General features: G+C 40.9%; 3 protein-coding genes across 3 annotated transcripts; 2 read left to right on the top strand and 1 right to left on the bottom strand.

Annotated features, from left to right (window-relative positions):
* The first annotated feature begins 8,804 nt into the window (after positions 1-8,804).
* LOC113005957 lies at positions 8,805-17,462 on the top strand. Its single transcript, XM_039453977.1, has 5 exons — positions 8,805-11,699; positions 11,808-13,931; positions 15,339-15,467; positions 15,659-15,782; positions 17,392-17,462. Exons 1-5 carry the CDS (start codon positions 8,805-8,807, stop codon positions 17,460-17,462), a joined length of 5,343 nt encoding a protein of 1,780 aa, XP_039309911.1.
* A 24,331-nt stretch (positions 17,463-41,793) lies between these two features.
* On the bottom strand, positions 41,794-44,475 carry LOC105207875. Its single transcript, XM_039453976.1, has 4 exons — positions 44,218-44,475; positions 43,402-43,829; positions 42,830-43,344; positions 41,794-42,746 (listed from the first exon to the last, which is right to left on the bottom strand). The coding sequence occupies exons 1-4, from the start codon at positions 44,473-44,475 to the stop codon at positions 41,794-41,796; spliced, it is 2,154 nt and encodes a 717-aa protein (XP_039309910.1).
* A 1,820-nt stretch (positions 44,476-46,295) lies between these two features.
* Positions 46,296-46,815, top strand: LOC113004993 (the record flags this gene model as incomplete). Its single annotated transcript, XM_026139774.2, has 2 exons — positions 46,296-46,560; positions 46,625-46,815. Coding segments are annotated over 2 exons (456 nt in total), but the record flags the coding sequence as incomplete, so codon positions are not given.
* Between the last annotated feature and the right edge of the window lie 25,274 nt (positions 46,816-72,089).

Here is a 72,089-nt window from a genome sequence, read left to right as displayed (position 1 = left end):
TACGAGCTCACCGAACGGAGAGAGTCACAATTCCATTCTGAGCAGCGGCAGACAAACACCGCGCACTCTCGCCACGCTACACACGCACTCTCAGCTCACGCAAAATTATGACGATTCGGCACGAAGCAAGCATTCGGAAATACGCGGAACAAAACGGACATCGCCAACAGAAACGCATACATACGCTATTACAGACGACACACAAGAATATGACACAATTAACGCGACTTGGCTGTGGCGTCGGCGACGCTCTCAATAAACGGAACCGAAAGAATCAAGACGCGACTTGGTCGGATGAGGCGTACGGCGGTTGAGCACGCGGACAGCACGCAAGCACTAGCGTGTTCCCATCCCGGCGGAGGATCGTACGGCGAACGTTAACTCTAAAGACGACTTTCGCACGCGCGACTCATCCGGCCGGCGAAATCGGTGGCTTTACACTAGTTCGTTCGTCTCACCACGACGCTGGCTGGGCCCGAACTCGTCCTCGTGCGGGGATGTAACTCGGCCTCGAAAGCGGCTCCCGTCGTCTCGGCTCGTGGCAGCGCACTCGTGACGATCCACAGCGAAGTGATCGATAGCGCGAGGAAATTCGGTAGGCGGCACGCAGGATCTCTCGCCCCCACGCACGGGGGTTCGTCGCGCCGCGCTATTGGTTCCGCCTGATAACGCGGTCCTCGCGACCCTCTAATCAGGCTGTCGCGCCGCGGCGCGCAATTCGAGGTAGGTCGGTGTCTTCGGGCAGCTTGCGACTCTTCCCGTGGTTTTCCCGAAGCCGGATGGCTATCCCTACGGACTCTCCGACGTCCGGTGCCCCCGCGCTCGGAACCACGTCCGGAACTTTCCCTCGCAGCTCCTTGTTCGGAGTCTCCTACGCGATGATCTGCGTGGAGTGTCGACATCTCCTACGCCGGACCTTCCCTCTTTGCGTCCTGCAATTTCAGCGGCTTTACTGTTGCGTACAGGCGCGACGGTAAGAGACAACGTAATTAAATCAAGAGAGATCACCTGTCGTGCGCGCTACTGCGATCCTGCGCACGGTCCGGAAGGTCTCCAGTGGCGGCAGCCTCCTCCTTCTTCCAGTCTGCTCGCCGGGTGAGATTTTGTCGATACAAAAAAAGGAATATTCGCTAGCCGCCGATCCGCAAAACGTCGCTAAAATCAACGGACGGACACACGCACGCAAAACAAAGACGCGGAATTATAAGTGCACTCGCCGACACGTCCGTCTCCGAGCCGAGAGGACGTAAAGCCGCAGCGTGCGCTCCTCGTTCGGATCTTACGATCCTTGTGACCGACAGCCAAACGGGATGTCACGTCACAGTATATACAACAAAGTCAAATTAGATATCATTGATACTTCGTCAATTATAAGAAGGACGACATCTTTAAGATCTGCTCCTAAAACTTTCAATACATGATCTGCTAATTGTTTATACTTGGGAGTATGACCATGTTCAACAGGTAATTGAAGCAATCTATGTACTGTCAAACCATCTACATTAAGCGCTGCTATACCGGTAGGTGCCGCTATAGCAGTATCCTTGTTGAGATTTTGTTTTATCCAACATTTAATAGTTTTAATTAAGAAACTTTTACCACTACCTCCTTCTCCACTAACGTATAATCGTAGTAACGATTTTTCATTTGACATTACAGTACTAGTGACTCTATCAAATACTCTTTTTTGGTCTACATTCAGTTTTGAAATCATTTGAGACATATCGACCTCTTCGTTACATTTATTACCAAGATCTTTAAAATCTTGCATTGCCTCACCAGCTTGAACATTTTGAACACCTATCGGGTTATCAGGATCATCCTGAGTCACATGCTGTTGCTTTTCGTCTAATTGTTGTTGAACTAATTCCTTCGCAGTTTCGAATGCTTTTTTCAATTCCTCCATTCTTTCGTGATACTGCAATGCCTCGACGAGATGTAATTTTACAGTGTGAAATGATTCCGCATAAGTATTACAACCATTTTTAAGCTCTTCTATTTTCCGCCATGGTTGAAACATAAGAAGTAATGCAAGGAAATAATCTTCCGGCCTAGTATTGACATCATATCTATAATGATTAATAAGATATGCACGCTGTCGTCGTTTAAGATAATAAACATTATCTATCTTGTAAAATGTAATATTTTTACTTTTTGGTTTGATTTTTGTAATATCATGCCATTGTGCAAATTCATATAAAGACATAGATTCAAATTCCTTCGGTCTATTCGGATAATGATTGTCTATCATAGATGGACAAAATATGTCTTTCGATTCTCCATCAAGAGCTTGAACTTCCTTACAACTTTTGACTCTTCTGTATCGTATTTTATTAACATCTAGCCATTTAATAGTCGTTGCTGGATCAGTTCCGTATAAAGAAATGCCTAGCAATGTATCGGCAGCTTCAAGAGCTCCACATTCTCTATGATTTAAGAATCGTAAACCAACGTTCCAGAGACAACTCGCCACTGATTTATTTTTCTGATCTTTACTCTCAAGGATATTTTCAGATAATTCACACTTGCTTGCTTTACTTACATACTTAGTAACGTACCAAGTAAGCAACGTTGAGTTTGCACCAACAAATTGTATATCCATATTTCCTTCCCACGCAGTAAGAACAACAGGATTATAATCATTTACATTAACTTCATTGTCTGTTCGAGGAAGATCATAAAGCCTACTTCTATGCTTTAATTTTTTTCTACCTGCTATCGAACTTACAACGTCTTTCATGATTAACGTTTCCGTAATAACACGAGGAAAACCAAAACGACATACACGAATAACTTTACGCCCCATTTTCTTAGAACGAAGACAATAATTGTTATGTTTGTGTAATTGATACGTATTGACTCGTTTATACAATGTTGGAGAAATATTTTTATCCGGCATTTTACAACTTACATGTTCAATAATATTTCTTTCAGCAGGTGCCAAAGTAATACAATCTTTTGTCTTTACCGACATATTATTAAAAATAACATTATTTTCTACATCCGGTGCGTATTGAAGTCGCTTTTCAACGCAATAATTATCTACAGCCTCTATATGACGTTTACTTCCGCAATTATTTACAACTTTATTTAATTGGTTCTTAAAAGAATTCTTCTCAGACAAATAAATTGTGCGTTCAACAAGAGCATCTGTTGCTCTTATTGCTGCTAAGGGAAGTATTTCTTGAGGAACGCCATATTGTGAATCTTGAGGGAAATGCTCAATTACATTTTTTTCGAGAATTTTTAACAAATGTAGACGCATTAACATATGCTCATAACGTACTTTTTCTGGTTTAATGTTAAGTAATAATGAAATTGCAAAAGCTATGGCATATACACCACAATCATTGCAGTTCGGCTGTTGTTGCACATTAGGAAATTTTACAGAATTGTTTTCAAAGTCATACGTTGGAAACAACCTTTCCAAAAATTGTTTATGTTGTTTGTGCAATGTTTTATTATTTAAAGAATCATATATAAATATATTCTTTCTATCATAAAAACTACATACCCAATGTCCATCTAATAAACTTGACGAACTATGTAATATTTGTATATGTTTTGTATCTTTTGACACAGGTTGTATTGTATCTAATAATTGTATTCGGAATGTTTCAACAGGTCTATAATCCGAATAACTTGCTAAAAGTCGATGAAAATGATCTTTATGACTGTCCGTAAGCCATTCACCTCGGATAATTATATCTTTATCGGCAGGCATTAAAGTAATATCTCTTGTTTTCATAGACATTTTTATTAAAAACAATAGTCTTGTATCAGCACACAGCAGCCAATTTCCAAAAGCACACTATAGTCTTGTATCAGCGCACAGCAGCCGATTTTTAGAGGCGCACAGCAGCCGATTTTTGAGTAGAGACGCACAGCAGCCGAATTTTGAGTAGAGGCGCACAGCAGCCGATTTTTGAGTAGAGGCGCACAACAGCCGATTTTTTAGTAGAGGCGCACAGCAGCCGATTTTTAGAGGCGTACAGCAGCCGATTTTTGAGTAGAGGCGCACAGCAGCCGATTTTTAGAGGCGCACAGCAGCCGATTTTTGAGTAGAGGCGCACAGCAGCCGATTTTTGAGTAGAGGCGCACAGCAGCCGATTTTTTAGTAGAGGCGCACAGCAGCCGATTTTCAGAGGCGCACAGCAGCCGATTTTTGAGTAGAGGCGCACAGCAGCCGATTTTTTAGTAGAGGCGCACAGCAGCCGATTTTTAGAGGCGCACAGCAGCCGATTTTTGAGTAGAGGCGCACAGCAGCCGATTTTTTAGTAGAGGCGCACAGCAGCCGATTTTTAGAGCTGCACAGCAGCCGATTTTTGAGTAGAGGCGCACAGCAGCCGATTTTTTAGTAGAGGCGCACAGCAGCCGATTTTTAGAGGCGCACAGCAGCCGATTTTTAGAGGCGCACAGCAGCCGATTTTTGAGTAGAGGCGCACAGCAGCCGATTTTTAGAGGCGCACAGCAGCCGATTTTTGAGTAGAGGCGCACAGCAGCCGATTTTTTAGTAGAGGCGCACAGCAGCCGATTTTTTAATAGAGGCGCACAGCAGCCGATTTTTAGAGGCGCACAGCAGCCAATTTTTAGAAGCACAATAATATCAAGATCTTTTAATAGCACACAGCCGCCGATTTTTAGAGATACAATGCAGTCGTATATCGGGATACAGTCGCAAATTTTTAAGAACGCACAATAAGTATATCCTTGACACCTTTCAAAAAAAAAAAATAAAGAGAAAAAAGAAAGAAAGAAAGAAAAAGAAAGAATAGAGAGAAAAAGAAAAAGAGAAAGAAAAAAAGAAAAACAGAAATATAAATACTTACCTATCAATCAATGAAAATCAGAAATCAATGAAAACCAGAAAATCAAAATCTAAAACTATTTTAATTACATTATTAATAATGTACAGGTTTATTATTATTATTTAACGTTTACATATATAATATAAAATTATAAAATATTATTTAACATTTACATATATAATATAAAATATATAAAATAAAGCAATAACTATTACAGTAAGATTGCTATTTTCTAGTAAATATAAAAAATTTTAACATCAGATTCGTAATCAGCGACATCAAAAACCCCTAAACATTGATTTTAAAATCTAAATTAGACAAAATTTTATGCAACAAATTTATAAATAAATATTATCTAATTTTTTTAATATTCTTGACTTCTTAATTATATTCTTGATTCAATCAAAACAACAGTGCAATTCAATCAAGATACCATTCAATCAGAGACAAATCATTTCATATTTTCATAGAACATTTGCTTATTGTTCATTTTTATTTTTATCACATCAACTTTCCATAGAAGTGAGACTTATATAACCGAAAATCTATTTGGCGCGCAGTTTAGTGAATTTACCTCCCTTTCTTACATCTGTATTGCTTTATCTCTTTCCTGTATTCTTTCTTTATATCACTATCCCTCTTTTTCTTTTCTAAATTTTCTCTCCTACTGCAAATCCTCTTTCTTCAAAAAATGTTTCTTCTTTCTTCCTTGATTTTTCACCCAACTTTCCTTTTCTTATCTCCATTAGACAACTCACTAACTCACTTCCGCTTCCTTGTATGTACCAATTTTTCTTCATCCCATTTAACTTTATCTCTTAGCCTGTACCCTGATGTCCTCCAATCAAGTCCTAGTGTCCATTTTATGTATTTTTCTTGTATCTTTTCCACCACCTTTTCCCTCTCTTCCCAACCCATATCTCCGCCCCATATAGCATTATATTACTTTCCTTACTTCTTCCTCCTTCTCTTCTGAATCTCATTATTTTACTTTCGTTCACATTGACTGTCAGCTTATTCCTTTCCATACATTTTTTCATTCTTCTTATCATCTTTCTCATCTTCCCTTCTTTTGCCAACAGTATTACATCATCCTTTTCTGTATTATAATTACATTATGGATGGATGAACAACTATTTCGTAAACCATAAACACCCAGTTATGTAATTTAATAAAATATATTACGATTTCTACTTATTCACACTGCAATGTAGAGATTATTTCACTTGTTCCACCAGAATAAAAAATTTTTTATATTAAAAAATATAAAGTCGACAATATAAAGATCATCCGTAATATTCTCATTTTCAATCCTACAGATTTTTGTCATAAGAATTTTTGATAGAACTCATCGGAGGCTATCCGAACAAACCCAACAAAACTCCCAGAACCCTTAAAGAATTTTTCACACATCAAACCTACAAAGTTGTTGACATTTGCGATCGTCCGTTTTCGTTTTTAATTCTACAGTTTTTTGTCAAAGATTTTTGATAGAACTCATCGGAGGCTATCCCAAAATCTCAATAGAACTACCAGTGCTCTCAAAATTTTTTTGTACAAAGATACTATCGCTTGGATTTTAGTTATAATCTAGATCTAGATGTAGATTTATTGTCAAATATATTTGAATTCCTCATTCAGTTTCTTATTATGCAATCCTTTAAAACTGTATAAACCTTTAAAACTGTATAAATTACATTATTTTAAATTGAAAATATTAATACTAATTAGATATTTTAAAATATAACGAGATTTCTTGCATTGCATTTTAGTGAAAAATTTTAGATGTTTTATTTCTTATTTTACTATGTAGAATTCTTGTATGATAACATAATTAATCAGAAACTTGTTCTATAAAACTTTATACTTTTTATTATGTATTTCTCACCTATAATGGCAATTATACATAATTGATAAGTGTTAGAATGGAAAAATACATGACTAGTATGCTGGAGGTTTCAGGTTCAATCCCTCAGGACAAAATATTGATTTTTCGTTAAATATTTTGTTAAATATATATAATAGAAGAATATTTTTGAATTTGTTAAATTAATTTATAAAAACAGCAATTTTTCGCTTTAATATTTCATTTATTAACAAATTATTTATTCAAAATTATTCTAAAACTTATTTTATTAGTTAAAGAAAACTTTAGCAATCCAGCAATATCAAATATGCTAAAGGAATACATGAAATAATTGATTTTTGATCTAATAACCTTAGATGGTACATGTAGCTCCCAGGGCTACACTGTGACGCAAAGGATCAAAGTTAAACATAATACGGCATAGGTTGACAGGAAAATTTTTTTATTGAAACAAAGATAGTACCATTTGAGTTATGCAGAAACCATAAAAATTTGAAGCGCGCGCACACACACAAATAGCGCTTTTCCTTTTTTTAACAAAGATAATTTTGCAATTAATATACTCAGGGTTGGGTAAGATAATACATTTTTTTAACTAAGTTAAGTTAGAGTTAATGGTTTATAAAATAAATTTAGTTACATTAAAAGTTACATGAACAAAAAACTAACTAGTTAAAAGTTACGTTAAAGGTAAATTAACTTCAGTTAAATTAGAAATTAATTTTGAAAAACATTATTTATATTAAATTACAAAATTGTAATTTTTTAAAGTTAAATTACTCAAAACAATAATAATATGGATCAACAAACAAACTTAATATTTTATTTGCAAATTAAGTTTATATAATCTAATAAAGAAATCTTATTTTTCATATGGAAATGTATTTTTCTCTTACAATTTTTTCTTATACATAGATAAATTTTTAACTTGGGAAAAAAGTTAATGAATTCAAGTTAATGTGTTTCAAAAATAACTAGTTAAAGTTAAAAATTAAATCATTAAAAATGAACTAAGTTAAATTAGAAGTTATTAACTTTTAACTTTATTAATTGTTTGGGAACAGCGTAATACGCGAACGCGAGTCACCCGCTACATGCAAACGATCGATATCGATCCTTTATCACGCGAGGGCACCACCTTACGACGGTGTCCTGCGCAAGCCCCCTCTGGGCGTCCGGGAGCGCTCGAGCGGAAGCAGGCGTTTTTGCCTCTCAGATAGAGATTCGCAAGACTCCTAATCGTACGGCCATGACTGCCGGTTAATTAAATCTCTAATCTCATTTTTAAACTCACACGACCGTGTCTGTCGGTGTACCAAGTATCTCAGAGTACTTCCTTTAAAACTGTGCCTGTAGTGTCTAAGTGGCATTAAAGCAATTTGTGAACTTTAACGGTTTGTGTATTTCATTGCTCCGATTCTCACAGTCCAAAATCCTTCAATTACGCAACGATTAAGTGCGCACTCCTAACAAAAGAATTTGGTCCTTCGAGCCGGATTTGTTGAGAATCGGATAGACTGTGGACCGCAATCCGATCACACTTGTGAATTATCGGCCCGTTTCACTGCGGCATAGAAAAGTTGGTGATCACGTGATCGCCGAGATTCGGCAACGTGATTGGCAGCCGTTCCGCTCACGCGTGCTCTGTGCATATGACTCTTGTGCATTGACCTTTGATAATTTACGCGTGCTAGAGGTGCAGTGTATCATATCCAGTGCGTACAAGCGACAAAGCAGTACACAGGCGTGATCTAATGCTCTGTGAATCACGTGACTCCCTAGAACGGCGCGTGAACCGCGCTACGTGCTACACACGTGATTAACGATTTCTATCGTCTACGCGTGTAGACAGTGCACCGCACGCAGACTTTGGGTCGGTGCGTTGCACCTGACTTTGTGCATATTGGCAATCAACAATGCAAGCTCGATCAAGCGCTCTGCTTATCACGTGACTTTCAAATTTCGGAGCGTGAGCAGTGCCGCGCGTCGGAAAACGCCGCATGGCGCGCACGTGATCAGCGAGTTCGGCAGGCGTGCTACAGCGTTTACTCCAGGAGTACCAGGGCCGAGTGGATCGACACGGGTCCCCGTGTCAGACATATTGTCTTGCTCGTATTTGCGCAAGCATTATGGAGCGGCTATTAGCAGAACAAGAAGACGTTCTCTATCAGATTGCGAGGACGGTCGACAACTTCAAGAAGTTGGGGCAAGACAATTTTACTACATCCGTCACGCGGAACCGGATGTCCATTTTGGAGAAGCAGTGGACTCGGTGCCAAAAGCTACATGCGGACCTCAAGGCGGCAGTCAAGCCAGCGGAGCGAGATGAATGGCCGTATTTCAGTGAGGAGCAATTTCGGAAGGCGACAGAGGACTACTACGAAGCGTCTGACTATCTGAGCGAAGTATTAGAGAGGTTGACGAGACCTACCGCTCATGTAACCGCAAGTAGTACTTTAGATTTAAGCTCGGGTCCGCCAAGCTCAATCCCGTTGCCGCGAATAGAGCTTCCTAAGTTTTCCGGTCAGTATACGGAGTGGGTCAATTTTCGGGATATTTTTGAGTCGATTGTGATAAAAAATGAAGGCCTCACAAACGTGCAGCGTCTGCATTATTTAAAGTCGAGTCTGACTGGCGAGGCTCGCATTGTTATTAAAAATATTTCCGTTACCGACGCGAATTATGAGCTAGCATGGGGAGCCGTGAAAGAACGGTACGAAAATACCCGCGTGATTGTTTCTTCTTATCTGAATACTATCCTAGAAGCTACTCCGATGAAGGCTGATTCCGTCTCCGAATTGAAACGCGTGCATGATAGTATTAATGATGCGGTCCTTGCATTACGTAGTCTCGAGAGAAATTGCGTCGATGATTTCGTGGTTGCCATCTTGTCCAGGAAACTTGATGTGAATACCCGCACTGAGTGGGAAATCAGCTTGGGCAATAAACGAGAGCCAGCTTCCTTTAACGAACTGAGCACATTTCTTGTTGGCAGAATGCTGGCTCTGAATGCAGCGGGAGATACTCGCAGTTCAAATAATAGTAAAACAAATCGCTCAGCAGCCACCAAGTCGTTGACGGCTGCCATCTCTAATGTTAAATGTTTATACTGTGCGGACTCGCACCTTTTGTTTCAATGCGCTCAGTTTAAATCCTTATCCACGGAGCAGAGAAAGAATGTTGCGCGGCAGCACCGTTGCTGCTATAATTGTTTGACCAAAGGCCATTATCCGCGCGACTGTAAATCGCGGGGCCGCTGTGCACGTTGCCAACGCAAACATCATACGCTTCTGCATGACGACGATATCAGCGGGGGACAAACGACAATTGGTGCTCCTGCAATAGCGAGCACATCCAGTGTAAACACAGTAAATGACGCCCCCTCTAAATCAAGTCTTTCAGCAAGGGTAACAACTCCTTCACGTTCCCTCCTGGTCAAGGGTACTGTACTACTCGCAACTGCACGAATCTTTGTACGTACTGATGGAGCTCGTTGTATAAACCTTCGAGGCATGATTAATACGGGCGCTGAGGCTACATTTATCACTGAAAGGGCTGTTCAAGCCTTAAAAGCAAAGCGTATTAAAGTATATTACACTGTCACTGGCATGGGTGATCTACAGGCTGGGGTCGTTACTCATGCAGTTAAGCTCCATTTAAGTGCGGGTATACAGTCGAGTACTACAGTTACAGTGATCGCGTTTATCCTCCCTGTACTTACTTCTTATGCTCCAAGAAGTCCTGTTGATTTACTTGCGCATCGTCATTTGCAGAATTTAAAATTTGCGGATTCTGATCCATTCAGTGATGACCCTATCGATTTACTGATAGGACTTGACTATTATAAGGCCGTAACAATGGATGGATCCCGCCGAGGACCGAGCTCTGATCTCATGGCGAAACCTACTATCTTTGGCTGGGTTGTGTTCGGCCCGTGCAACGACACTTCTGAAGGAAACCCTCAGTCGGTGTCCTCGTTACGCTGCTCTATTTCTCCTGGAACGGATGCGCTGATGAGGCAGTTTTGGGAGATAGAGGAAGTCTCGGTTTCTAATCCCCTCACTGAAGAGGAAGTCGAGTGCGAAAGGCACTTCGCATCTACACATTCTCGTTTGCCAAGCGGACGCTATCAGGTTCGCTTACCTTTTCGGACCGATTACTTGAATAAGGTCGGTCACTCCTTTCACGTCGCTTCTGGTGCCTTTGATAGGTTAGAGCGACGTCCAGCTCGCGATAGTGCATTGTCTGCCAGCTATCGTGGCTTTCTTTCTGAGTATGAGCAAATGGGTCACATGACCCGTGTAAACCCGAACGAGGTCATTAATAATAATTCGTTATATCTGCCTCACCATCCAGTGGTGAAGGCGAGTAGCAGTACTTCCCCTGTACGGGTTGTATTCAACGCCTCGAGTCCCATGGACAACGGGCATTCATTAAATGATCTGTTGCTTACTGGACCTAAGCTGCAGTCAGATCTTTGCTCTATCATTATGCGCTGGCGAACTCATCGCTTCGCTTTCGTCGCTGACGTCGCAAAGATGTTTAGACAAATTATGATTCATCCGTTAGATACTGACTTTCAGAGGATATTGTTGCGTCCTAGTTCAGGCCAGCCGATCCATCATTACCGTTTAATCACCGTCACGTACGGTACCGCCTCGGCGCCTTATTTATCCATGCGCGTCCTGCGACAATTATGCGAGGACGAGGGATCTGCATTCCCGCTGGCTGTGTCTATACTCAATAATTCCATCTATGTAGATGACGTGTTGTTTGGGGCAGACAGTGTGTCCGCCATACAATCCACACGTCAGCAGTTGAATGCCTTGTTATTGAAAGGAGGTTTTCACCTTCGTAAATGGACGTCAAACTATGACGAATTGTTGTCGGAGATACCAGTGTCGGATCGACTGGAGGACAATAGTGTCGAATTTGACGAGGACTCCTCCTTCAAGGTTTTAGGAATTTCGTGGAGTCCTATACTTGATCGATTCCATTTCAGGATACAAATTCCGGAGTTTTCGGTGATCTCGAAACGTAGCGTGCTATCCGCCATTTCGCGATTCTTTGATCCACTGGGTTGGATTACCCCTGTGGTAATCACCGCTAAAATTTTCATGCAGGAACTATAGCTGCGTAAGGTTGATTGGGATAGCCCGCTCTCGAGTGATCTAGAGGAACGATGGACTGAGTATTCTCACAGTCTGACAGATCTCAAAGAGATTTCAATCTCAAGGTGGACGAATCAAAGCAACTCCGATCTGGGTATCGAGTTGCATGGATTTGCGGATGCTTCAACACGGGCCTATGCGGCCGTTGTATACATTCGCATTATTCACACTCGAAGCAGCTTTGGAGTAACACTCTTAGCCTGTAAATCTAAGGTCGCTCCTATTAAAACAATTAGCGTTCCCAGGTTAGAGCTGTGTGCAGCTACCTTACTAGCTCGTTTTCTTAAAAATATTGTTAGTACTTTAAGGTTAAGTTCAGTACCAGTATACTGCTGGTCAGATTCCATGATCACACTTGCTTGGATTAAGCAGCACCCCAATACCTGGAAGACTTTCATATCCAATAGGGTATCAGAAATCCAGACAAGCTTACCGCAAGCTCAGTGGCTATTTGTCGGGTCTAAAGAAAATCCCGCAGACTGTGCGTCGCGCGGCATCAGCGTTCAGGAGTTGAAGTCGCACTCGTTGTGGTGGAGTGGGCCTCAATGGCTGCAGTCACCCTCGACTGTGTGGTCGGAACAGCCCTCCTCCCTTCGATCGGACGGAAACATGGAACGACGTAGCGTTCCAGTTTATTTAGCTCAGCGGGGCGCGGCAGGGTGGGATCTTTCCGAGCAAGTTTCCAGTTGGCCTAAGTTGTTGCGGATCACGGCCTATTGCCTATTGTTCGTTCATAAGGTTCGACAGCGCCTTAGAAGGGCGGATAGTGATCAATTAGGTACGTTATATGTGTTGAGTGACGCTATCAGACAGGCTCGTAGTTTTTGGATTGCGTACGTACAAAAGATTAACTTTTCGAATGAGATCCAGGCAATAAAACGTGGTGAGGGCCCGTCTAAATCTAGTCCCTTGAAAAATCTAAACCCGTTTTTGGACACGAAGGATAACCTTCGTGTCGGGGGACGTCTCTGCCGGGCGTCCCTCTCTTACGATGAGAGACATCCCATCATACTACCGAGGCATCGCATATCGGAGCTGATTGTTGCGCAGGCACACGATCGAACGCTTCACGGTGGGACACAGTTGACGTTAGGAGTTTTACGCCAACAGTACTGGATTCTAAATGCTAGAAACCTTGTAAAACATCACATTCACAGGTGTGTTGTTTGTGTCCGCCACAGAGCTATTCCGATATTGCAGCAAATGGGTGATCTGCCGGACGTTCGAATAAACCTTTCTCGTCCGTTTCAACATACCGGCGTAGACTATGCCGGTCCTTTTCATGTCCTTCCGATAGTAGGACGTGGCCAGCGGACGACCAAGGCTTATGTGGTTGTGTTCGTTTGTTTGGCCACTAGGGCCATACACTTGGAACTGGCCAATGATTATACCAGCGATGGGTTTTTGGCCGCATTTAGAAGATTCACCTCTCGTAGGGGTCTTCCGGTCTCATTATTCAGTGATAATGGAACCAATTTTCAGGGTGCCGAAAAGGAATTGCGCAATGCGTTCAGAGCTCTGTCGCGTGATCCTGATCTCGTCGCGTATTTAGCCTCCGACGGCATCACTTGGAGATTTATACCGCCCTCCGCCCCACATTTTGGAGGAATGTGGGAAGCGGGCGTAAAGTCCGTTAAGCACCATTTACGGCGTGTAATTGGTGCTCACACGCTTTCAAATGAGGAGTTCACTACATTACTAACACAAGTGGAGTCATGTCTAAATTCTAGACCTATAGCTCCCTTGTCCGATGATCCCTCCGATCTCTCACCTTTGACTCCTGCCCATTTCTTAATAGGTACCTCGCTGATTGCGACGCCTGAGGAGTCCGTATTGGATTTGAAGGAAACGCGACTCAATCGTTGGCAGCGTGTACAGCGGATGCACGAGCAGTTTTGGCGGATATGGTCGCGAGATTATCTCCACACGTTACAGCAGCTCTATAAGTGGCGTCAGAAATCGACTAGTTTGAAAGTCGATGATCTAGTATTAGTTCAAAATCCGTTGCTACCGCCGACGAAATGGGAGCTTGGGAGAGTAGTAAAAATCTATCCTGACCCTCAAGGTCTCGTTAGGGTAGTGGATGTAAGGATGCTTTCGAATACAAGAAGGCGTGCCGTTAACCGGCTATGCAAGCTTCCTATCGAAATTAATGCGGGGTTGCCGCAGTAGAGCTCCCATGGCGGGCGGCGATAGCATCTCAATTTGTTTATCTCATGCGTTGTAACTAATCTTTATATTCACAGTTCATTGCGTCGTTATTAATTTGTATTATTGTTTAGCTTTATCAACTAATATTACTACACTAAGTTCTATTTAGCGTGATGCTTGGTCTCCGGGTACATCATCGTTTCGTACTATCAGTACGAGGCGAGCGGCATGTTTGGGAACAGCGTAATATGCGAACGCGAGTCACCCGCTACATGCGAGCGATCGATATCGATCCTTTATCACGCGAGGGCACCACCTTACGACGGTGTCCTGCGCAAGCCCCCTCTGGGCGTCCGGGAGCGCTCGAGCGGAAGCAGGCGTTTTTGCCTCTCAGATAGAGATTCGCAAGACTCCTAATCGTACGGCCATGACTGCCGGTTAATTAAATCTCTAATCTCATTTTTAAACTCACACGACCGTGTCTGTCGGTGTACCAAGTATCTCAGAGTACTTCCTTTAAAACTGTGCCTGTAGTGTCTAAGTGGCATTAAAGCAATTTGTGAACTTTAACGGTTTGTGTATTTCATTGCTCCGATTCTCACAGTCCAAAATCCTTCAATTACGCGACGATTAAGTGCGCACTCCTAACATTAATTAACTTTTAACTCTTTAACTAGTTACTACCCAACCCTGAATATACTACATGAGACACTTTATAGTATGTAATAAAATATTGCAAGAGATCTTTGTACGGGATTTTTAGACTACTTTACAATTTCAGGTTTTTTTTTTATAAAAAATTAATCTGTTTTAATTAAATTTATCAGTCGTGTTCATTATAGTTGCGACACTTTGTCTTCGATGCGTTTCTGAACGCGCAACTATAACGAGAGCTGAGAACGTGATTGGTTCTTACTTGTACATCCAACCAATTACGTTCGCCGCTCGATGAGCAAGTCTACATTCCAAAAACCATCGAAGAAAAAGTGTCGCAACTATAATGAACATGACTGTACACATATGCTGTCTCTTCTCAGACATATGTTATACAATTTTATAGTGGTCAATAAATGCAGTTGATTCATAATATGTAGGTTTTGTCTATGGTTTTTTATACAGAAAATATTTGGCATTCAAATTTGTCCATTTTACGAATGCATTATGCTGGCTTTATGGAATAAATTTTCTTTGCTGCAATATAATAATAAGAACCAAATATTAGGTTGGCAACTAAGTTCCCGCCGTTTTTATATAGGTATATATATATATAAACGGCGGGAACTTAGTTGCCAACCTAATACATTTTAAAATAAATATAAATGATACATACCATACAAACAGTACACCAATGCATATGAACATATGCAGGCGCCGCCAGTTCTGGTTCAGGAGCCGCCGCCAGTTCCGGTCCAGGCGCCGCCGCCAGTTCCGGTCCAGGTACCGCCCGCGCCAGTTCCGGTCCAGGTCCAGGTACCGCCCGCGCCAGTCCCGGCGCAGGCACTGCCCCCCCCGTCATTGCTGTCCGAACCATCGTTGCAACCGGCGTTAGCCGCAACCGGAGAGGGAAAAAAAGATAAGTGATACAGTGCTATGTTAAATTTTATTTACACATAAATATCAAATTTTTTATAAATATTTATTCTTTATTTTAAAAATTACAGCTCGATGGGAAAGAGCGGGCCGACGCCGAGGAAGAGGAAGAGGAAGGTGGCAGTGGGGTGGAGGACGAGGAAGAGGGCGTGGATACCGAGGAAGAGGAGGTGGTAGAGGAGGAGGAAGAGGACAGCAAAATTTTACTTTTTATTGTTGCTAACTAAATTTGATTTTAAATGTTAACTATAATAACCTTTTGATAAAATTGTTGCTAACCAAATATGATTTTAAATGTAAACTATAATAACCTTTTGATAAAAATAAAATTGATAGATAAATAATCGAAAGAGATTTCAAACTTTTTTACATCCTGGTCCGAACCTCCTATCTTATTCCGTCGGCAGTGGGATGGAGGACGGGGAAAAGGGCGTGAAGAACGAAGAAGAGAAGGTGGTAGAGGAGGAGGAGGAGGAGGAGGGATGTCAAAATTTTACCTTTTATTGTTGCTAACCAAATATTATGATAAATGCAAACTATATAATGACCTCTTGATAAAAATAAATAAAATTGATAGATAAATAATCGAAAGAGATTTCAAACTTTTTTACATCCTGGTCCGAACCTCCTATCTCATTCCGTCGGCAGTGGGGTGGAGGACGGGAAAGAGGGCGTAGAGAACAAGGAAGAGGAGGTGGTAGAGGAGGAGGAGAAGGAGGACGTCAAAATTTTACCTTTTCTTGTTGCTAACCAAATATTATGATAAATGCAAACTATATAATAACCTCTTGATAAAAATAAATAAAATTGATAGATAAATAATAGAAAGAGATTTCAAACTTTTTTACTGGTCCGAACCTCCTATCTCATTCCGTCTTCACACAGCAAGCGTTCGAAAGCGTTCATATCTCTTATTAGGATCATTCTACAATGGCAGTAGTAGTATTGAATTAATTAAGGAGAAAACATTAGACGTAGACTATAGAATTAAGACGTTCTTATGTCCGAGTGTCTATAACGGCGTGTAAAAATCAATCGCACTAATTTTCATATTTTTACTGAGCTCTGATTGGCTGAGAGTAAGTGTAGAGATCGTAGGAAATAATAATAAAGTATGAACGAGCAGTTTTTAATTATCTAAATTTATTTTATTTAAAGTATTATATAAAATAAATATACCGCAAGACACAAGTCGTTAAAATATAAAATATATTGTAATATAATTATAATAAAATATCTACTTTTACTTTTCGAGAATTTGAACGAACAGTTTTCAATTATCTCTAAGTCGCTTAATTTTATTTAAAGTATAAATATGTAACTTTTTTCCTTTACCTCTGTATATAACTTTATATATTATATATATTTCTTTTATTAATGAAAAAATTTACCATAAAAAATTAATTGTTATATAAAAGTATCTTTATGATATTGATAAATATTGAATTTAAAAAATTGAGAAGTTGTTTATAATACTAATTTAAATGTAGTATTATTTTTTAAAAGTTCTTATTCACGTATAAATTTAATTAATATTATATTTCTTTAGATTTAGTGATTACAAAAGCTTTACAAATACTCACAAAATAAAAGTTTTCTAAATAAAGCTGTAAATTGTTGGCTCGCTAGTTATTACGAAAAGATACTCTATATCTCATGGGAATGAGAAGGTAGTGTGGGCTTCACGTTCCAGTGTCGTTGCAATTCCTAATCCTAATATTGAAATCGTGAATCACACTTTTGGCCCGTTGAGTTGTAATATTCAATGAATGCTCATCATAAATCAATCCAAAATGATTTTCAGCAATAATCAATAAACTCTGCGTGAAGAATACTGCTGGGGTGTTGGGACTGAATGGCGGTGCAAAGATATAAACATTAAACGCAACATCACTGCAAAAACAGAAAAGAACAGATACTCATCGTTGAAGCAATGATTTTTCATTAAACATTACATTTCACTGAGTTTTCAATCTCATCTCAGTGATTTCACTTTTAGCACATATAGGTTAAAATTTCAATTAACAGCATTAGCAATAAAAGGAAGGTAGTCGATTATTATGTTTTTAATCATGAAATGCTGAGTCGACTACCTTCCTTTTATTGCTAAATCTCTTAATTAAAGATTTTACTTATGTCATAAGTGATCAAAGCGCATTGAAGTGTGTAATAAATAATAATATTTAAATATCAGATTGCAAACTTTATAAAATGTAATGTTTAATGAATCGAGGCAATTTTAGCGTAATCCTTTGAGAGGTAATAAAATAATAAATAATAAAACTCTCTTTCTCTCTCTCTCTCTCTCTCTCTCTCTTACAAAATTTTTTACAACATATACGAGAACTAAAGCAAGCAACAATGTTAATAATAATCAATTGTTGATGTGTAACTCATCTTCGATATTGATGAACGTCCTCTTCGAGGACGCAGGACAATGACGAAGACCCCTTCACGAGATCTCGGGTATCACCTCGTCGTCAACATTTGAATCGCCGCCGCCGTCGTCGACCACCACTTCCATCCACCACTAACACACCACGTGCTGTTCTCGAAAGCGTCCTCGAAGTGTGCTGTCCTCGTCGAGAGATCACGAGGACGTACCATCAACCGGCACTAACGACTGTAGCTCACGCAGCGCGCTTTTCGCGAAAGTAGCGAAACGAAACGAGAGAGAGACACGAGCGTGCACGGTTGTCCACGCGATAGGTTAGGAAACCTGTCACCTTAAGCTATCAACTACATGTATACACATTGTATACGGCCATGATGCTCATGGGAACGGTCACATGTTGCCCCACGTGATGATAGAACGGCTAATAACGAGCGCCACTCGGTACTCGTGTCGAAAAGATGTACTGGACAAGATTTGATGGTCGTTGATGACGACGACGTTTCTTACATCTAAAACGTCAAGATTTGGACTTTGCGTCGCAATATATCCGCACGTACGGCACGGAGAGAAAAAATAAAAACACTTTTATTATGCAATTTTCCCCAAGCTATCGATTGAGACTACTCAGAACTTGATCGGTTCAGCCGTTACTGAGATCTGAATAATCTCGTTAGGTTGAACTCGCTGACTCGCGTAAAAGAGGCTGGTCTCTCTCGCTGATATGATGAAGAATATGATGATGATGATAATGAAAAATAAAAAAAGATAAGATAAGAAAAAAATACCGCGAGACGCGACCGCGCCTCTTGATATTGTCCCTTTATATATAATAACGTTTATACATAATTTCTGTTTAAAATAAAGAGAAAGTGTTGCAGAATATGTGCAAATGTATGTTCGCACACATAAGCCTTCTGTGTATATATATATATATATATATATATATATATATATAGATTGCAGTATTGAAAATTTAAGATTTGTATTGTAAACTATGGATTAACAGTGAAATTGTAATAGACTTATTGAATGATGACTCTGAAAATTTTGGAAAACAAGCTGATTTAAATCTGTTGAAGCACTAATATGCTTAAGAATTTATATCAGCAGAATTCCATGTAATTGTTTAATTTTGTATATCTCGAAATATATACAGCCGAATAAAAAAATAAGTAACAAAAGAATACTAGAGTGTACATACATTTGTATAATAATACGCACAAGTTTAATAAGAATGGAAGTTTGTGAAATTAAATATTAAAATATGCTTTTAAAAAGTTTTGAAATGCTGCTTGAAAGTAAAAATGTTTTTTAACAATGTTGGATATTGTGTATTGACGTATTAAAGCCACTATATAATTGCAAGCTACTAAACAAATATTCCATAAGTAATTACTGGAATTTACTTTGTAACGGTGATAATATATGTAGACATAAAACCTACACGACCCATAATACTACCCATAATATTTCTCTTTATTATTGACTTGTAAGTATCAGTTATAACATCATCCATGTTATAACAAATCAATCTAACAATAAATATGTAAGTTAAACACCTTAATTTTTTCATAATTTTAATAAGAATTCATAGTTAGGCTAATCATAGAAATTAATTTTAATGTTAGCATAGTCACAATTTACGCCGATGCATTTATGTGTATGCTTACGCCGACAAAAATCACTTAAGAATTTACATTTATTAACATTTACACTTGACTAATTTGCAAACAAGAACGATGAATCAATTGCTATATTTTATATATAACAATTTACATTGCTTTTGGTTTTGTGTTTAATATATAATTTACAGGTTTTCTCTATATATTTATACATCACAATGTTTTTGTTCAAGTTAATTATTTGAAAAAAAACGTCTTATTACTATAAATATTTCCAAATTTTTTATATAAGTAAAATTATATTTGTGCTCCGGAGAAGAACCCCGTAGAGTCGAAACGTCAACCCATAAATATTTATTTAAAATGGAATATATATTATTATTAAATTAACATCTATTTGTTTATTCATTTGACCTTTAAACAAATTGTTATTTTTTGAAATTTACGAATTATTCACAATATTTTATTAACTGAAAAAAATATCGAAGCAAATTGAAATAAATCTTAATTATCAGAACAAGGTTATTATCATAACACTACGAATCTTTCATAATCGTAATTAAATTTTCCTGTTTTGTTCCTTTCCATCCGTAGAGAAAACTCGTCGGATTATCGCGAATAGATAATCGTCCAATTATCTTAATTCTCGATACTTTAACATATCATTACGCAATACAATGACTTCCGCGTTTTTGCTACTTCCTTTAAATGAGATAAACATGAATGTCGCGAGAACAACGAAACATTACACGCAAACTTGCAAATAAGTATTCATTTAGGAGCAGACAGAGGCAAGAATATTCTCGACTGTCCGACGTCATCGTTAAAGATTGTTCGAACGATTTCACAAGCAAGTTAATTTTAATCGAGACCAATCAATGTATTACATCGCTACTGCATGTATTCGCCAAGCGCAGCTAAGTATTTTATAGCAATAAGAATGAGATAGCATACGGAATAACTGTGATATTACATATACACACATTCTGTATTTTGTTATATTTGTGGTTTGATAGGTTTAATTTTCACGTGATATAAAATTGTTTATTTTCTTAGCATTAAACGCTTCTAATAAGATAATAAAAAAATTAAACAAAAATTAAACAAAAAGAAAAACGACATATTAACATTTTTATTTTAAATATAATTATTCATAAAAAATTATAACATTTAATAAGAAAAACGCATTTCACTTCTATTTTCATGACTTTCAGATTTACTTTCATATTATAGAACATTTTGCATAACTATAAATATACCAAAATTGAATAAATTTATATTAATTACGTTATACAACAGCAACTGCAATAGAGAGCTTTCTTCGGTGATATCCCAATGTATGCTAAAAATTGCATAAACCAAGTGCAAATACTTTTTCATATAGAATGTAAAGATAGAATATTTTTAACCCTGTCAATCCCATTAATTTAAAAAAAATGGAAAAAAAATTTAATTTAAAATGTTTTTTTCATAAAGAACTTCAATAAATTAAAAAAATAAAAATTTTTTAATAAATTCATTTCATAAAAATAACATAATTTTCTTTAAAAGTTTATTCCATTTTGTCTTATAAATAATCTTTGTAAAACAAAATATAAAAGCATGAATTTTTATCTCAATTTTTAAATGTACGTTTGATTAATATTTAGTCAACTTTCTTAATAGTTAAACTTTAATATTTGTTATGTAGGTTGAAGTTATAGAGTAAGAAAGTAGTATAGCGAGGGCTATAAAACGAGCACAAACTTAAAACGATGAAATTATTGTAAATCAATATGTGTGTGTGTGTGTGTGTGTGTGTGTGTGTGTGTGTGTGCGCGCGCGTGCGCGTGTGCGTGTGCCTATGCGTGTGCCTGTTCGTGTGCCTGTGCTTGTGCTTGTGATTGTGCTTGTGCTTGTGCTTGTGCTTGTGCTTGTGCTTGTGCTTGTGCTTGTGCTTGTGCTTGTGCTTGTGCTTGTGCTTGTGCGTGCGTGCGTGCGTGCGTGCGTGCGTGCGTGCGTGCGTGCGTGCGTGCGTGCGTGTGTGTATACATATATTCTAAAGAAAACACCACATAGATATTAAACAAAATTAACACTGAAACAAATATAAATAATTAATTTGAAACATAATTTTGAACGTGTTTTGTGCTACAATGTGCTACATTTTGTGAGCCTTTATCAGCAATAATTGGAAACAATGTTAACCGAAATTAAAGACTATGTTTTGGTTAACATTGTTTCTAATTATTATTGATGAAGACTCACAATCGGTGTAGCACAAAACGCGTTCAAATTTGTGTTTTAAATTAGTTATTCATGTTTGTTTTATTGGCAATTTTATTTAAGCTATTTGGCATTTTTTTGAAATATATGTATGTATATATTGATTCAATTTCACCGTTCTAATTTTTTGCTCGTTTTATGGCCCTCGCCTATTTACGTTCTTAATGTTGATTACTTATATGAGCTTTACTTTGTTTACCATATTCGTCGATTCTGTGGAAAAAATTCATCGTAAACAAGTATCGTTTAGAACTTTGCGTAATGTATGTAAACCGTTTATGTATAATAATAATTCCTACGTTGCAATTATATGTATATACATATAGGACGAGTTTAAGCCCCTAAAAGGTGAAAGTATTGTTTTTTGTTTCTTCAACTGCATTTTTCTCACGCCTATATCTAAGCGTCGTTGAATGTGAGGAACTATATAGGAGATTAAAAAAGAGAGGAAAAAAGACTATTTTTTTTTTGTCGGCAGTAAATAATATGGAAAGCCAGTCTGTCACATTTAGAAAGAAGGAATTCACAGTGTAACGATGCACCTCCGCATCGTTCCCCCTGGGGCCACGAACCGCTCCCCTGTCCGGCCGAACACCCGCCGGACAGACGAACAGGCGCTACGCGCCGATAATCGCCTCACACGCGCACACGAACGGTCCGACGAGCGCGCCGTTAAACGTCCGAAGTCCGCGCGCACGCGCACGGATTCGCATGCTCCTGGCGTTGGAGCGACAGAGAGGCGTACGCTCAAGCGAGAGCGCGATACCGGACCGATCTCGGAGCAGCGGGGATGCTGTATTCCGAGAAGAACCGAACTCCACTCGAACATCCCCGACTCTCCGAGATCGGGGTATAAAAGGCGGACGATCCCGCAGAGAGATCGACTCCTCTCCGGTCCAGCCTCCGAGCCAGACCCAGGAAATCCGCGTGGTAGAGCGAGCTCTGTCACCGCCGAGAGATCTCGGCGATTTCCGATCCCGCTTTCCCGGCACCTAGGGAATCCGAGTGGTAGAGCGAGCTCTGCCACCGTTGAGAGATCTCAACGATTCCCTCAACCCATCTCCGTCCAAGCGTCCACGGTACGACTGCCACCAAGGGGGTAGAGATATCTCTGCCTCCATCGAGAGCTCTCGAGGCAGCCGACACCGACTCACGTCGGGGATTCCCTACTAAGGGAATCCCGCCGCGCACCTGTCGCGAATTCGCGGAACACCGACGCGGCTTTTAGCGTAAGGCGTCCCGGCCCGCGCGCGCCGCGGACCGACAAGGCCGGCGACGACGTAAACATCGTGGAATCCTCGCGACGATACCGAACCAAGCGTGAACGAGACCGCGCTATCGTGCGCTCTCTCGCACCGACCGCGAGCCGAGTGCGAGCGACCGAACGCCTGTAAATAGCTCCCCGGTCTGTAAATACCGCGTCTTCTTACTGTAAATACCGCGTCTTCTTATTGTAATACCGCGTCTTCTTATTGTAAAACCGCGTCACCGTACCGTCGCGGATGCACCGCGTGTATCCGCGAACTACGGGCACATATTGTCAGTATTAGATCGTAAATAAAGTCATTTCTCATTAAACGCACGTCCGATCTCGGAATTGATTAACCCGGCAACCTTCCTTCGAGCCCTGGCTTCCCTGAGCTCGTCCGCGCTCGGACAAAACACAGGTTGTTACAACAGATTTGTACAAAATTCAAAAGATTGGAGGATACATAAGAAAAGTGCATTTCTAAGAGGGGCCTGTCATAATTTTTGTTTTCTGAATGCGCTCTCCTGAGTTTAAAGTAAACAAAGGCGAGCAGGTAAATACTACTCTCGAATTTAAAAATAAAACACCCGAAAATAAGATGAATTGCCATTCTTGCAAAATTCGAACGTATACACCTCATACTGCACTGAAATTTTTCAGAGATGTTTCAAAAATATTTCATGTAAAAATTAAAACATCTCAGAAACATTGCAAAATGTTTCTGCAACATCTCTGAGACAGCTCTGAATAGCAAAATGTTCGTGATTCTTTCACTTGAAACCTTTCAGAATTATTTCAGAGATGTTGCAGAAACATTTCGCAATGTTTCTTAGATGTTTCAATTCCTTACATGAAACATTTCTGAAATTTTTCAGAGTTATTTTAACCAACATTGATATAAAAAACATTAAAAAAAAATTTTTTTTAGTTTTTGAACAAAATCTTACTATTCTTTTGCATATAAGATTTTATTACACTAATTAGAATTACGCATTATTTTACAATTTTTAAAAACGATTCGAACCTAAGAATCTAAAATTTTGGCACAATAACCTAATATGCTAACTCCTAAATATATAATTGTGATTTGTTAGTAAAGAGTTATATTTGTAGTATAGCTGATTTGAACATGAAGGAACTTTCGTCTTAAGTACCACGCAAACATTTTCACTAGCCTTGATTATTTATAACCTTAGATATTTTTAATATACATTATATAAATAATTAAAACCTGTTCTTGCTCGCCAGACCAGTAAACATATTAAAAAAAATAAAAATTTGAAATAGTACCGAAGCATAAAAAAACATTATTGACGTAAAATACACGTTGCAAAAATCAATTTTGCAACTAAATGTTATAAACAAACTGTTAAAAATTGACTGTAAAGGAAAATTGATTGCGCTAAGCAATTCAACGGGAAAAATTACTAAAGAAAGATTTATGACGCTTTTTTAATTATTAAAGTTGTTATAATGGTAACAAAACGCCCCTCCACCTTGCGCGAACCGTCACTCCGCTCTGACAACACCACCTATAGACAAGGCCTTTCCACCTTGTTCGGAGAGGAATCTGATGTCATCAACAATAGGCTATTTATCTTTCAGTTTTTTAATGTTATAACCTTGTGTTTTATGCGACATAACGCGAATTTTTTAATAGTGTAGTTCGTTTCGATAAGAATTTTTTGTTGTGGATAGTTAATAAATGCCTATTATTGAGGTAAACCATAATTTTATTAACTTACCGAATTATGAACGTATTTAGAAAACTGACCGTTATAGGTTAGATTTGGATCATATTTCTTTATTATTGAAATTATGTATTTCTTTTAAAGCAATGCCTTTCAAATGTTGTGTACCAAATTGTAATGGCAACTACAAAAATGGGCCAAAGGTTGCAACGTTTTCTTTTCCTAAAAATGAAGAAATGAAAAGAAAATAGTTGCGTGCTATTTGTAGACAGAATTTTTGTCCTACAAGTAGTCCTAAAGTAAGTTAATTTAATATATTGGTAAATAAAATTAATATTATAAATAATATATTAACGAGCAATTTGTTAATTTATGAACAATCTCGACAAAAATTCATGCATTATACTTGTTTTGGTTCATCGTCATGCTTTATATATGCGAATTGCATTTTCATTCTCACGACATTGAACGAGAAACGAGCTATTATGACGAAGCTAATAGGAATTTGTTGACTGCTTTATTGCGACATCCACGTTTAATTAAAGGTAAGTGTTTAAAAATAATTTCAAAAAATTCTACAGCTGCAATATTTTAATATTCTAATTGTGTTTATCTCGGTTACATATTTATTGTTTTGATAAAAATAATACAAAACGTAATAGACTTTTTTTCAAAGAATAAAGTGCATGGATTTTATTAATATATGTATTTTAGTTATATTTATGAATTACAAAAATAAAATTATAAATATTAACGCTTGGAACTCAATACTTCTCATAACGAGACAATGTATTCCTTTTCTCATTGCATTTTTTTCTTACAGACGCTGTTCTAGTCAATTACCAAACAATCCTAAATACTTATCAAAAAGTGAAGCACCTCATCAAGAAAACCCAGAAAAGAAACGTTTAAAGATGGAGTATGTAATGATCGAGCAAGCAATTGCAAGCAGCATAGAATCGAGAAAGATCATTTGATGAAAAAAACAGATTTTCTACCTTAGAAGAGTTGTATGTGAAATTGAAGGATCGCATTGATATACAGAAGTGGATAATTTCGCACAAAGACAAAACTATTTATTTCTTTCATGTAGAAGATACATCATATCCAAACGTTAAATGTTGTGCACGAGAATTTTACTGTCACTTTATTTTATAGCTCAAGGGAAGTTAAATATCTGAAGAAACTCAAATTTCCATTGGTAGTAAGCAATATCATTGAAATTGAAGATATTCTCAACTAAGCTTTAATATCATTAAAAGAAAAATATCAAGACTGTTCGGTGAAGGAAAATTTAAATATCTGTATCGATATTTTTAATTCATTGTAAACAACATTATCTGAACGAAAGCCGGTTATAGACTTTTTATTGCAACAAATTAAATTATTAGATATTTTGAAGAAAAATGCATTCTAATATTCATGGGAAACTATTTGTTTTGTGGATTAGTTTATTCAATTTCTCCACATGTTTACAAATTTCTTAATAACTCTGGACATTTATTATTATCATCGTCAACTACTGTACAAAGAATTTGTAGCAATTTTTCAACTAATCCTCAATTAGAGCAAGATGAGTCAACTTTTCTGCATTACATTTCATCAAAATTCAAACTACTTAATGCTGAGGATAAAACAGTTACATTGATGATAGACGAAATTCATATAAAACCGTATATGGACTATAAAGGCGGAAATATAGTGGAATAGCTTTTAATAGTACAGAGTGTGCAACGAGCGCTCATGTATTTATGATCAATGGTATGTTATCAACTTACAGAGATGTTGTACGTATTTTACCAGTAAAAACTCTTCAACCTTCCATGACTTCATTGCAAAAATTATCATTGGTTTAGAAAATATTGGTTTTAAAGTGTTAGCTGTTGTTTCTAACAATAACGCAATCAATAAAAAAGCAATGTCTTTTTTTAATAATCCACCGGAAATATCGAATGTGTACTGCAATCCTAAAGATCTTCAAGACCTCTGTTTTATATTATTGATTCAATACACATAATAAAAAACATTCGAAATAATTGGATAAATCAAATCACATCAATATATAGAATATTCAGATTTTAAAAAAGAGAAAATGAGACTTGCTTCATTTCAAAGTCTTAAAGATATCCACTCTACAGAAAAGGATAATTTGTTGCAATATGGATACACGCTATCTTTAAAATTCTTATATCCAACGTCAATCGAACGACAGAATGTCAAGTTAGCTTTACAAATTTTCAATACTAATGTTGTTACAGCGCTGCGTGAATTTGGCCCAAAAAACCATTTTAAATATTTTGAAGATACTGCTGAAGATATATAGAGTTAATTTCTCAGTGGTGGGATATAGTAAATTTTATAACCTTGCTAAAAGGAAAAAGACATAGGAATTATTTTGAAGAATCAATCACCAAAAATTTGGATCACATAGAATTTCTAAAAAATTTTTTGAATTGGTTAAACAGATGGAAAAATTGTGAAGGTGGTGGAAAACTATCAAAAGAAACTCATTTTGCTTTATTTCAAATTACAGATGCTTTGATAAAGTTACCCATTTACTGCTTGGATGAATAACACTGGATTTTTTTCTTTTTTTGTTGAAAGAAAACCGATCGATTGGCAGAACCGACAACAAGCTGGAGCACAGTATTATGTATCAATTTGTCATGTTTTTGAATCTGAAAGTAAGTTTTGTATGCAGAATACCGTGCCACTTCTTTTAAGGTCCAAAGTATATGGAGATATAGAAATGACTTCGACAGATATCTCAGAATTTGTGGAAAATACCGAACATGAAGAGGGAGTTCAAAATTCTAGTTTACATATTTTCTTTTACATTAAATTTCGTAATATAAAAATTGCATTGAATTCAAAAATATTTTTGAATTTATAGAAATTTGTAAAATAATACTTTTGTAAAAAAAAATTTCTTTTTTATTCTATTCCCTTACAAAAATAATTCACCGTTTTTACATCTCATATGGACCGTTTTTAGCCCGTTTCATAATTTTTATCCCCATTTCTTGCACTCGCAGTCTATTGCAAAGGAAGATGATGAGTATACACGAGTAGGGTTACGAGTATTTTTGAGTATATTGTCCGTTTTCAATACTCATTTTTTAACTGATGAGTGATACCACGTTATTTATACGTTCTTTTACTCACAAAAGTAGAATAAAATAAAACTCGCTAATGCGTTCATTTGGCGCGACCGCGCCTCTTGATATTCGCTGATTTCTCTTAACTTTAATTATATTTATATTAATTATATTAGTACTTAGTGTCAACTAATTTATAAATAAGTGGTACAACGCAATATTTAAGTATTTGTTAGAAAGCATCGAAAGTTTATAGTGCAATGTCTTTTTGGTGTGTACATGGAATATCTTGTTTTATTCTATTATTTTTTATATTTTTGCAAGATAGTTGAATTAAAAATATATGTTAGATAAAAGTCGTATTGCTTGAAGGAGAATAAATAATAGTAAAATCAATTTTCGAAAACATCGATTTATAATCATATTAAGTCATCGCTATTTTTATATAAAATTGTATAATTTTTTACATAATATGATACTTTTTTATTAGTTATTTTGCATGCAAAAGTATTAAAGTAGCTATCGAAAAATCAATAATTTATGAGATATTTTATATTTTAAATATTTTGACAAAGTATTAAATAGCTGAAAAAGTTTTTTTGCAAATAAACTTTGATACTTTTATGTATAGGATAATGAACTGAATTAATTGGTGTAAAAACACACATATAGTTACTCATCAATATGTAATATACACTACTCAAAAAAAAATAGGGAACACTTTCCAGACACCAAAAATTAGGCTATTTTCAAATGACTGTAACTCGGTGAAAAATCATCGTAGGTAAAAAATAAAAAAAGCATTTTGAAACTTGAAGATCGAGCTTTAACGTTCTACTAGCAGATTTTCAAAATTCTTTTAACTTCCTTGTCTTACGCAGTAAAAAAGCACACCTTGTTTTGTTCGTTAAAATTTTGTATTTTTGACACTTTGCAGATCGACCAACAAATTTTTTTCGAATAATTCAAGTAAAATTTCATAAACTACAACATTTTACCTACAAAATGCTTTTTTAAAAATTTCTCTACGATTTTTTTTGACCGAGTTACGCAACTTTGAAGCTAAACCTGCATTTTTTACAAATGATATCCGTACTCCGTGAAAAATCATCGTAGACAAAAAATCAAAAAACCATTTTAAAGCTCGAAGTTTCAGCTTTAACATGCTGTTCATGGTTTTCAAAAATTTTCTCAATTTCTTAGTACTATGCCCCAAAAAAGATACACTGTTTTTTCCTTAAAATAACGTATTTTTAACAGCTTGTAGCTCAATAAAAAAATTTTTCTCGACAAATCCAATGCAAGTGCCATAAAGTAGGACATTTTCTCTACAAAATGCTGTTTTTAAAGTTTTTTCTACGATTTTTTTTGACCGAGTTACAAGACTTTGAAGATATACATTTTTTACAGTACATTTTTCCGAAAAATGACGTCTACCGCCGACATTAGCATTACCCAATGTGCACCACGTGGAGGTTGTCGGTCGGATTTGTGCACATCGTGTGTGTGTGTGTGAGTGAGTGTGTGTGTGTGTGAGTGTGTGTGTGTGTGTGTGAGTGTGTGTGTGTGTGTGAGTGTGTGTGTGTGTGTGTGTGTATCACAGCAGAGATAAGGACCCCGCAGTTTGTCACTTCTGCAGTATTTAATGACTCCAAACCCTCTCTGCTGTGTGTGTGTGTGTGTGTGTGTGTGTGTGTGTGTGTGTGTGTGTGTGTGTGTGTGCATGCGTGCGCGCGCATGAGTGTTCAATAGTGTGTATTTCCTCCTCTCTGATCAATTACTGCTTGCAAGCGTTGTCGCATATTTATACATCTTGCAATACGATCTTGCGGAACGTTGTGCCAAATTTCCGTTAAAATTTCTCCCAATTCTTCTAAATTTCACGGCTGTTCCTCGCGACGCCTTAATCGTCGTTCCATTTCATCCCAAATGTGCTCGATTGGATTTAAGTCCGGGCTATTGGCGGGATGTTGAAAAAAACGTCGCGTTATATTCGCCGTATGAGGTCGAGCGTTGTCCTGCATAAAAATAAAGTTCCGACAGGTTCGATTTAATAGCAAAACGTGTGGTCGTAGAATATCGTTGATATAACGAACACCCGTCATTGCCAGAGGTGGCAGGATCACTAGATCACTTTGTCTTGTAAGTGATATACACCCCCACACCATCACGGAACCGCCGTTGTAGGATCGTATTGGCATAACGCAACGTCGATCATAGCGTTCATTTCGTCGACGCCAAGTACGTATACGAGCATCATTGCCATAAAGACAAAAACGTGATTCGTCGGAGAAATATACATTTCTCCAATCTCTAGCGGTCCAATTTATGTGATCGCGCGCAAATTGATAACGTACTTGGCGATGTACGAGTGTGAGTCTTGGTACTTGTGCACGAACACGAGAACGAAGACCGGCTTCTCTCAAACGGTTGCGAATTGTTTGTTCGCACACATGGCGCAAATGAATGTTATCGCGAATGTTTCTTGCAGTAATTATTCGTCTTTCTAATGCATAACGAACAATGGCTCGATCTTGTCTATTTGTCGTTAATCGAGAACGACCACTACCTTCACGTCTCGTGTAATTTCCCGTGTCTTGATATCGTAACCAAGCTCTACTCACTACGGACACGGATGCACCAATATCTTGCGCCACATAACGCAAACTAAAACCTTGTTGCAAAAGCGCAATTATGCGTGCAACTTTTACGGCCGATAAATGTCTACGCGGCATTTTGAAAATTCCGTGTCGCTTATCACACTGCGAGAATCGCCGGCGTACTAAACAAAATTTTATTGTATTGAGCATGCAATGTTTACATATAATCATCTTTGTCTAAAATGAGATTTTCTTTAGACTAAGACGACTGTAAACATATAGTCGTCTTAGTCTAAAAAAATCTCTTTTTAGACAAAGATGACCATATGTAAACATTGCATGCTCAATACAATAAAATTTTGTTTAGTACGCCGGCGATTCTCGCAGTGTGATAAGCGACACGGAATTTTCAAAATGCCGCGTAGACATTTATCGGCCGTAGAAGTTGCACGCATAATTGCGCTTTTGCAACAAGGTTTTAGTATGCGTTATGTGGCGCAAGATATTGGTGCATCCATGTCCGTAGTGAGTAGAGCTTGGTTACGATATCAAGACACGGGAAATTACACGAGACGTGAAGGTAGTGGTCGTTCTCGATTAACGACAAATAGACAAGATCGAGCCATTGTTCGTTATGCATTAGAAAGACGAATAATTACTGCAAGAAACATTCGCGATGACATTCATTTGCGACATGTGTGCGAACAAACAATTCGCAACCGTTTGAGAGAAGCCGGTCTTCGTTCTCGTGTTCGTGCATAAGTACCAAGACTCACACTCGTACATCGCCAAGTACGTTATCAATTTGCGCGCGATCACATAAATTGGACCGCTAGAGATTGGAGAAATGTATATTTCTCCGACGAATCACGTTTTTGTCTTTATGGCAATGATGCTCGTATATGTACTTGGCATCGACGAAATGAACGCTATGATCGACGTTGCGTTATGCTAATACGATCCTACAACGGCGGTTCCGTGATGGTGTGGGGGTGTATATCACTTACAAGACGAAGTGATCTAGTGATCCTGCCACCTCTGGCAATGACGGGTGTTCGTTATATCAACGATATTCTACGACCACACGTTTTGCTATTAAATCGAACCTGTCGGAACTTTATTTTTATGCAGGACAACGCTCGACCTCATACGGCGAATATAACGCGACGTTATTTTCAACGACACGCAATTAGTCTGTTAAATCATCCCGCCAATAGCCCGGACTTAAATCCAATCGAGCACATTTGGGATGAAATGGAACGACGATTAAGGCGTCGCAAGGAACAGCCGTGAAATTTAGAAGAATTGGGAGAAATTTTAACGGAAATTTGGCACAACATTCCACAAGATCGTATTGCAAGATGTATAAATATGCGAGAACGCTTGCAAGCAGTAATTGATGAGAGAGGAGGAAATACACACTATTGGACACTCATGCGCGCGCACGCATACACACACACACACACACACACACAGCAAAGAGGGTTTGGAGTCATTAATTACTGCAGAAGTGACAAACTGCGGGGTCCTTATCTCTGCTGTGATACACACACACACGCACACATGCACGCACGCACGCACGCACACACGCACAAACGCACACACACACACACACGCACACACTCACTCACACACACACACGATGTGCACAAATCCGACCGACAACCTCCACGTGGTGCACATTGGGTAATGCTAATGTCGGCGGTAGACGTCATTTTTCGGAAAAATGTACTGTAAAAAATGTATATCTTCAAAGTCTTGTAACTCGGTCAAAAAAAATCGTAGAAAAAACTTTAAAAACAGCATTTTGTAGAGAAAATGTCCTACTTTATGGCACTTGCATTGGATTTGTCGAGAAAAATTTTTTTATTCAGCTACAAGCTGTTAAAAATACGTTATTTTAAGGAAAAAACAGTGTATCTTTTTTGGGGCATAGTACTAAGAAATTGAGAAAATTTTTGAAAACCATTAATAGCATGTTAAAGCTGAAACTTCGAGCTTTAAAATGGTTTTTTGATTTTTTGTCTACGATGATTTTTCACGGAGTACGGATATCATTTGTAAAAAATGCAGGTTTAGCTTCAAAGTTGCGTAACTCGGTCAAAAAAAATCGTAGAGAAATTTTTGAAAAAGCATTTTGTAGGTAAATGTTGTAGTTTATGAAATTTTACTTGAATTATTCGAAAAAAATTTGTTGGTCGATCTGCAAAGTGTCAAAAATACAAAATTTTAACGAACAAAACAAGGTGTGCTTTTTTACTGCGTAAGACAAGGAAGTTAAAAGAATTTTGAAAATCTGTTAGTAGAACGTTAAAGCTTGATCTTCAAGCTTCAAAATGCTTTTTTTATTTTTACCTACGATGATTTTTCACCGAGTTACAGTGATTTGAAAATAGCCTAATTTTTGGTGTCTGGAATGTGTTCCCTATTTTTTTTTGAGTAGTGTATATTAAATATAAAAGATGTTGTCTATAAATAATTGTATCGAGAGCAAGTAATGCACAACATTTGAATTAATATACATTTATTAAAAACAGCGCATATACTACTATGATTATTCTTTTTCTAACGAATTAATTGGCTCAGCAATAAATTCTTTGCCGTCAACTAACATATAAAAACATAGACAATCAAGAGATTGAACATCAAATGCTACATACTGGCCAGTAGAATGAACCAGAGACAAATATGATAAACGAATTCCTGGAACATCATGAACATACCACATCTCTTGTTCATAACTAATTCCGATGCAAATAAATCTTGCAGGCAGACATCCACATTTTTTTCGATTACAATTACAATCAGACCATCTTATACCAATTGATCAATGATGCAGATATGTGATGTATTATCATGAGTGTATGATACATAATATGAAACATTTTGATTATAACGACTGTAATTTGCACTGGAGAAGAGAATGCCTTTTCTTTTAAGGCGATACAAAACTTGAATGTTGCCATGTTTAATACCTAAACTATCTATAAGAACAGCACGAATATTATACGGTATTTTAGCTAAATGTCGTAAACTTTCAAGTACATAAGCTTTTGGATCAACAATTTCAACAATTTTATTTTTCTTTTTATTACATCTAAGCTGTTCACAAAATTTTCTCACTCTAGAATCGACAGGTAAAGTTCCAATCAGGACAGACAAATTCATATAAATTGATGCTCCTGAGCAAACTTGTAATCCTGCATAACGAGTCCCATGAATTAATTTACTCAGTTTGCCGTTTAAATCTTCTAAAAAGAAACAAGAATATATCCATAGGGCTCCTAAATCTAAAACAACATCAGGAAGATGTAAGAGTTGATGAATATTTATACTCATATTCCTGACGCCATACAATTCAGCAAATTTAGAAACATATGAGTGCAAATGTTCTCTTGCTACTTCAACTTGATTAAAAGAAATGTTGTCCTGGCTTAAGAGATACATAGCAGACAATAACTGAAGGTGGTGGTCAAAGTACTTTTCATCAATATCCAGGAGAATAGGCGCGGAATAGTAGATAAGCCACAATTTATATTCTTGAGCTTTCCATAAAGATAAGTGAGTTTTAATTGCACGTGGCATTCGCTGTATGAAACTTGGTGGTCGCATATTTCTGAGACGAGCATCGATGATATGTAACATCCCAGAAAATGAATAGGGTTCACTAGCTAATGAAGGATCAAACCATAATTTCAACAACAGTTTTGTCAAACCTAAAAATATGCCATGCATAATATCAATTTCCATTCCTGAGATTATGTCTGGCATTATATTGGAAAGAAGAGACGGTCCTTTGACACCTTTCATAGGTTTTCTTAATTCCATAGAAAGTTTTGCATAGTTTTGTACTTCTTCTTGAGTGCGAAGATGTATACGTTCATAAGGATAAACTTGTACAGTTGATCTTCCCACTATATGTCTGATACGTCTAATTTTGCAACGATTGCATCCATAGTATCTATTATAAAGCTTAAATCACATAAATAATCCTTTAGCTTGCAGATCACAAGTGCCACATAATACCTTCCCGTGAACCCGTCCTTGGTCGCCATTGTATGTAGGTATTAAGTAAATATCCATCAGCAAAGAATTCTTGAAGGTGTGTATGAATACAGGTGCAAGAAAAAGATTGGGATTTGGCTTACAGTTTCTAAAAAACAAACCAGCCAGAATAATATTTTCTTTCTTAATTCTTTCTTTGTAGGGGAGCTCGTTAACAACCAAGTACATAGGCCAAATTGAAAAATGAGATGAATGAAAAACGGAAATCCCATCACTATACCACATAAACGAAATATTGTTTTTCCTATCCAAGAAACCTCCATTACCAAAGAAACGTTTATATACTCGACCATCATATATATCTTCTATATTACTTGATGCTTTCTTTATTTTATTAAATCTAAATTGTAATTTTTCTACAAAATCAGATCGCAAAAACATGGCCTGTAATTGACTTAGAAGAGGCAATTCAATGAAGAAGCTGTTACCACTTTTACTTTGACAGTATTTACAAACAGAGTCTTTTACTGTTAATGGAACAAAACAATTCAAACAATGAAGTACCAGAACATGCTTCCCAATATCTTGAAAATACTTTCTGAATTTGTATAGAGTATTAATCTTGATATTACCAATACAATGTAATGCAATTAATTGGTATGGAACTTAGGCATTCTCCAGTGAGGGAATGCGTAAAAGCTACAGTCAATATAGCAAGAAGACTCTCTGCCACAGTTATTGGAGCACCAGGATACTGAAGGTCATTTTCATCAAATTCTTGTACATCTTTATCATCACTATTTTCATGAGTGCTTTCCGCATCATCAAAGTCATCAATTATTTCTTCTTCAGTATCAATCTCAGATTCATCCTTGTCAGATTCATCTGTTGTATCTTTTTCATCATTGGAAAGATATCTGTTATGTCTTGTTGCAGTATTATTCAAAGGGATATCATTGTCATCTTCAAGGTCATCTATACACAAATTATGATACTCAAATTTAAACATCTATAAATCAAAATCAGGTTTTAGTAATTTTTTATAAGACATTTATGCTTTCATTAAATTTAATTGCAATAATATCACTTTCATGATCTTCCTTTAATGACATATAGTACATATACACAATATTGATCAAAAAGATATTACATTATTATTTTTTAAAAATATTTTACGATTAAAAATTAATTAAAATAATATATGAAATAAAATAATACATACATAGCATGATAACTTCAATATTTTATTATTGTATATTATATTATTGTATAATGATAAGTATATAATAATAATATTTATGAATATATTGCAAGTGAAATAAAAAAACGTTTGCCACAGTTATAATTAAAACAAATCAACAGTATTTACGCACTATTTAAAAAGCAGCTATGTAAATTGTACAAAATAATTTCTTTTTCAAACATATATTAATATGCAATTCATTAAAAAATTTTCATATTAACTTAGAAAGATTAAGAAATTGTTGATATTATTAAAATACTCACAAAGATTTTCAGCTGAAAACTCAAAGTCCATATCATATTGATTTAAGTGATCTGTCATGAAACTGCTGTCATTAGATGATTCTAAGCGAGAAGACGTTGATAAACAATAAAAGCATTGACTACTAACATTATTATTATTATCTTTATTGAAATGCGAATAAGTACAGTAACATGGCAATTTGGAAAAGAAAATTTACGGGCACATCAAAAGGCGAGGTATCAACAAGACTGCTGTTTAAAAACCTGAGCCCTCTTAAGACGCTAAAGACACCTAAAGTACTACAAGAGTATAAAACACAATTTAAGGAACATAAAGTAATGTAAAAGTACAAAATACCAATCAAAGAGCACAAAAATATACAAGGTAATAGTAAAAATATATAAAGTAATAAGATGAAAAAGACATAGAATCAAGCCTATAAAAGTATAACAAAAAGTATAAGTACAAAATACAAATCGAAGAGCACATAAATAATAATAGTGATCTACAAAGTCATAGTAATGATATATAAAATAATAAAATGATAACGATATAGAAATCAAGCCTAAAAATAAAGTATAAAACACAACTCAGGAGCACATAAATAATAATAGTGGTATGCAGAAGTGGCATTTCAAATAAAGCGTAGAAGCAAAATGTTTTTCGTTATAACAAAGAGTATAAAGTACAAAATACAAGTTGTAACAACTCGTGTTTCTTGGTTAGATATCGTGCACGAACGTAGCTCGTCGGGAATTCCAGGGCACGATCCGGGTTAAGAGAAAATTAGATTTGCGATTTGACGTGTAAGATATATACAGTTTATTATGAAAAGCACACGGACGAAATACAATGTCTTATTACTACTATTTACAGAGTCGCTAAAGCGTCACCGTTGATACGTCGTCGGCCGTATCGAACAGCGCGATTACAGGTGTGTAACGGATTTGGTGCGCGTATCGTCGTCGACGTGGTTGCCGTTGTTCGCGCAATAGGAGCGTGTTTACGTCGCTGGCGTTCTTCGACGCGACGGGCGGCCCGGTGTTTATCGGCCTTGCGAGGTCACGTGCGCGGCTTTCGCGGTCGTCGGAGCGGTAGCGGAGCGCGGGGCGGCGCCCGAGCGTCCCTTTAAATCCGCTGGTTGTACACCACGTTATTCCTTGCAGGCAGGATGCGACGGCTATGTCGAGTACACTCGACGGAGGCAAAGACGCTTTACCCCGTTTTTCCTTAGCCGCCGCGGTAGGATCGGATCGGTATTAGGAAGCCGGTCGGGCAAGTACGCTTGCCAGAGCCCAAGACGCTTGAGCCCCGCTTCGATGAGGAGACAGGCGTGAGAGCGGTAGCCATCGAGAACGCTCGACAGAGGCCCAAGACGCTTGACCCCAGGACTACCTCGGGAGACTTCTTCGGAGACTAGTCGGCGGAGTAGCTGTCCAAACAGTCAGCGGAGAAGAAGCCCAGCATCTCGCTGCTCCGGCGCTTTTATACTCGAATCTCGAGACGTCGGGAACGTTCGGTGGCGGTTCGGTTTGCGTCGGCGCCAGCGCTCCCGCCGCTCGAGATCGGTTGCGTGGAGAGTAAACGGAAGCGAGCGAGGACGTCGTTAGCGCTTGCCGGTTTGGGCCGGTGCGCATGCGCGGCGAGATATCTTGACGCGCGGATGCTTCGCTGCTCGTGTTGGCGCGTTTGAAATTGTTTATCGGCGCGTAGCGCCTCGTTCTACGCTCGGCGGATGTTCGGCCGGCGTTTGGCGGACGGTGACCTGTCCGTTGAGGGGTCGCGCGGAGGCGGTTTGTTACAAAGTCAAAGAGCACAAAGATAATTTCAAGATGAAATATACTACCTAAAATCAAGGAATTGTGTTCCAATCGTTTCATTTTACTGGAAGAAGCATCTTGCTCATCTTCAGTTGATGACGAAGTTGCGCCCTCAATAACAACTTTTCGATATCTTGCGCGACGTTTTATTTTAGTGCTGGAGCAGAATTGTGATCCAGATGCGTTGTTCATTATTTTTTAAGAAAAATAAAAATTAAGCTGCTAATAATCAACTTACAAATAAATGTTGATTGTTCTTCTTGTGGATACAATTTTTTACAAACGTACAAAAATCAAATATTTAGCCCTTTTTTAATTGCTACCTTAAACCTTTTTTTTTATAGTTAGAAAACGCCTTTATGGGTCCCCGGTCCTGTGGGGACAGGAACGCGGGGTACGTGAGACTCGCCGACCTAACTAGTAACCGACATATTCACTAAAACCCAACTTTTTTCGGCGTCTAGGCTCGAGACGGATCACGGGATCGAACTAAGCATGCACCGCGATTCGTCCTAGCCCAAACGGGTCCCCGCCCGAGAGCGGGAACCCCTCTCCGGAGTTAACGGCCAGAGCTCGACCGAGCTGTGAGAGTCTCCCCTCCCCACTGTTCCTTCGCGGCCATCCCTCCTTCACTCTTCCCTGAGGAAGAGAGGAGGAGGGAAATGCGGCCGCGCCAGTGAGGTTGACCCCGGGGGCGACCAAACCGTCGCCGCCAGGACACTGGCGCTCTTTGTTTCGGGTAGGGAGAGAGCGCCGAACTCACTCACCCTCTTTCTGCCCACTGCCCGCTTTTGTTTCCATTGGAGAGGAGGTGGTCCCTGCTGATGTTGTTGCAGGAACCTTCTGCGCCTCCCCCCCCTCCTACGCCTTCTCTCTGGCGGTGCGTCGGGAGCCTCCTCCCGCGCCCGCTCTGCCGCCTCCTTCTGCGAAATGACAGTGTCGCAGAAGGAGGCTACCGCCGTCCACTCGTCAGCACTGGCGATCATCCGCCCCAGTACCGTGGGGAGGTCGAGACCGGCCCCTATCCTGTCGACGAGGGCACGGCGCTCGACAGCCCAGGCCGGGCACACCTCTAGGGTGTGTTGCGCCGTGTCCTTCGCCTCCGGGCAGTAATGGCACCTCGTGGTGGCCTCCCGCCCAACCTTTTCGTGCACTCTCCGAAGTACCCATGCCGGAGAGCACCTGCGTTACATGGAACGAGAGACCCCCGTGTCCCCTGCCCAACCATTCGCTAAGAACGGGATCAATGGCCTCGATCACCCTCGAGCCAGCCCTGGCGTGGGGCAGACGTTCCCGCCAGTGCTCGAGCGCGGGACTCGTTCTGCCGAGCTTCCAGCATCCGCTGGGTAGCAGGCTCGTACCCGCGGGCTAGCTCCTCCTTCCACTCGTGAGTGTTTGCGTGGGAACACGCCACATACGCCAACGGAGGCGAACCCGCCAGCAAACACACCGCCTCCCAGGAGATGGTGCGGTACGACCGCGTGACCCTGATGGCCATCTTGCGTTGCTCCCTTTGGAGCAACCTTATGTTGTTATTGTTGGTCACCAGGGCCCCGCACCACACAGGTGCCCCGAACATCGCCATCGACCGCACCATCCCCATATAGAGGCGGCGTATCTTCTCGGATGGACCGCGCTGGTTGGGCATTAGCCGGTTGAAACTAGAGACAGCGGCACCCAACCTGGCGGCCATCCACCCAAAGTGGGGCTGAAAGCCTCATTTCGAGTCGAGGATCAGTCCCAGATATTTCATCTGGAACTTCACCTCGACCCGAGTGCCCTCCACCAGGAGGCTCCTGAAACGCGGGCCCTTCTCGCCCCGCCCCCCGAGCCAGAGCACCTCCGTTTTATTAAGGGCTACTTTTAGGCCCAGGCGGCGGATCCTCCTCAGCATTATGCCGAGCCCGTCCCTCGCGGTGCGTCTCGCCTCGCCCCAGGTGCTACCCGAGACGACGACCAGGGTGTCGTCGGCATAACATATCAACGACACCCCCGCAGGGAGGCGAAAATCTAGGGCATCTTACCCTATATCCCACAGGAGTGGTCCTAGGACCGACCCCTGCGGCACCTCCCTGCTGACCACTCTGCTCATGGTGACGCCGTCTCGATCCCTGCAGGCGACCACTCGATCGCCGAGGTAGGCCCCGACAACCTCCTCTAGGTAGGGAGGAACCCCCTTTTTTCGGAGGCCCTCCCTAATCTTTTCCCAGGGCAGGGTGTTGAAAGCGTTGGCAATGTCTAAGCTTATCGCCAACACCACCCTGCCCCGGTTCACCGCGCGATCGACCAGGAATTTCAACCGTTGGATCGCTCCAACGGTAGATCTCCCCGGCCGAAAGCCATATTGGGTATATTCCAAGTCGGGGCCCACCGTCGACATGTGCGTCGCGAGGCGAGACGCTATGACCCTCTCGAACAGCTTGTCCACCTCGCCTATCAGACAAATAGGCCGGTGGGCAGAGAGGTCATCCGCGGGCTTCCCCTGTTTGGGGATAAGGACGAGCCCGGCTTCCTTCCATAGTGTGGGGAACCACCCCAGCTGCAGGCATCTGTCAAAAAGGTGCCTGAGGCGGTCCTCCAACACACTGAGGGCAATAGTCCACACGCGCCCCTGTACCCCATCGGGACCGGGGGCAGCATTTTTCCTCCTCATGCGTTTGACGGCCCTGGCCAGTTCCTCCTCGGTGACCTCAGGTCATCAGACCATCGAATGCGTTCCCTGACCAGGGCCTGATCCTCTCGGGGGGGGGTGCCTCTTCTTCTGGATCCGTTGGGAAGAGGGCGGCAACAACCTCTTTAAGGAACCCCGTTTCGAGCGACTCCGTTGTAGACGGCGCCGCCTGTCGGAGCTTGTTCCTGACAAGGCGGTACGAGCGCCCCCACGGATCCCCGTCCAGGATTTCCAGCAATTCCCCCCAGGCATTGGCCTTGGACTCAGCAATGGCTGCCTGGAGGGCCTTTCTCGCGGCCCGGTATATCTTGTAGAGCCGGGCCGCTTCTTCCTCCGCCATCCTTCCTCTTCGACGGTACCTCGTGTACTGGCGACGCGCGGAGTTGCACTCCTATCTAAGAGATGCAATTTCCGGCGTCCACCAGTACACTGCCTTTTTTTTTTAAGGCCCGCCCACACGGCGCCGGGGCATGGCGACGTCGCAAACCTGCAACATCGCCTCCCGGAACCATCCGCCTCCTCTTCAACGTCGCCTCCCTCAGGGGAAACTTCCCAGGACTTGGCGATGGCAGCGACCATCGCCAAGTCCCCGTCCAAGTGCTTTAGGGACCATCGCGGGGGGGCGCCATCTGGTCTTTCAGGCGGGGCGCACGGCTCTCTCACCGGACTTGGCGAGGAGACCCCCATCAATATGTACCGATGATCAGACAAGGTCTCCTCATCCAAGACCGACCATTCGATAATTTCGTCGTGCGCCTCAGGGGCGCCCATCGTTATGTCCACGATGGAGCTCCCCCGGGCCGCCACACAAGTAGGCACCGATCCCCTGTTGATAACATGGAGGTCCAGTGCGGCAGCCCAATCTCCCAACATCTCGCCCCTGGTGTCCGTGACTGGGCAACCCCAGTCAGCGGACCTTGCGCTGAAGTCGCCAGCCACCAGCAACCAGCCCGGCTGCAGGCGGCGGACGACCCCATCGATCTCCTCGATCTTGTCTTCAAAGTCCGCGTGCGAGATGTTGGGGGAGATATACAACCCCACGACGGCCCTATTTCCCCATCGGCAGGCGACATACCCCTCACCCCTAGCTACAGGGACGAGAGAGGAGGCGGCGCTTCCTCCCTTGCTGACGATCGCAACCAGCCCCGCCGTATCACCCCGCCACCTGCTATCGGCAGGGGGGACGGCATAGGACTCGGCCACGATCGCCACCTCAATGTTCCACTTCACCATCGCCTGGATCAACAGATCCTGTGCTCTGGCCGAGTGATTCACGTTAGTTTGGTGGAGGCGATGACAATCCATTAAAGAGCCGTGTCCATCGCCTCCTCCAGGCTACCTCCACCCCCTCCCAGTTGCTGGGAACTTGCCGCCGGTGCGGCCTTTACCTCCGTATTGCCTCCTGCATTAGGGGCTTTGGCCATGGTCGCGTTGCGGGGTTTCGCAGCCGTGCCACTATTTCCTCTCCGGCCGTCCTTCTCCGGTGGGGGGGCGGGGGTGCAAGCCGGTCCGCCGAATCTATGTCCGGCCGGCCTGTCTAGGTCCGCGCAGAGGGGACAATTTAGCTCCCCCTCGCAGAGGCTGGCGGGGTGCCCCTCACAGCCACACCTATAGCACCTGCTCCCCCTGTCGACGGGGGAATCACAGGCGCCGATGGTGTGGCCTGTCCTCAAGCATCTATAGCACTGCATAGGTCTGGGTCTGAGGGCCTCCACCCTGGCCATGACCCAGCCTACTTGCACCCTGCCCGCCTCTGACAGCTTACGGTCAGCCGTGGCGGGGCAACGGACCCATACCGATCCGAGGCCCACTCGCGACCGCCTGATGGAACCGACCGTCACTTCCCAAGCCTTGCAGCCGCCTACGGCCGCCATCGCCTCGGACACCTCCCGGGTGTCGGTAAGGTCGTCCAAACCCGAGACGCGGAGCTTAGCGGTTTTGACGGGTCTTGCGACCTTGACTTCCTCGCCGTTGAGCTCCTCTCGGAGCTTCGCCGCCAGGCTGTCGGCCAGTTCCTGGCTCCTCTCTCCTGGGACCTCATATATGATAGCCCCGGTTTGGGCCTTCTTGGGGCGTAGGGACGCGATTCCCAGCGCCCTCAGATTTATTTTGTCCCTTATTTTGGAGAGGGCAACTGCTATTGTCGTTTTCTCGCTGTCGACTGCCGATAGGACGACAGCCGCTCTTTTTGGGACCTTAATTTTGACCTTTTTCTCGTTTTTCCGGTGCTGTGGCCGCTCTGCCCTTTTGGGGCTGCCTTTGGGGGAGCCTTTAGGGAAGCTCCTTTCTGGGTCGCCTTTTGACTGGCAGCTACATTTCCATTGGCTCGGGTGGTTTTACCTTCCAACCCACTTTTGTTTTTTGCCAGGGTTGCATCCTGTTTGGCCTTCTTCTTTTCCTTGGCCTTGGCCTTTCTCCCCACTACCTCGGTCCACGTCTTTGACACGGAAGGAACCAGGTATGCAACAGAGGCGTTTCTTTCCCCTCCATCCCTTTCAGCGACGCTGGACGAGCTGGGCGCCGGCCCTTTTTTCCCCCCGTTGTTTGGGGCCATGACTTTTGACCCTCCGTTTCTGGGTGGTCTCACTCCCAGCGGAGGCCTCAGTGGCTTCTCAGGAAGGAGTCTGTCTTCCAGGGCATCAAATCTTGCGGACAGCATCTGCCCGACTTGGACGAGCACCGCCCTAATAAGCTCGTCCTTCTCATTGCTGACCCCCAGAGAGTCTAGAGGTGCTTTTGCCAACGCCGACGCCCTCCTGACCGGCTCCGGGCGGGGGAGACCAGTCAAAGCAGCCGCTGGTGGCAGGGACTTTGTTTTTGAGGAGGGAGGCTCATTGCATTCGTCCTCCGACGAGCTAACGATGAGCCTCCTCGCATTTTTCTTGCTCACTTATGGAGCCTCTGCTGCACACGACTCCTGAGGTTTGGAGGATGTATCACCCTCCTCTGCCTCTCGTCGGCCTATGCTAGCAACCTGCTGCTTGACTGCAGCGAGCTCCACTCTGAGGAGTTCCACCTCCCTCCTCAAATTGTCATTGGCCGTCTGGAGTCTGTTAACCTCCTCTGATTGTGGCCGGTCACTAATCTCTTTGATCGCGGCTTCAGCCATCGCCGCAATCTCCCGGAGGGCCTTCTTTGTGGTCTCTTTTACTCCTTTTTTATAATTGGCCACTTTTCTGATATGGTCCATTCCCTTACTCACCTGCTCTACCAATTCCTTGCGTGTGAGCTCGCTTGGTTTGACCATTGTCTCCCCGTCGTTTGTCTTAATGCCCATAAGAGCCTTGGCCGCTGCCGTGCTTTTTGTTGCCCTCCAACTCCTATAAAGCTTGTCCTCTGCCTGAACATAAGCGTCCTCGCGTTCCTCCGCGGTTATGATATGCCTCGCTTTTTTGAGGTAATTGCCGGAAGAGGAGGAGGGAATGAGAGGAATCCCATTTCTCTTGGGATTCCCTGCACCTCTTTCTCAAACTACTTCCCGTGGCATTTGTTGCAAGACTGGAGTCTGTTTCACTCTGCGTCTGCACTCCAGAACATATTCATCGCCGGGGTAACCGTTAGGCTCTCCTCCACAGCACGGCCGTCCCAAGTGTCTGGCCCGCGCATATCCCCGTGTGATGTAGGTGGGTGGCCACCATATACATCCCGGAGATGCGCCTCTCCGCGACTCGTTGGGAGCGCAGGAAACTCCCGCCTGGTGTGGGGGGGGGCAAAGTGGTCACGCCGACCATGCGAGGCTTCCTGAAGAGGCTTTCGCCGGTAGTTTGTCTTGGGCTGAAGAGCTCAAGCCCTCCGTTCCCGGTGATGGGTCCTTTTACCACTCGGGAATCATCCCTCCCCTCAGCGGGAGACACGTCTCTGCAGCTCTGGGACAGAGGCGGAATTACATGTCCTCCCGAACTTCCCTCGCCTGCTGAAATTGTAGGCATACCGCCCTTCCTTTCATTTTCATTTTTTGTTTGGTTTTGTTCTTGATTTGGGTTCATTTTTGAATAAATCCCACTCCCCGTGACGGCTGCACCGACCGGCGTATTTCCCACCCCCCCACGAAGTGGGAAGAGGTGCCCCGGGTACTCCCGGGGGGTCGGCTTATGGCGCTGGCACCGGGAATTAATCATCCGGTGCTCAGGCCTCCAGCCCCTTACTCACCGCGGGCGGGGCAAGCCCCAGACTCCCGCAGCTTTCGGAGATCCCCCACCTCCGACAGTGGGGGCACCGTCACGGGTGGCGCCACCCGGGGGGGCGCCCTACGGACAGATCGGGCCACGGAGGCGACGCCCCCTCCGCACCCTAACCGCCGTAGCGACCAGCACGTCTGCCGTGAGATACACGGCCCTCACGACAGACACATCACCACCCAGTGTCCCGCTTCGGAAGGGGCGCCGTCGCGGAAACACCGGGCACTTGCGTCTCACCCTGAGCCCTACCTCGGAGTACTTCCGAGCGGCCTCGGGGCCGGTCCAGCCCGCAACCCTGGGGAGAGTTTCCCACGAGGCACGCGCTGGACCGTCCTCCACCGCTCTGACCCTGTCCCAGAATAATTCCGGACGGCCCGGAAGCGGCCCAGCCCGCTGGGTCCGGAAACCGGGGTCCCAGCGGCCCGTCCACTCTGCCCAGGAAACGATAGACGCTCCGCTCCGGGACGAATCCCCTCGCGAAAACGTCCGTTCTATACCACACACGCCCCCGGCCCCGCCTCGGAAAAACGTCCGAGCGGCCCGGGGGCCGTCCCGACCCGATGCACCGGGGAGAGTTTCCCACGATGCACGCGCCGGGACATCCCACGCCGTTTCGACTCTGCCACGGACAAGTCCGGACAGCTCAGAAACGGCCCAGCCCGACGGGTTCAGTGATACTGAGATCCCGCCGGCTTGTCTTCCTTAAACAGGGAGTGCCGACCACCACCATACCAGGACGCGCGCCGCGGAGCGACGCCATCCCCAGACACAGTGGGTCCACTGACACCCCCTTCACCGCAGCCCCTCCGCGCAAAGCGCCTCGGGGTTGCGTCAGCCTTCAAGAAGGCAGACGCCATCGTCGTTGGAGACCTTTTGGACCCTCAACCTCTCCTCGCCCGAAGGCGACTCGAGGAAGAGGGAGCCCCCTCACCACGTCAAGATGGATCTCTATCGAAGGGGAATCTAACATAACCTAATCTAATCTTGACCTGGCGTATCCTACGCGAGCACGCGCGCGCGCCTTGCTATCTATGTGTGCGTGTATATCGGTTCGACTGTCTCTATCCCGTTCCTATCCTTTTCGGACTGTCCTGAAACCATAGACATTCGCGGCGAATGCATATGGGACGAGTCACCCCGGACATTCGATCATTCGCAGAACATACTACGTCTATTGCAGTACGTTTGAGAATGTTCTGAGATTATATAAATTGTACTTTTGCAAGAGATTCAGGACGTCAGTGTGCTGTTAGGAAGTAAATTAAACTGAAATTGAAGTTTAACTTGGTGGAAATGGGCATTAGTGTTTCCAGATCAGACACGAGAGTTAGGGCCACTTACACCAACGCCGATTAACTTAATTGACGATTACAGGATTGCCAACTTGAGAATATAATTCAGTTATAGTTCTGGCGTACCTAACCCTAATTTTTCGTTACGTATTAAAGGAGTAATTACTAACGCGATATTGGATATAATTGATAGCAGCTCCCTGGTCAGGATTTACATCAAATGTAAGCATATTTTACTCAAAAATGAAGAATTTATTTCAGTAAATAATTTGAAAAATTAATTAAATTGAAATTATTTAATAAACAAATAATAAATCATTTGCAGAGTATCGATAAAATGCAACGAACAACAGATTTACGATTTCTGAAAAGAATGATTTATTAAGCATAATTTTTTTTTATTGTCACATTATTGAAAACAAAATAACTGATAATATAAGTACTGTACAAAAAGAAGAAGCATGGACAAGTATAACAATAGAGTACAATAAGAATAGAACTATTATCAGATCTGAAAAAAGTTTACGTGTTTGTTGGGAAAATATAAAAAGAGATACGAGAAAATACTGCGCAACAGAAAGACGTGAAAGTTATAGAACAGGTAAATTTATTTATTAAAACTGCCATTAAAATTTTAATTTGATAAATTTTTATTGCATTTGCAGGTGGAGGTGTAGTGAATTTAAAAAAAAATGACTTGTTTGAAAGAGCCCGAGAAATTATGGGTGAAACCACAGTAAATGGATTATCTAATCCATTTGATTCCGATTGTATTGAAAATGTCAGTACTGTTGGTAATATATTACAAGATAAAAATAAACTGTCACAAAAAGAAGAAAATAATTCAGCGGAAATATTTTTAGTAAGTTATGAACAAATAACATTATTTATTACATTTGTGAAATTATAATATATACTAAATTTTATATTTTGAATTTTTAGTATTTACTTAAAAATAAAGAAATTAATAATTGGAAGTCTTGGGAGCCAAAAAAATTAAAATCGGAAAAATGTCCTCTACTTCAAATTAAAAATTCACCTACACTATCCAAAAATGAGAAATCAAAGAAACAACTCGACGAAAATAGTGACACAATAAATAAAGCTAAGACTGAATTATTACACATATTGCAAACAATAATTTTTTCAAATACCTACATTTATTTGTGTTATTGGTTGCATGGATTGCACTCATATCGAAGTTCAATCATATGGTAAGAGAAATTTATTTTTAAATCACTCATCTTTAAAACATAGCCATAAAAGCATGTATCCTTCAAATACTTTTTTTCACTCTTTATTCTAAGGTGGAGAAGACAGTGAGTTGTATCGTAACAGAAAAGGCTATTTTTTTTTAAACGTACAAGTAATTACCAATGCAAAACTTGAAATAATCGTTGTAGTAGCGCGTTAGCCAGGATCTACACATGACTCAACAATATTTAACCATTCAAGAATCAAGAGTTTGTTTGAGGCAAACAGATTCAATAATGGATTACTTCTCGGAGATTCTGGCTGTCCGAATATATCTTATTTAATGACTCCATTATTAAATAACTAGGACATACAACTTTAAAACAAATAATTTTTGTCTATTATTTTGACATTGCTAAATTATTAACTAACACATGAAAAATTATTTACTGTGATTATATTGCAAGAAACTAATTATATTTTATAATATTTACTTATCATTTTCTTTGTTTTTATATCTGTTGAAATAGATTTTATTACACAAAACTCCGTAGGCTGTAACCTATCATGGTCACAGTTCATAGATACTAAACATAGATAATAAACAGAAAATGCGAGCAAATATTAAGGCAAAAAAGAACAAAATTTGAACCTCAATTTTCTGACATTTCCACTAATCAAAAACAGACGAGTAACAATAATATAAGGAAGCATTTAACACCACCTTTAACACTACCGAGGTACAATGTCTAATATTATAATATATAATATTAGCACAATTTTTTTGTTATAAGTATTCGATCATGTGACAAATCTAGAAGTAAAATATTATTTAGTGCTTTCTATTTTGTGACAGAAGTCGACATAAACATCATTCTCTGTTTTAAAATTCAATGATTAGTACGATATTTGTGTCACCAAATGAAAAACACAATTTTCAACTTATAATAATTTATTTTGTTTTATAGTGCCGATCAAAAAACTTTACAAGATGTTTAGTCTAATATGTCAATAAACAAAACATTTGCAAAAGATAATACTCATTTCTACAATAATAGTATGCCAACTCAAAATAATAATTCATTGCATCCTGTATTACAAATGAGGTAATTATTGTTTTCTGCATTACATTTTTTCAAACTGCATAACGTAATTACATTGATTATTTAAACTGATAAATTGAAATATATCGTTTTTTTATAAGTTTATTATATTAATATTACTGTATTTTTCAGTGCTCAGGGAACAAAACCAAATGTCACAGAATCTCAGTATAGTGCATCGGTACATTCAAAAGACGAACTCCATTAGCTATCTTCTACGGAACATGGTTTCTATTCTAGTGCCCCATCTCATAATCAACTCCATTATATATCTGCTCCTCATTCCGCACCTCCTGTTTTTCCTTCTCTTCCTTCTGAGTCATATAATTTTTCTAATTCCATGTACAATTATCCCAGTACAAATTTTTCTCTTCCATCTGAGCAGCATTTAAACTAAATACAGAAGACCGATTACTCTTTTTTTTTTTAATTTTTCTAATTGTATTGATAGTGACGAATATCATCATTATTCCAATGACAATTTATCTATGCCTGTGCCAACTTCAACATATGAATCTCTCTGAACCGGTATCTTTGATGTATAATATTTGTTTCGTTATTTTTATATATCTCTAATTGTTCTTTGGTTTATATAAACTTTTCTATTAATTTAGAACTTAATTTGTCACACTAACAAGGGGAGGATCAGGTGAGTCACTCTGGAATTTCGATCCCAATTTTTTTAGTTACTCTGGAGACGAACCAAAAGTTTATGTCTCCCGGCGTTCGATCGAATAGGCCTTAGTTTCAAAATAATAAATTTGTGAAAATTGGACATATCGCGGCGCGCCACATGAGCTTTCCCGGTAACTGTTTTCCCAACCAGTTCAGTCGGCTCCGTGCGTTAGGTGCTTGCTTCACAATCGTAAGATTCGGGTTTGCTCCCGGATGTGTGCAATATTTTTTTTTTTTTTATAAGTGTATTTATTTATTTTGATGGTATTGATATAGTATACAAATTTCTAAAATAAAAAATTTAATTTAATATTACTTTTTAAACATTAATTTAAATTTAATTTGAATTCGAGTAATAATATTTGAAATAATAAATGGGTAATAATAATAATAATAATATATTAGTTATTTGAAATGGATAACATATAAAGGCAACGTATCTAAATTTTCAAATACATCTCACCGAGATGTAACATTTCAACTCAAGGCTGCGACACGAGTTTTGGTGCTTAGAGGTATTTTGTATATAATTTTCGCTTTGGCTTATTTTCTTTTTACCCCCTTTTTTGAATTTACATTAATTTATAAGGCGTTTTTTTTACAATTTTATATCTAATGACTTGTACAGCTTCCATTTTTATTCTTTTTTATTTATTTATTTAATTTTTTTTATTGATTTTCTGTTTATTCTCCTTTTTTAATTATTTAATTCTTATGGTTGTTTGCCACAAGTTTTAAAGTCATCATTTTAATATCTTTCTCTTATTTATTTATTTATTTGTTAGCAACCAATCTATGTGGTTTTACAAAACTCTTGTCTCGGTATACACTCTGTAAGGTCTTTTATAATATTATCATTCTAAGACGTTGTAGTAAGATGTACACCGTGGATTTGCACAATCTCTATCTATTCGGTAACTTGTTTTCATTTCTTATTTTTGTTCTTTATTTGTTTATTGTGATAAATTCATATCTTAATTAGTGCGATTGTTGTTTTATAGACTTGTATTATTACTGAGGGAGACCGTCATTAAAGGTTAAAACGTTTGCCTGACATTGGAGTTATTTGTTATTTATTTGCACCTGACATCCTGCGTGGCTCTTGAGCTCACTTTTCTCTAATTTAATTTATTTATAAGAGTTTTAACTTTTGTTTTGTTTTGTTTGTAAATATTTTAGATTGTAATTTATTACGTAAATGTAAATAAAACAATTATGTGTAAATTGTTATTATTTGTTTTAAGATTAATTGCATTCTATGCATTGTATGCTATGACATGTATGTATTACCTATAATGTTAAATGCTCCAAAATGCTACAAATGTGTCAGCAATTACTGTGTTTCAATAGCTAATTGTACATTTTCTGTTGTTGCAGAACAGTTACAGATCTCTCCGATCCATCAATGGCAAGTCATGCACAAAATGCCACAGAAAAATTTACCTTTATATGGCTAGTGGAACACAAAGAAGCAGTAAAATTGCCCTGCACAAATTGGATCTGTTCGGGAGATGACAAATGCCTTTGTTTTCGTCAAATTACACGAAACTGTGAAATTCGGAAGAGAGTGACTGTTCATTCGAATTTAAGAGTGACAGTTAACTTGGGTGGCGTAACATTTCCTTTGACAAAATACGTGAAGATTGGATGCATCAAAGAGTTAATAAATTTTCTAAAAGATGTTAACAACCTAACTTTATAAGGGATATAGAGATTATCGTGCATTTATTTACTATGTTTTTAAATTTACATTATATTGTAAAGTAAAATTGTAAATCGTTTGAAATCATTGTTGCTTAATTAAAATGAGAAGCGACTGTAATTCTGAAAACAACACCTAGTACATTTATGTAATGTATTGCATTTGTATATTTTATGCGCATATTGAATAAAAAGGCAAAATAAAAAGCGACACAAGTTAAATACAAGGAAAAATATTTTTTATTAATGTTACGTCCTGCGGAGTAACGATTCTTTCCTTCGCAACCAGCGGATATTCTAATTAACGGGCGAGCGACGGTGATCTCATCCCGATCCCAAGAATTCGGTGACTCTCACGGCAATAACCGGATGTCACGAATTAAGTAGTTATAAATTCATCAATTGAGGAGATCTGAGGTGACACCGTTGCTCGATACCGGAAACACCCAAGATAGTAAAATCAGGGAGCTGGAAGACGCACGTGTGCACCCCTTTGAGTTCTGACGCCCGACACCCGAAGAGCAACAAATCAAAGAATTTTTTGACATTTAATGCTTCTGAGAGTTCAATTGTCAAACCTGCCGCTTTCTCGGATAACAATTACCGAGGAATATAAAAAAGTCGTAAAAGTAAATATTGCACGTGGGTGCATTAATGAATAAAGTGGTGCACACGGCCCTCGATGGGACAAAGGGACTCATAGATGAAAAATAGTATAAATAGGTGCGTCTTCTAGCGGTGCGCGCAGTTCGTAGTTCACAGTTCACAGTACACAGTTCGCTTCACGCACTTCACAGTTCACTTCAGACCGTACAGGTTCAGCCTAGTCTCGTCTTCATCCGTATCGCAGTTCCGTGGCATCTTGGAACCTCGGGCACCTCGGCATGCCCGAGTTCTGCGACTCTCGGATCCGCGGCCTTTAAACTCATACGCGGCGCAAGTCTCGGTCGAGAGAAAAAGTGTCAGTTCAAACGTCCCCGGCTTGGGATCAGCGGACCATTGTCCATTGGACCCGGAACACCTCCGACCGGACCTACTACCTCTCGCCGAGTGCGGCCCAGTTTGAACCCCTGCGGCTCCGAGAGAATAGCATTCACCTGCATCGACACTCACGCTACAATCTGCAAGCAGTAAGTCCCGAATCAACCGTTTGTTTCGTTCTCGTTCTTCGAACACCCTTTCTCTCTCTAGTGCGAAAGATTTTGAACATAATACATTTATTAAGGTTATTACTCTTTCCTTCCCATGCTCCTCTCCATACTCTCTCTCTCGTTACCTTTAAATTCGTTTCTTTCTTGGGATTAACTCGTAAGAGTTAATCCGAAAGAATCTCTTTATCTTTAAATTCTTTTTTTTCTTGGGATTAACTCGTAAGAGTTAATCCGAAAGAATCTCTTTATTTTTAATTCTTCTCTTTCTTGGGATTAACTCGTAAGAGTTAATCCGAAAGAATCTCTTTATCTTTAAATTCTTCTCTTTCTTGGGATTAACTCGTAAGAATTCTCGTTTCCTTCTCTCCCCTTAGATTCTGTCGAACCCTTTTTCTTTACTTCCGATCTTTTCCCTCGGTTTCACTCGAACTCCACTCGAGTTAACCCGAGAGATTGTCTAAATTTTAACTTTTCGCCAAACAGAGAGAAACGGAGTATTTTCTTTTATTTTAGTGAATAAAGTCCCCAAAATTCATAAAAACCGGTCACGAGCAGCCGCGAAGCGCCGCCAAAATCACCGCAATCGCCGAATCCGCCGCCTCGAAGTCATTGAGGAGGAAATCCGCCGGATCGCCGCCCAAGTCAATCGACTTTGCCCCCCTGTCTCGTACTCGCCGGTCGCACCGGAAGAAGAGTGACTTCCCCCGTTCGCATTTTTCCCTCACTCCCCCATAGATAATTTTCTCCCCGCCGACTCCCCAGTAGATAGTTTTTATCGCGCCGACTCCCCCTTAGATAATTCTCCGCGCCCCGACTCCCCCGTAGAAAATCTTCGCGCTGACTCCCCCGTAGACAATTTTCTTCACGCCGACTCCCCCGATTCTCAAATAACCTATAGAATTTTCCCGGACTCTCCCGTTTCCCTCTCTTCTCAGGGATCTCCGATCCCTGAAATTCACAATTTAGAGGAAGACCAACCTCCTGCGGATTTTTCAAACGTAGGGCCCCACGAGGAGAAGGAGCAACCTTGCTCCACCCCTCCGATCCTCGGATCGCATGATCTCGAGGATCGTTCTCCTAGCCCCGCGCTTAGTATAGAGATCGTAGAGGAGCTACCTCCACCTCCCCCACGTTGTTATTTTGCTCCTAGTCCTCTTCAGTCGCTAGAGTTAATTCTCTCAATGTTTCCGATCTCTTCTGCCCCACTCCCTCCTGGCGCGTTCTTTATCGGCCCCGAAGAATTTGACCTCGAAGCGGTCCGTGTCTTCCTTTCTCGGTCTCCCCCCGATGCACCAGTCCCCGTGTATCTCCCCCATATATATCCAAAATATTATTTGATTCCCAAATTAATATTTTTAAATCACTTCCGCCCCAATACCGCCGTATTAAATGAAGTCCCAATATAGGCACACATACACACTTGCGAATACTCTGTTCGTTACATTAATATAGAATATTATAAATGTAAATATATATATATATATATATATATATATATATATATATATATATATATATATATATATATATATATATATATATAAAATTATATATAGGTATATATAAATTTGTATAATCGTAATTGTTAACCTCGAGCTTTGTATCACGAGTCTGCGGATTTTTCGTTTTTTTTTTAATTATTATTATTACTAAATTGCGCTCCCTAACAGTTCTAAATTGTAATAAATTACTTTTATATAAAATTAATTTTTTTTTATATATTTTTATCTTTCATATTTTCTTTCGATAAATCAATGATTGATTATAAGGAACTTGATTAATTTCTTCACCTCACTCATCATCCCTCGCTCTATTAAGCCAAGCACTAGGTCCGATCCCGAGGTAAAGCAATTAAATTTGCTGCCTCAAAACAGGACCGAGGGACGCGGAACACCCTGAATGTTTGTCATTGGGCCCCCCGCTGTGGACCCATTGACCCATATATTTTGGGTTGTCGACGCAGCCTGCCTGTGCCTCGTGGGCACATTCTCAAGTTGTTACGTTCCTCCTTTCTCCCTCCATGTCTTACCTATCGTACTTCAACTCTGGACGTAATATTAACAATCAACATTTTTTCTGTTTTTTCGATTGTTTCTGACTTCTATGTTGGCTTATTGGCTTTGTGTTTTCTAGTGAGAGGAGTACTTTTCGTTTCCGCGTTTCAGAATCTGCTTTTGTATATGTCAATTTAGCCACTTTTTTCCTTTCTCCAGTTTACAGATTCTCTGTATTTGTGTTTTTATTTGTTTGCTTGCAAATAAATTGCATACGGGTTGTTAAGAAGAACCGTAATACTGCATGAGTTAACTTTTTTTTGTGCTTTGGACATCCAACAAATGGTAGTGGTGAGATACTTTCGATAGCCTTAGTAACTTCAAACAAAGTTTCCGCATTCAAAGTGTGAAGATTCAACGTGCCCAAAGTAGCCTTTTCAAGGATTCACGATACTAGCGCTACAGAGGGGTTTATAAGAGATCCTCTTGATCGTAATGCAATGAGTTTGTAACTCGCTGGAATATCTTCGGAGGATGGTAATTGCATGCTTTGTATGCAGTTTTCACACACTGCAGTTACACGATCAATCTGAAATTTTGCGAATCTTGCTGCTTTTCGAGCGATATACCCAGCCACATATGTCAAGACAAACTTAGATGTACTGCAACTACAGTAGTCGTATTCTTGTAATATAGAAACTGCTTCAGGCAGAATATTCATATTATTTCCTTTATTGAGTGTCGTGTCTAGTTGAGCATTCCACTGTGCTTTTCTGTCATTTGCATCGGAAAGGTCTTTGATGTTAATTAAGACATTTAATATCTCTTCTCCGGAGATATTGCTTCCTTTTGGTGGCTTTACTTAATGAGTACGTTGATACAAGCCTATACGTTTGTATGAACAGAGAAAAATCTGGGTGATCGTTACACCCACAGCAGCTTCGCATCATTCCGAAGAAGCGCTACAAAAGCAGTCAATGGCAATACAATAATGACATAATTCAAAGGGAACATTCAGAATAACAGCAAAAGTCAATATGCAATTTAGTACCTCTAAAGCCTGACCTAAAATATGCTTTTTGCTTCCTATTACTTGCTTTTTGCCTCTTGCTTTCTTGTCTCTTCGCGCACTGCTTTACCGACAATCGTGTTTTTTGTCACGTGTTTCTTGTCTTTTCTGAAACCTGATCTACAATGTGTTCTTTACGTTTTGTCTTGTCCTTTTTGCTTTTTGTTTTGTGCTTTCTGCTTTTTGTTTCCTTGCTTTGTGTATTTTTGTCACACGAAGCCGAGAGACATCGTCATGCACAAAAGGCAAGGATTTTTCTGCACAAAATTGGCAAACAATTCGCCAAAAGCTTCGTTTACTTGTATCTCAGCTTTATTTTCTTTATCAGACATATTTTTTATCAGACTATGTTCGATTCACCACGATACCGTGGTCGTATTTAACCTAACCAACATGTTTCTTTGGCTTTGTTGTCCGAGATAAAATTTGACGAACTTCAGAAAAGACAAGAAACACGTGACAAAAAACACGATTGTCGGTAAAACAGTGCGCGAAGAGACAAGAAAGCAAGAGGCAAAAAGCAAGAAATAGGAAGCAAAAAGCATATTGTAGATCAGGCTTGAAGTTCGTCAAATTTTATCTCGGACAACAAAGACAAAGAAACATATTGGTTAGGTTAAATACGACGACGGTATCGTGGCGAATCGAACATAGCCTGATAAAAAATATGTCTGATAAAGAAAATGAAGCTGAGATACAAGTAAACAAAGATTTTGGCGAATTGTTTGCCAATTTTGTGCAGAAAAATACTTGCCTTTTGTGCATGACAATGTCTCTCGGCTTCATGTGATACAAAAAGCAAGGAAACAAAAAGCAAAAAGGACAAGACAAAACGCAAAGAGCACATTGTAAAAACTGCTACATTCGGATAATAAACTAAAACGATAAAAATTTTTCAACGACTCACCAGACAAACAGGTCGAATTGTTCTGGTACCTTCTCTTTTTCAATGGATACGTCCCCAGTGAATTCTTTATTGCTTCTTTCTATTGAGTTGCTTACTGCTACCAGAGAGAAACTTTTTTGGGGGGGGGGCGGAGGGGAAATGGGTTACCGCATACCTCAGGCCCCGGGGGAGGCCTGATGGTTATGTGGGGCTCTCCCCCGCCGACGACGTGTCGGCGGGGGCCTACCCACTAAAACCCCTTCGGGTGTCCTGCCTTGGTCCTTACGGGGGGAGCTCGGGAACACGTGCAGCATACTTCCGGAGCCCCCCCTCCCCCCCGGATCCGGTCGGCCTGCGGCCGACTCAACTCGCCAGAGGCGTCTTCATAGTAGGCACCCCTGGCAGGGCTTAAGGTCTAGTCTGCCTTAGGTCGGGGGGGTAGGGACACCCCCCCCCCCCCCTTTTGACCTGGTGTTTGGTGGTATTACCCGAGAATCCGGCTCCCGCCGGAGAGCCCTGGGTTTTTTCTGAAATCAAATTTTCTGAAGTATTCATTGCTTGTAAATTACATTATATGTTGTACATTGTGATTACAAAAAACAATTTTCAAGTTTTAGACGTTTACAGCTTTAGTCGTTTATACAATGTTACAAAATTGAATAGAGTTTCTTAATAAAGACAATCATTTAATTAGTATTAACATTTACTTACAGAAGTTCAATAGTAGCTTTTGAAGTTCCAACGTCGCTCTTTTTGTTTGGACTAATTTCGTTCTCCGAAAACGCTTTTCTGGTGTCTTAGGTGCCAGCTTCTTTTAATAATAGTCGTAATTGATCTCCATTTCCATAGTTTGACCCCTGGATTTTTTTTTGTATTTTGTTGGCGTTTTCTCCGAGGATGTTGTCATTATTTTTTTCAGTCTTTTCAATGGTCGTCTGGATATTTTGTTCTTTCTGTAGTATTCTTTCTTCTTTCTCCATATTTATTCGATTTTAATGAACTACAAAATACGCACTGATTTATTATTGTTACTGCATGATTTAAAAAATTGGAAATTATTAATTTTAAAAAAGTCTCAGTTTGACATTGAATAAAGCACTACTATTGTCCATTTGTACAAACTTTGCATGAATGAATAATTTGTGAATAATATAAAATTTTATTTGAATTTTGTTTTGTACTTTTAACCCTTTTGAAAATTAGGTCAAGTCAGTAGTCGGTATAATTTAATTTTTTTTATTTATATTGTTCGATGTTACGGCAATATCACAGGTGTAATTAATATTACACATATCCATTCATTTTCAACAGTGTGTTCTTCTTCACCTTTAGCGCTTTATTTTGGCATCTTGTATATTTTACTTTTTACATCGTTCAAATTTATTGCCTCGAGTGTAGTACATAAATTGGAACACTGGTAAATTAGATGTAATACCAACGTCGTATACGTGAACCTGCTTTTGGAATTTTTTGACGAGAAAGCACGTATTTCCTTCTATTTGTACTATGTTTTTTATAATGCAAATTTCTGCATTATTCAGAATACAACAATTGTCAGAAAAGGAAGTAGAAGATGTTATATTCCCAACTTGTAATTTCCGAAATTGTCGACAATGACGGCATATGATGTACAAGTGGTCCCTCTGCATGAATTTTAGATCTACGAATTTTGATTGTGTTATTGATCGGAGGCGGAATGAAGTCACTTAATTCACATATCCTCATATAGAATTGTTGAAGAGCCAAGTGTGGTTTTCGTATATATTTTCGAAATTGTGGCATGTTATTCTCATAACAAAAGGCACTGTATGATTCCAACGGGCCCAATCGCTTAACATCGTCAACTGTATGCAAAAAACCATGCACATTGTAAGAGATAAATTATTCTTCGTATAGTTCCTCGCACAACTTAACGTAGCTCTTCAGTGCTGCTTGGAAATAAATATACATTTCATCGGAGACATTTTCGAAATTGAGCAGACGTATCACACAATGTAACATAATAAAATGTTTATAATAATCTGTGTATACAACATTTTGCAATACAGCAGAAGCAGTATACAGTAAGATTTGCCTGAATTCAATGCCTTTAAAATGTTGAAGCATTGAGCATTTATTTGAACGGCAATTAAATTCCGTAGGACAGTATACTTGAAGTTGCGTCATTCTTGAATCAAGAATATCTAGTTTTCTTTTATTTAATTTTTGACGTCCATACCTTCCACAGTGAGTGTGTAGAACTTTTTTTACGTTTTAAATATATTTGAGGTGCAAAGGCTCAAATGGAACTTGCGTCAGTAGTCCAATCAGTGGCTCTAAAGGACTTTGGCCTTTATGATGGTCTTTGTCCATCATATCCCGATACTTTTGATCAGTTCTTAATACATGATTAATTCCTGAAAAAATCATCGTTCCTCGAAAAAATATTTCTTTGCTACGGCAACCTTCTACTTTACATTTTGAGCACGCGTTTAACGACATGTGCATAATGATTTAAAGCATGCTCTTGTCGGTGTATTGGCAATAAAACAACGAAATTTTAATGGCAGCCGTCGATCGTTTATGAGAACACCACTTTCCTCTTGAATTTCAATAATTTCTTGAACAAACTGTTCAAAAAATTTGAATGTATTAGATGGTTTTCTTGTTCCTCTGAAGACAACCGCTATCACAGGCCTTTTATCCGGACAATTATAAATTCTGTATTGAATGAACCAAAATTAAGCAGTACCATTGTTGTAAATTTAAACGCCATCGGTATTGAAATCGATTTCTATCTTTTGTGGTATCATATCTTTAGGAAGACTTTCTAATTTTTTTTTAAGGGTATAATTTAAACCCAAATGAAGGTATTCACCAATTTGTTTAATGCGCCTTGTAGCATTAACAGTAGGCGTTTGTAGTAATGTTCTTGTGTCGTTGGGTAGGCATTTTAGGTTAAAAGAAAACTCTCGTAATGTTTTGAGCAATATATTTCCTTGTTTATGATTTAAATTTGCTGATAAGAAGGCATTTGTCAGTGCCATGTTCTTTAACTCATCATGGTTTTGTATATTATCATTTTCATCTCCTGAAGAGTTTGACATATCGTTATCGGCAGCTCTTCATAATTCTTCTTCATCTTCAGCGGAAGTGCCTATCTTTTACCCCTTCACCCATGACAGAAATTTCTTCGTTGCCATCAGTGAATATATCATTATTTTGAATATTGTTATTAGAAACAGATGGATCAGGATGCTGTTTCAAAATTTCCATTGGTTCATTCCCTGAAGCATCAGACGATGTAGAGATCGAATCATCCAAATAAAATGCTGCGGATTCGCAGTTTCTTACGTGTGTTTGTAAAGCAGATAACCGCCTTCTTTTGCCTTGCACTGAGTTGGAGAAATTGCTTAAATTTCGTAGACATTCCTTCACAAATGCCGTCTGTAATTAATAAGGATGACCATAAAAATAATTGTAAAGATATGCAAAAATTAATTATATTCATAACGAAATAATTAACTACTAATAATACAGGTATCGGATAGTTATAGTTCAAACAAATTCTATTAACAATTATACAGTTGAGCTAAAATAATGAATTAGATAACATAATTCATAAACGCTTGTGATGTAGAGGGATGTTCTCAGATTTTAATAATACACTCACAGTCAGTAGCAAAATTAAAGATAACTAAATTTTTGCAGAAAAATAATCAATCTTAAACTATTGCAATTTAAAAAAAAAAAATTATACAACAATCTTCATGGAGTCATTTAAAAGAGCAAAAACTTCATCCTACTTTCAGTTCCATAACATGATCATTCAGTTCCATTACCACGAAGATGCTTTTACACTGAGAAATTTAACAAAGATTTAAACCTCAAAAATTTTTCGAAATTGAACGACTCTACAGAGTTATAAAAATGTTTTTGCGAATCAATTTAGAATTAATTTGAAGATTAAAGTTTGCCCTTTAAAATGATTTCTTAAAAATTAGTCTAAAATTTTTTCTTTGTCTTATTATATTTTGAAAAATTTTTTCTAAATATATTAATTGTGCCGCTGGCATTAGCGTAATCTAAGATACACCACGAAGAGGTTGCACAGTCGGACTTGTACTTCGTGTGTGTGTGTGTGTGTGTGTGTGTGTGTATGCGTGCGTGCGTGCGTGCGTGCGTGCGTGCGTGCGTGCGGGCGGGCGGGCGGGCGGGCGTGCGTGCGTGCGTGCGTGCGTGCGTGCGGGCGGGCGTGCGTGCGTGCGTGCGGCGTGCGTGCGTGCGGGCGTGTGTGTGTGTGTGTGTGTGTGTGTGTGTGTGTGTGTGCGCAATTGTAGCCTTGGAAAGGACTGATTAAAAGCACTTTAAATTTATAACAGGTGTTCAAAATGTAAGCTTGCCATTTGAATGCAAACATTGGCTCTGTGGATGAGACTTTATTGTGTAAGCTGAAGCATTTCTGGAAGAATCGAAGAAGAGCCAAGAAGAAGCATTCGTTCCATTTCTAATGAATTAAATGTGCCACGCTCGACAGTCCATCGCGTTTTAAGAAGTAAACATTATGCATCCGTACTTATGCATCCATACCATTTTACATCAGTACAACATCTTCGAGAAGGCGATGCAGAACGACGTCTGGAATTTTGTCGATGGCTAATACTCCAGAACAATAGAGACAACAGATTTTGTACCAAAATTTTATTTTTCGACGAGTCATTATTCACTAGAGAAGGATTGTTTAATGCATATAATACGCATTACTAGGCAGAAAAAAATTCCTTTGTAATTAGAGATAAAATCTTCCAAGTTTGATGAAAATTAAATATGGGCCGGAATTATAGAAAATGAAATAATTGGACCACATATTCTTCCGAATAGAATAAGAGGTGATAATTATGCCGATATTTTACGGTACGATTTACCAGAACTGTTGGCGGATTTGCCATTGAATATATGTCAAAGTATGTGGTTTCAACATGATCGAGCACCTCCTCACTACAGTATGCGTGTGAGACGTTATTTAGATCGACAATTTCCAAATTCTTGGATTGGTAGAGGTGGACCAGTCGCATGGCCAGCAAGATCCCCTGATCTAAATTCACTGGATTATTTTTAAGGAGTTATTTAAAAAGTTATATTTATTAAAATCCTATAGAGACATTAGAAGAGTTACAAGAAAAGCTTCATTGTGCAATAAGAAGCATTACACTAGAAATGCTTCAGCTTACACAACAAAGTCTCATCCACAGAGCCAATGCTTGCATTCAAATGGCAAGCTTACATTTTGAACATCTGTTATAAATTTAAGATGCTTTTAATCAGTCCTTTTCAAGGTTACAATTGCACACACGCACGCACGCGCGCACACACACACACACACACACGTATATACATGTGTGCGCGCGCGCGTGTCTGTGTGTGTGTATGTACGTATGTACGTACGTACATACATACATACATACATACAACAAGAGAACTTGTTAAAGAAAATACTAAATACGAGGTGTGTTCAAAAAGTATCGCGAATTTTGAATTTTCGCGGGTTACGTATATTCGAATTTCGATCTTTTTGTGGCGTTATGTTGGTACTCATGTCTCTCACTTATGCCGACAAGCTCGGCCATTTTGAATGTTCACTTAATTGTTGACAGCTGCTTTGCTTGCACGTGTTTTGGATCGTCTTCGATTTTTACCTATTCAAAAAAATGGATCAAAGAACCTGTATCAAATTTTGTGTGAAAAACGAAATTAAGTGCGCGGATGCATTCCGAATGTTGACTGTGGCATACGGAGAAGCTACCTTGGACCGAAGCAATGTTTATCGGTGGTACAAAATGTTCTCAGAAGGCCGAGAAGATGTGAACGACGAAGAGCGTGCCGGACGCCCGAGCACTTCAACAACAGACGAAAAAATTAATGAAGTGGAGAAAATGGTATTGGCCAATCGTCGAATCACCGTTAGAGAAGTTGCTGAGGACCTAAACATATCGATTGGCTCGTGCCATTCGATTTTTATCAATGATTTGGGCATGAGACGGGTCGCCGCGAAATTCGTACCAAACGCCCCTGCTCACACATCGTTTCTTGTGCGCGACTTTTTGGCCAAAAACAACACACTAATGATGCCGCAGCCACCGTATTCCCCAGATCTGGCCCCCTGTGACTTTTTCTTGTTCCCTAAACTGAAGAGGCCCATGAAAGGACGACGTTACGCTACGCTTGACGAGATAAAGACGGCATCGAAGGAGGAGCTGAACAAGATAAAAAAAAATGATTTTTTGAAGTGCTTCGAAGATTGGAAAAACCGTTGGCACAAGTGTATAATATCTCATGGGGATTACTTTGAAGGGGACAAAATAGATATTCATGAATAAATAAATAATTTTTGAAAAAACACAAAATTCGCGATACTTTTTGAACACACCTCGTATATACTATCAATGCATTCTTGATAAAATATTACAATTAATAAACAAAACAAAACAAAAGTTAAGGATTTTATAAATAAATTAAATTAGAGAAAAGTGAGCTCAAGAGCCACGCAGGATGACAGGTGCAAATAAATAACAAATAACTCCAATGTCAAACGTTTCGACTTTTAATGACGGTCTTCCTCAGTGATAATACAAGTCTATAAAACAACAATCGCATTAATTAAGATATGAATTTATCACAATAAACAAATAAAGAACAAAAATAAGAAATGAAAACAAGTTACCGAATAGATATAGAGTGTGCAAAACCGCGGTGTACATGTTACTACAACGTCTTAGAATGATAATATTATGAAAGACCTCACAGAGTGTGTGCCGAGACAAGAGTTTTGTGAAACCACATAGATTGGTTGTTAACAAATAAATAAAAAAATAAGAGAAAGATATTAAAATGATGACTTTAAAACTTGTGGTAAACAATCATAAAAATTAAATAATTAAAAAAGGAGAATAAACAGAAAATCAATAAAAAAATTAAATAAATAAAAAAAAATAAAAATGGAAGCTGTATAAGTTATTAGATATAAAATTGTAAAAAAACGCCTTATAAATTAATGTAAATTCAAAAAAGGTGATAAAAAGAAAATAAGCTAAAGCGAAAATTATATACAAAATACCTCTAAGCACCAAAACTCGTGTCGCAGCCTTGAGATGGAATGTTACATCTCGGTGAGAATAGATAAAGAATAATAAGGACCGAAACGAGATAGCCTCGGTGGCCCGAACGAAAGGAATAGGGAGGAGGGATAATGAACCTAAGAAGGAGGAATACGCTCGAGGATAGGAAGATACGCATCCGAGAGAAGTTTCGTGTCGCTTTGTTTATTGAGTCCGTGCATTTGATTTTTGATGTGTAGCATCTCAGATATAGATCTTTTGATATAAGATGGTTTCTTGTCTAAAATTTCTACGTTCTCCCAATCGAATTCGTGATTTTCTCCGATGCGGTGTAGTGAAATAACTGAAGGAGAACTGGCCTTCCTAATGTCTGCTTTATGTTCGCTAACTCTTGTTTTTAATTGGCATTTCGTCTGTCCCACGTAAGAAGAATCGCAGTCTTTACAGTTAATTTTATAAACTACGTCATTACAAGAAAGACGCTCTGTATAGTCTTTGCCAGTAGTTATAAATTTGTTCAGTTTGGAAGGGATTGTGAACGCAACACTGCAGTCAAACTTACATAAGAAAGACGAAAATTTTTCTGATACAGACTCAATGTAAGGGATCGTAAAAAATCTTCTCACACGTTTATCATCAATGCAGGTGTCATCTTTATAAAAAAGGTGTTTGAGTCTGAAATTTATCATGGAGAAGATAAAATTTAAAGAATAGTTATTTTCCAATAAAATATTAACTAAAATAATGAAGTTTTTACGGTGGAATTGAGGATGTGATAATAACAGTAATTTGTCAATCATACTAAAAATAACACTCTTTTTACGACACAGGGAATGGTGTGAAAAAAAAGTTAAGTATCTTCCTGAGAAAGTTGGTTTGCGGTATTGATCGAAAATAATTCTATTATTCACATTTATAAGCATAACATCAAGAAAACTGATTTTCCCCTCGATCTTTCTCTCCATGGTGAATTGTAAACGGTCATGCATGGAATTAAACGTGTCAAGGATGCCCGATAGCGAGTTAGTCGGGGCTGCTAATATAAGGTCATCTTCATATCTGCAGTGAAGGTAGATGAAAAGAAAGAAGTTTTAACGCCTTGCACTCCAAATCCTGCATGACCAAATCCGCCAAGATAGGAAACAACGGTGATCCCATCGGCAGATCCCACCCAGTTCTCCTTCAGTTATTTCGCTACACCGCATCGGAGAAAATCACGAATTCGTTTGGGAGAATGTGGAAATTTTAGACAAGGAACCATCTTATATCAAAAGATCTATATCTGAGATGCTACACATCAAAAATCAAATGCACGGACTCAATAAACAAAGCGACACGAAACTTCTCTCGGATGCGTATCTTCCTATCCTCGAGCGTATTCCCCCTTCTTAGGTTCATTATCCCTCCTCCTTTTATTCCTTTCGTTCGGCCCACCGAGGCTATCTCGTTTCGGTCCTTATTATTCTTTATCTATTCTCACCGAGATGTAACATCCCATCTCAAGGCTGCGACACGAGTTTTGGTGCTTAGAGGTATTTTGTATATAATTTTCGCTTTGGCTTATTTTTTATTTACCTCCCTTTTTGAATTTACATTAATTTATAAGGCGTTTTTTTACAATTTTATATCTTTTTTTTTTTTTTTTTTTTTTACGATGAGGGAAATGCTCATGACATGACAGGTTGGCTAGACCTGACAGTGTTGGACTCGAGTCAGGACGGTGCTAACCCGGCCACGTAGTTTCAGCGGCCAGGTTCGCCCTAACCCGCCTACCAACTAAAAACCTCACCGAGCCACCTCGCCCCAGATCGAAGGAAGGCCCCGGCCAGCAATACGCTATTTCATCAGTAGCCTTCCCCCGGGGGTCGGAGCGTGAGCCCCCCGACGCGCCAGTTCGTCAGGTTGGAAGAGGACGTGCCAGAGCGGCGGCCGAGATACGTCAGCCGCCGCCTTGTCCACCCCGGGGTAGCGCCGTGAAAAACACCGCACGCCCCCCCACGCTCCTTTAGGGCAGGAGGCGAGCACCGAATTTACCGTTCCGCGCCAACCCCCTACCCAAGGTCCAGTGGTCCCGAAGGGACCGAACGGGCCTACCTCCTATCCTCGCGTGGCCGGCACGCCGGATGAGCGGAGACCCCTACTCATCGGGCGGCCCAACAGCCAGGGTCCTCGTCTCCTGGGCATCCCTGAGCGCAGGGGCAGCCGGAAACGAGGCCCGGGATCGCGTAATGACCCCCCCCCCAGGGGAGTCACTTCGCGGCCCTGTCTCCGAGGATAGGCGATCTCGGGGGAGAAGGCGTCAACGTCTTCTCCGCCCGGGGTCTCAACGCCTTTCTGAGAGGCGTGCTCGAGTCTCGTCCCACTCGCTTCTCCCGTTGCGGGAGAGGGAGGGGCTCGAGCACCACCTTCGCCTGGGGGAGGTGCGCGGCGCTCGGACTGTCGAGCGCCTCGCACCTCTTTTTAATCGGCGGACTCGTCCGGAGTCCTGATGCTCCGGACGACTCCGACGAGATCTCTATCACTCCCGTGATGAAGGCCTCATCGGCTGAGGCCTCCGCCACGGGAGGGATCTCCTCCATGTCTATATCGACCACTGGCCCCTCCGCCACGCCACCATCCACGGCCTGAGCGCCGGGCGGGGTGGGAGGCAGAGGGGTCAGCCGCCGATCTTCTTCAGAGACTCCACTCTCCTCCCGCTGCGGAGGAGGGGGAGCCCTTTTACCCGGTCGAGGAGCCGGGGGAACCCTGGCGCACTTTTCACCGCCAGGGCGGTGGTTGGGCGCCTTGCCTTTGGAAGCACACTCCGGGCAGAACGGCCTACTCGCACATTCTGCCTGGGTGTGCCCCTCAACCCCACAATTGAAGCAGCACCGGGCCCTGTCGACACCGCCAGGACACCGGTGCTGCGTGTGCCCCTGAGCTAGGCAGCGGAAGCATCGCTGCGGAGGGGCCTTGAGCACCTCCACGCGAGCCGCTACCAAGCCCAGGGTCAAATTCCCCGCTCGAGCAAGCCTCGCAGCGGCGGCGACCGGGCACTGCACTATGACAGAGCCCAGCCCCCGCCGACTGCGCACCACTCGACCCACCCTGAGGTCCGCCACGAAGCATGAGCCGGAGTCGGCGACCGCTGTGGCCACCTCCTCCGGTGTCACCGAATCGTCGAACCCGGAGATGCGGATCCCCACCCTCCGTAGAGGGCAAGAGATCCGCACGTCCGGGCCCCCCGCGACGCGACGCATCTCCGAGGCCAGCCTTTCCGCGGCTGGCCTACTGTCTTCACCGGGGATCTCCAGGAGGAGACCCCCGGTCTGGGCTCGGCGAACCCGGAGCCCGCTTCCCCCCTGCGGCAATATGTCCCCAAGGACGATGGACTCGCGAGCCCGTCGCATGACTTCCGCGTAGGAGGCGTCGTCCCCAGTCACCGTCACCAGAATTGCCGATGACTTGGGGACGCGCCTCCCTATCTTCCTCGCCGCGAGGATGTCGCTTCGCGGCGGACCTTCCTGCTTCTTTTTCTTCTTCTTACCCGGCCCGGCCGCCGGGGGGGCGGAAAGTGCCGCTACCGCCGTTGGTCGACCCGGGACTAGGGCCGTACCGTGACCTGGGGGGAACCCCCCCCAGCCACTCTCTGCAGGCCGAGTGGGGGGGGCTCTACGGCCCCCTTTGTCCACCCTCCTTCTCTTCCGGGTGCCGACGACCTCGACCCAGCTCCGATCGCTCGCAGGCGTATCGGGGCCGGGCGCTGCCGCCGGCACGGAGGGGCGCGGGAGGCTCCTCCGGCGGAGCTCCCGCACTCCCCTTTCCCCCTTACCCTTCTTCTTCTTTTTACTGCTCCTGGCGTCGGTGGGAACGGGGGCCGGGACAGCCCCCGTCTCCACCCGCGCCAGGCGCCTCTCCAGGCCCTCCACCGTCGCCGTCATCCGCTCCAACGTCCCCAGCACTCGCTCCTCGAAAGGAGAAGAGCCGGGGGCAGAAGCGACCGACGGGAGCGGCGGAGGGGACGGAGACCTTCTTCTCGCCGTTGGCTGTGAAGCAGCCGCGGACGAGGAGAGACCACTCTGCAGCATGAGGGCCCTCTTGGCGACCCCCAGCTGCCCCCTCAGCTCGGCAACCTCGGCCCGGAGGGAGCGAACCTCCTCTTCCCGGGCCGCGGTCGTCACCTCTTCCTGGCCATCCTCTCGCCCGAGACGGCCCATGGCGCGGTACGCCAGCATCATGAGCGCCTCCCGGGCGAGATGGGTGTTCAACTTCATACGCCCCGACAGGTTGCCCGACAGTGGGCAGCCCGTCGAGGCCTTATTCCTTGCCCCCTCGACCTCCCGGAGCCAACCATCGGCCAGACCGGCCAGGTCCGTGGTTGTGCTCCGGGAGATCACCCCCAGTTGCCGGTCAACATACCGGCGTTGATCCGGCGTAAACAGGGTCGGGGGGATCCTGATGCGCTGCCGAGGCCGCGCATCATTCGCCCCCGTTCCCTCTGCCTCCGACTCAGAGCTTCGGATGATGTTGGCTCTGAGTCGGCGGGCCCTAAATCGCTCCAAAGGAACCCCATGGAGCCGGTCCTCTGTGTCCGCCCCGTCGGACAATGGGGAGGGGGACCTAAAGGGTCCACTCCCGTCCAAACGGGATCGGCCACGGGCGCGCCTACTTCTAACGTGAGTCGGAAGGTCGGTCCCGTCTCCCGGAACATCCGGGATACGGACACGGCCCTCCGACTCATCCAAATCGATGACCGGCTCCAAGGGGTTCCCGGCCACCGTCTCCTCCTCCTCGTCGTCACGCCGATCGACGTCCATGGGCTCAGCATCGAGCTGAGAGAGCCCCTGCCGCCTCCTACGAGGCGGGTCGGCGAGGTCCTCCCCACTCGAGCCTCCCCCACGGACGCGGATCAGCGTTCTACCGTCACCTTCCTGTAGTGGCGAAGGATGCGCCACCATTTCAAAAAATCGGGTTGCTGACAACCCGGTCGCGCCATCATCCTGCCGGTCGGAGCCTACCTTGCAGCAGTCACCGGCCAGCAGGATCGTGTCCCCCTCGACGGCAAGGGCAGAGGCCTCGTCCACCGGGGACGGCTCTACTCCACTCTTCCCGTCAAGGGAGGCACTCCTCCCGTCACTCGAGGAAACCTCCTCCACGGATTCCACTCCGACAACGCTCCACGAGGATAAGCTCGTGAAGCTACAATAGGGCGTCATAGCCCTATCCATACGTCGGTACCACAGAAAGCGCTGGTAGGCTTCGGACCTCGAGTCCATCCAGCTAACTGGACATAACTTTCGGCCCAACCGCCTAGCGCGAGGACGTTCACGAACATTAATTACCACACTAGCCCGATAGCCGGCGGAGCGTGTGGTCACTCCGCGCGGCCGCCCGTCGGAAGATAACGCCAAGGGGGCACCCGGGACACTAGTCCCCCTTTGCCGGCCCTGGGGTATCCGACCCCCCCTGCGCGGTAACGTATCCCTATCGTGTTCCATAAAAAATCATAAATGGGGTATTGTTTTACGAGGGGAACCCCACCCTCGCCCCGAGGGATACTACAGGCCGGTGTCCGGGGACCACCGGCCCAAGGCGACTCTATTGGACAGCACACACATCGCACGTGCCGACCAGGGAAAACAAAAAACAAAACCCAAGTGCACGCGGTTAAGCGCACAACTGGGATGACCCACGATCGACGCGCACCAGACAATGGACTGCGGCGGGCAGACGGGACCCCCGATCCCGGCAGGCACCCACAGCGATCCCCCGACCAGAGGCCTCGGCAAGAGCTAACACCACCCACGACGATGTCCCCGCGCTAACGAGGAACATCCCCGAGGGGAAGCGCCAGTCGCACCGGTATACGGGCTGATCCTAGGCCCGAGAGCCCGGCGCCGATGCACCCGGGCTAGCCGGAGACATCGACAACGAGCGGGTCAACACGCGAAATTTAACCATCGACCGGAAGATCGCCCCAGGATTCCGCAAGGAGAAGGCGACCCGATCCCCCGCCGCGACGAACACCGTACATTGAACAGAGCACACACCACCATGGCGTCTGATGCACGAAACATGACATTTCAGACGCCGCCTCCTTGATTTTTTATAGAGGTTGACTCCTCGCGACCCGGGCGGTGAAGCCAAGGTCCCCGGTCCATCCCGCACGTAATTTCAGCGCGTGATGGATTACGGTGTGTGTCAGCTCGGGCGCCAGGGTCGCTGAGATCCCTGAATCTACGGCCTACGAGAGACCGCAGACCCCCTAGCGAGCTCGGGAACTGCAGGAACGCCAATTCCTGTATCTGGAGTCGTTGCAGAGCCTCGGGAGGCCCCGAAACGACTCCAGACCCCTACGGGAGACAATTTTATATCTAATGACTTGTACAGCTTCCATTTTTATTTTTTTTATTTATTTATTTAATTTTTTTATTGATTTTCTGTTTATTCTCCTTTTTTAATTATTTAATTTTTATGGTTGTTTGCCACAAGTTTTAAAGTCATCATTTTAATATCTTTCTCTTATTTTTTTATTTATTTGTTAGTAACCAATCTATGTGGTTTCACAAAACTTTTGTCTCGGCACACGCTGTGTGAGGTCTTTCATAATATTATTATTCTAAGACGTTGTAGTAAGATGTACACCGCGATTTTGCACAATATCTATTCGGTAACTTGTTTTTATTTCTTATTTTTGTTCTTTATTTATTGTGATAAATTCATATCTTAATTTGTGCGATTGTTGTTTTATAAACTTGTATTATCACTGAGGAAGACCGTCATTACAGGTCGAAATTGACATTGGAGTTATTTGTTATTTATTTGCACCTGACATCCTGCGTGGCTTTTGAGCTCACTTTTTTCTAATTTAATTACAATTAATGTTTGGTACAAACTCGTACTTATATACGAGTAGAGAAATAAATAAAAAATATGTTTATAGTAATAAAAGGAAAAATATGAAAAAAATTAGGTTCAGCTCTGCAAAAAGAAGCAACATAAATTGTAAATAAATCATATATTTGGTATTTTCTTTAATAGGTGTAATCACCTTATTTATTACATTATTGAATACTCAATGATTTACGTAAGATCCCTGCCGAAAATTACTGATTGCAACTGATTAATACGGATATAAAATTTATCCGTATGAGAATAAATCTGCATATGTTAGGATATATCCGCATTGAAAAAAATGTCGGTACAAAATCCTGTAAGCTTTTATTTGCATCTATCAGTAAAGAGATCTATTTGCAAATGCGAATAGATATTTTATCAGATTTTATCATAATCAGTCGGAATTATGTGCACGCATACGCATTATCAAACACAAAATAAATATGCATTTATACGATAAATCTAGGTTTATTTTTTTCAGCAACTTACAACAGTAACTTTGTCCGGATTTATTTGCATATATTGGGTGTACTAGTATTTATTGATATTTGTGGATAAAGAATATGTGGGCTTGTTTTTGTAAATGCAGTACATTGTCAAATACATAAAATAATCCGCAAAGTACAACAGCTCTTCTATTCGTATTTAAATGCGTTTATGTTTTATACGCATTTATATGCATTTACTTACAGGAAATCTATGAGCGTAAATTTGCTTATTGCATAGGCAATCTGTTACATGGATCTGTACATTCAAATCTGTACATTCAAATACAAAGTTGACCCGCATTTTTACGCCCTTATAATGTTGCGAACCGTATCAGCATTCGCGAATACGTGATTTTTCTTTCTTTACGCGCACAAAGATAGAGAATTACGGCTATTTGAAATCATCCGCAAAATACAACAGATCTTCTATCCGTACTTATATGCGTTTATTTACAGGAAATGTATGAGTGTAAATCTGCCAATTCTATGTGATCTTGCGAGGTTTTATATGTGAGAAAATATTTTAAGGAATTTTCTATATTAGAGAGAAGTTCTAACGCTAGTTCACGAATACTTATAATATCCATTAAAAATCCAAGTGCAAATACTTTTTTTTCATGTTTCAAAATAGATTTATCTTTACAAATAAGGTTTCGTATATATGTCTCAGACTCGTTTAAAGTATTATTTCAATCTTGATAATTAGATAAAGAGAGAGGTGCTTTCAATCCTGTACCATAAATATTTCTACTATTTAATAAGTCGAATAATTGATTAAACACTCGTGTAAATTGAGTAGTTGCTTCACTGTGAAGAAATTGAATTTTTTTATCAGCCCTCAGATAATCAATTGCATCGACTACAGTGTTACTAATAACTTGTGTTGCTAACTTTATTTTCATCTTTTTATTTTTAAAATAAATGTGAGTAGAGGATAAACGATTTGCAAATTTTAGGCCAATCTTTTCTTGTAAACAATGAAGATTTTTTACATATTTCAAAGATATGTTTCCCATTTTAGAACATAGTTCTTTGTCTGCGAGAACGTTTCTAGTTAATTTGATCATATAACATGGGTCAAAAATTGTATAAATTTTACATTTTTTATTTGGATGTTCTATATAAGTTTTTATTTTGTCTGGTTGAAAAGAAAAACCTAAATTTTTGAGGGTAGCAAAATTGACAACAGCACTATCACAAGTAATCGAACGTACCGTAACACCAACAGCATATAATTTTTTGATAGCTTCATTGATTAATTTTGATTGATTTTCTTCTGTAACTTTATTTACAAAAAAATGAGCTATAGGAATTTTAAATTTATGACTGTACAAAACTATTTGAAACACTAAGACTTCCGTAGCCAAATGTGTATTGTCATATATTAAATTTAATTGTTTACCAGAGGGACCAAAATCTACGTATCCTTTATATGTGTTCTCATTACTATTTTTATTTACTGTTATATTAGATTTGATAGACATAGAGTCAAAAATTAAAGCTACATTTTTTAAATAAATAGAATTAGTGCTTTCATTTTTGAAATAATGAAAAATGACATCAAGAAAACCTGCTTGACAAGATAATTCTGCAACCCATCTTCGCAATGTTGCCTCATAAGGCAAATTCAAATAAAAACGCAAAAAATTGTATGCTTTTGAAGAATAAAAGTATAATGTTAACACAAATTTTTTAATTTTATTAAAATAATGTTTGTTACGTTTTTTATCACAATTTTCAAGCTTGTTTTTTAAAATTTCTAAATTTTAGCCGGAAAAACGTTTCAATAATACTTATCTCTTGATCACTTTGTTCAAAAGCTTCTTCTGAACGTATAGTCTTATTTTTTAATGTATTTTTTTCCATATTAATAAAATTGCTAATATTGCTTAGAAATGT

This window comes from Solenopsis invicta, chromosome 10, assembly GCF_016802725.1.
Source record: "Solenopsis invicta isolate M01_SB chromosome 10, UNIL_Sinv_3.0, whole genome shotgun sequence".
NCBI classification, from domain to species: Eukaryota; Metazoa; Arthropoda; class Insecta; order Hymenoptera; family Formicidae; genus Solenopsis; species Solenopsis invicta.
Note: the sequence above shows the minus strand (reverse complement) of the source record. Positions and strands in the feature narration are given on the sequence as shown.

Coding starts and splice junctions, on each gene's coding strand:
- LOC113005957 (XM_039453977.1), top strand. CDS start 8,805: ATGGAGCGGCTATTAGCAGAACAAGAAGACGTTCTCTATCAGATTGCG. Junction 11,700..11,807: donor TACAAATTCCGGAGTTTTCG/GTGATCTCGAAA, acceptor CAGGAACTATAG/CTGCGTAAGGTTGATTGGGA. Junction 15,468..15,658: donor CAGTTCCGGTCCAGGTCCAG/GTACCGCCCGCG, acceptor TAAAAATTACAG/CTCGATGGGAAAGAGCGGGC.
- LOC105207875 (XM_039453976.1), bottom strand. CDS start 44,475: ATGAACCCAAATCAAGAACAAAACCAAACAAAAAATGAAAATGAAAGG. Junction 43,830..44,217: donor TCTTCAGGAAGCCTCGCATG/GTCGGCGTGACC, acceptor GCTTATGTTCAG/GCAGAGGACAAGCTTTATAG. Junction 43,345..43,401: donor TCCTCCAAACCTCAGGAGTC/GTGTGCAGCAGA, acceptor GCTCATCGTTAG/CTCGTCGGAGGACGAATGCA.